The sequence below is a fragment of the Dipteris shenzhenensis genome, chromosome 14 (genome assembly GCF_047967505.1).
Source record: "Dipteris shenzhenensis isolate YYH24624 ecotype China chromosome 14, Dip_SZ_1.0, whole genome shotgun sequence".
Lineage (NCBI taxonomy): Eukaryota > Viridiplantae > Streptophyta > Polypodiopsida > Gleicheniales > Dipteridaceae > Dipteris > Dipteris shenzhenensis.
This window is the reverse complement of record NC_141609.1, coordinates 26,907,750-26,979,838: the sequence shown is the minus strand read 5'-3', so window position 1 is coordinate 26,979,838 and position 72,089 is coordinate 26,907,750. Positions and strand designations below refer to the sequence as shown.

The 72,089-nt window shown below is 41.8% G+C and overlaps 1 protein-coding gene across 3 annotated transcripts; it reads right to left on the bottom strand.

Annotated features, from left to right (window-relative positions):
- Positions 1 to 18,985: 18,985 nt before the first annotated feature.
- On the bottom strand, positions 18,986 to 52,576 carry LOC147894399 (D-aminoacid aminotransferase-like PLP-dependent enzymes superfamily protein). 3 transcript variants are annotated; one of them, XM_087384760.1, is made up of 9 exons: positions 52,311 to 52,575; positions 51,732 to 52,048; positions 36,869 to 37,008; positions 36,658 to 36,775; positions 36,385 to 36,518; positions 36,106 to 36,191; positions 35,883 to 35,995; positions 19,603 to 19,673; positions 18,986 to 19,468 (listed from the first exon to the last, which is right to left on the bottom strand). In XM_087384760.1, the coding sequence occupies exons 1-9, from the start codon at positions 52,396 to 52,398 to the stop codon at positions 19,426 to 19,428; spliced, it is 1,110 nt and encodes a 369-aa protein (XP_087240886.1). In that variant the 5' UTR covers positions 52,399 to 52,575; the 3' UTR covers positions 18,986 to 19,425. The 3 variants fall into 3 exon arrangements, with proteins under 3 accessions (XP_087240886.1, XP_087240887.1, XP_087240888.1); XM_087384761.1 differs by lacking the exon at positions 19,603 to 19,673 and having other exon boundaries at positions 35,853 to 35,995; XM_087384762.1 differs by lacking the exons at positions 36,658 to 36,775; positions 36,869 to 37,008 and having other exon boundaries at positions 52,311 to 52,576.
- Between the last annotated feature and the right edge of the window lie 19,513 nt (positions 52,577 to 72,089).

The window sequence follows — 72,089 nt, the reverse complement described above, 5'->3', positions numbered from 1 at the left end:
TTGTATCAAACTTCATTGCAGTCATCACCAATGCCTTCAGAATATCAAGGCACACTTCTAAAGCAATTTTGGCCATTCCTATAAGGGCCTACATCTTCAATTGCGTGTAGCACCCCTTAGCCCCAATTTTCATAAAAGTCAAAACCCAATCTCCTATGCTAGGATTGAGTCAGTCATATGCTTATTCCCTATCCAAATTTGATAATACACAAACACCAACCAAGTATACATGTGGATTATTGCCATCTCCATGTGGAAACATTGGGATAAGTGAGAGCTTGCCATCTCAATCATGGTGCATGTGTCCTCTTATGTCACATTAATCCTTCCAACTAACCATGCACATAACTAAATTAGCCACCATATTATTGTTCTATTTTCCTCCTAGGTTTGGGATGCAAAACATTCCTAGTCCCAAGATGAATCTAAATATGGAAGGGTTTGAGATTGTGCATCCAATTTAACCTTTTGTTGGCTATCTTGATTAGAGTTCATCAGCAATCTTGATCTTGTCTATTCATACACCTAGTAACTTGAAGAATTCTTAAAACCTTTGATAAGGGAATGCACTTTTCTTCAAAATCAACCATATATTTAAATTAAGGATACACTAAAATCCAAGAAATGAAACTCAATTATAATGCAAAACACCACCCATCTGGAAAACAAGAGAAATATATATTAAATTTTGATGTCTATACAATATTTCTTGTATATTGCATCCAATAGATGCACTTTTTACAAAATATTTGCTTGCTTAGCTTTAGCTACTATTGCTACTCTGCTCTGAGTTGACAAAATAGTGGGTTCACTGAAAGATTCTACAAGCTGCCCAATATCATAAACACCTGCTGAAGCACCCATAGCAGCAAATGCCATGATTCTTCTTGCTAGTTTCTCTCCAAAAGTAGATAGTGCCAAGTCCCACCTCACCAAAATACACTTGCACGTAGAAGGGGGTAAAGGCATAAGGGAGACTAGTGCCCTGCACTTTATCATCTCCTCCTTTCCATAAGGGGAGAACAAAGTATGGAAGCACACTAGGCTATGGTGCTCAAACATTCCCATGTAGTGTCCTAGTGCTGAATCCACACTGATGTTATGACCTCGACCCCCTTTACATGTCACAAACTGATCAACATTGATGACGTCCTGAAAATTGAGATAACATCAGTAATCTTCTCAATGCCAAACTAATTTCATTCATATTGTCAAAATATCATGAACTTACAATGTGGACAACATCTTGTTCGTCCCATTCCCAGCTGAGTTATATCGATGGAGCTTTTGCTCTCATCAATTGTTGGAGGTGGTGCCGATGGTGAGGCCTCTGTAGTATTCTCAAGTCTCTTGCATTTTTGCGCTCTCTCTGCCTTAAATCTTTCTTGGACCTCACGGAACTCCGTCTTTGTAACTGCTGCATTAGTAGAGTCATGCATTTCCTCCCACACACAATTAAGTTCGGATGCTCCAAAGTGTTTGCAGGTGCCAAATCTGTGCACCTATCCAACCCCTCTTCTAGGCAACGTAAGTTACTACTACTCTCCCAAGCGAAGAGTGCTCCCAGTACTTCATCTTCTCTCAAATTTTTAATATATTAAATGTCAATCAATAATAAATATTCTCTGTTTTGAATCAAAATATATGGAAGGGTTGAGACAAAATTCACATTTCTTTAAATCTGAAAATTTTAGACTCGGCAAGTAACCAAAATGAGCCAGTTGCTCCATTCCCTTAACACTCATATGGCCAAGCCGGCTATGCCACAATGAAATCTTTGGCAGCTCGGCGGCATTTACATCGGAATGCAGACAATGTCCTGCATGAAGTGAATACAAAGTATCAAGTTTAGGACCTCTGGCTATAGCCATTGCCCCTTTGCTGATTTTCCACTTCTGATTACCAAAGGTGGTATGATAACCATCGTCATCCAACAACCCTGTGGAAATCAAGTTCTTCTTCACCTCAGGAACATGCCTGACCCCTTTGAGCATTAACTTTAAGAATTAGCAAATGAGATGGATGTAGGGCTTTTCCCCTTCTCTTCTACTCCCTTTCCTTCTCTTCCCTTCCCTTCCTTTTCTCTTTGTTCACCTCCCTTTCCCTCTCATTTTACTCTTCTCTTATTCTATTTTCCCCTTCTCTTCTTTTCTTTTCCCTTCCCTTCCCCTTTCACACTACTACCATTAGTTTTTTTTTCAACGCTTATTACTTATTTTTTTGGTGCAAAAGCCTTCCATCAATATTATAGCTAGAAAGTTGATACATCTATATTTTTGTCAAAATTAGGGTTGGTATTAGCGTTATTTGTAGGAAAGAGCATCATTATTTTAGTCAAAATGCCTCTAGAATAACATCCAAAAAAACATTGATATTCACCCTTCCTAAAGCTTGCAAAAATTAAATCAAATTCAAAATTTTTCACATTGCAAAATATGTTGGATCGATGTTGTTCTTCATTATCTAATAAATTGAAGCATCACTGGAATCTTCATTGTGAGATTGATGCTCATCCTCTCAATCATCCATGGCCAGGTCTCACACATCTTCAGTGTGTAGATCGAGGTCTCAAAAATTAGTATGATGATCTAAGAAACCCTATGAGGAAGTCAAACTATCTTCACTTTCCAAAAATCTAGTAGAAGGGCTATTGGAAGTGTTAGCTTCAAACTCATCTATTTCTTGATGTTCCATTTCATTATCTATTTCCACATCTTGAAATACATGTTAGTTTCTAGGTGCAACTTGAATCACAAACCACCACTGTGGCTATCCACTCAATAGGGTTGAAAGACCACCTTTAAAAAAATCCATGATATGTTCATACAATCTTTAATGAAGTTGAACGAAAAATGATATTCACAAAATAAAATGCTTATTTGCTCATAGTGCATGAGTAGCACAAATGTGTCACTAAGGTCATCCCAAAATTTTGTTGAGTCAATGGCAAAAAAATCACTTGGATCCTTTCTAACCATAGTTTGAGCACCTTTGCAAATGATTTTGAACCATTTCACATTAAATATCCCAAAATTCACTAGTATCCATGCGATCTTGGATGACTTCCTCTGTATTCTATTCCAAACTATCTTGTACCTTTAATCTACCTTACGACTCTCTTGGCTACATCCCAGTGAGACTTTTTTGGATTTGCCATAAACTATCCAAATGACCTTATTGTATAACAAATATCTAACCTTGTGATGGTCAAATATATAAGAGATTCGATGAGATACCGATAGTACTTGTCATTGATTGTGGGATTTTTTGGATCTTTTGCAAGTTTCAAACTTTGCTCCATGGGAGTGGCTATAATTGGCTATAATTTTGTAATCTGCTATATGAAACTCCTTCAGGTTACTATCCATATATTTATGCTGGCTCATGAAAGGTGCTTTCTGAGTCTCTCTAGAACTCAACACCAAAACAATAGTGCATAAGTCCAAGATCGTTCATGCCAAACTTTGCCGATAAGTCTTGTTTCAACTTGCTAATGAAGCTATCATTGCTTCTTGTCACAATTAGAACATCTACATACAAAAGTGCAATAGACCTTAGTTTGAAGTGTAATGATCTTGTTATGCACATTCTTTTTGAATCTATCATGGCTCTCTCTAAAAGATGTGTGCATCTACCCCTCTATTTCTAGCTCTTCTAACAAAATTTGAACATTCTTTGTCCTAATCTTTTGCTTGATGATATGTAGAAAGAACATTAAGGAGGATAAGAATTGGTTGATAGCTAGGTCAACTTGTTCTTCAAAAATCATTGTGACCTCCCCTAATTTTGAAGGTACATTGGGATTAGTTAACACTGGTATCCGATTTTTTTGTTCATCCATCCCATCTGGTGATGGAATAAGAATAAATTCTTGAGATTTAACCAACCTGTTTCTTCTCAACTAACTTGTCAGGCATCACCTCCTTTGGATTAGCATTTTCCTTTTCAACTTCCTTCTTCTCTTTTGTCTGCTCCTAATTTGTAGCAGATGTATCCTTATCTTTGACTAGTGACTCTTGGGTTTCCAGATCCTTCTGTCCCTTTGCTTCTGGCTTGGTTCCTCCCTGCTTGAACTTGAATTTCATGATTTTCCTTACTGAGGTGGTAGGACAAGGTGGGGATGAGAGTAAGTCTTCAACTCCTTGGCCCTTTTGTATGATTGTTCATTATCCTGGACTATATAGCCAATTTTCTTTATTTCTTGCCTTTCTTCATCTATCAGTGGTACCCTCTATGAACTTTCTAAATCTCCCTCTTCTCTGATGGTTTTTCTAGTTCTATCACACTATGCTGGGCATATTCAAAGCATTTGTCTCAGTTTTGACTATGTGACACTCCTCCATTTTTTCTTCCAAGCACTTTCCTCATAATTCTTGCATGGACTATCCCAATCCAGCTATACTTGCATCCATTTTCTATTGACAAAATAAGAGAATAATTGGATTCTAACATTTCATTGTATTTTGTAAGAAACGTGACTCTCTCTAGAAACCATAAGAACTATTTTTGTCTTAATATACTCCTGAAATTCTTAATCATGTAGCAAAAATGGATCAACTGAGGCATTTTGAACTCTGCTACCATCTATTCGTGTGAACATTTCACTTTAGGATTTGTAGGTTACATGTCAGGGTACAATGGCAATTGAAATAGTTTGGAAACTACCTCCTCTATCAACGTGATATCAGCTACTAAGAAACCTCTTGATTTTGGCAATTGAGCAAAGTCCTTGTCTACTTGTATATTGATTTGCCACTTCCACCAGTAACAACCATGATAGCCGTCCAGCTCTAGTTTTTGAAGCCATACTCAATTCTCTGATACACAATCGTGTAAGTAAATTTTGAAATCAACAACAATGACGATTCAATTACTGCATGTTGACTCACTCATTTTGATTCAGTTATACTGCATATTGACTCACTCATTTTGTACACTTCACATCAAACTCCACAACTTGTTCCTCCAGCTTTTGTGTTTTAGAGCAGAGTGCCCTAGACGGTTAGAACTATACTTTTCTCTTGCCCATGCTATCTGATGCTATCCGACTGGGTTTGTGAATCGGAATTAGCTTTTGCTTACAAAGTGGCACTTGTGGTGTCTACTGTTAACCATTGGTTGACTAGTTCTTGAATGCCTCACATAGTGGGATTTGAATTGATAGAGTCAACTTTAAACACTCTCCAACTGATTTCAAGGACTGAGATGATACTGAAATGAATATAAGAATCAATCGTGTGTGACCCACATGTGTAAACTGTCAAACCACTGAATATGGGCCACCGTCACCCTCATATTATATCTAGACACTACCCTGACTGGGACTTCTGACTTTGGATCCTCTGACTGGGCTATTAGTTCACATACACCTATAAATGGCTTCATGCGGAATCCATTGACTGGTGTTGGGAATACATTACAATGTAAATCTGCAATCCACAAAGTTTCATGTTCCAGGTCCTCCACAATCCAATATGGCCCCTATTATTTTGCATAGAAATCTTCCCAATTTGGTGTTATACACCAATACCAAATCACCCACTTTGATAAGTTTAAACTTGATATTTGGGTTCACCCATGCCTTTCGCATTTCTTGAATGTCCTGGACTGTATACTGGCTCTAAATCCTCCTCTGGTCGAAGTAATTGCTCCTGCCAGAACTACACTAACCCTTCGGGGCTTATCTTTTCGACCAAAATACACAAACTCAAGGATATTAACTCCATCAAGACAACAAAATCCAGACTGTACACTAATCGAAACGGTGTCATGCTTGTGGAAACTTTGAAAGCCATTCTGTATACCCACAATGCTGAATCAAGTTTTGTATCCCAATCCTTTTGATTTTTTGATACAATCATCTTCAAAATTTGCTTCATTATGATGTTACTACTCTCCGGCTCTCCATTTCCTTGTGGATGATATGTCATGGCCATCTTGTGAACTATCACATGCACATCCATCAATTGCTTTGCCATGGCATTAATAAAGTGAGTTCCTTGATCCGCTACCAATTCAATCAAACAATTGAACCTTGTGATAATGTTCCAGTATATGAAATTTGTTATACTGGCCACCATATTATCCCTTAGGGCCTGCGATTCAACCCATTTAGTTGAATAATCTGTGGCCATCACCACATACTTGTTGCCTATATACAGCACTGCCGACTTAAACAGTCCCATGAAATCCAGGCCCCATTTTTGGAATGGCTCCAATGGGAGAATCGAATTTAGAGGCATCCTATTTGCATTCACTAAATGACCATCTTTGTGGCAATACCAACACCGCTTCGCAAACTCATGTCATCTTTAATGACAGTTAGCCACCACAACCCGTCTTGGAAAACTTTCTTTGCCATGATGTCTCTTGCAAAGTGGCCACCATATACACTTTGATGTGCCTCTGTCAACAGCGCATTCTGTTCATGCTCTAGTACACGTCACCTTAACACTTGATCCACTCCTCTATGATACAACATACCAGCAATCACCATGAAAGGTCAGCTCTTCAATGCCATCTACTTTATTTGATCTAGGGACATCCTCTTTAGGAGAATATCATCTATCAAAAATTGAATCATGTTATCATACCAATACATACCTTGAATAGGTTCTACCTCAAAAAAACCTGCATCCAGTAGGTCATCTAGAATGCCCTCTGAGGGTACTTCTTGTGAATCTAACCTACTTAGGTAATCCACCACCAAATGCTAGCTTCGTGGTGTATGCACTATCGTATAATCAAACTCTTACAAGAGGAGAATCCATCAAGCCAATCTCCCCATTGGTTGTACCTTATTCACCAAGTACAATAGTGCTTGATGATCCACATGGAGCATAATCTTGCTTCTTAGTAAATAATACCAGAATTTTCCCAAGAAGTAGATCATTCCTAGGCCTTCACTTTCCATCACTGAATAATTTCTTATTGCACTAGTGAGCATCGACTTGCATAATATAATGGTTGATAGCAGCCTTTCCATTGTTTTTGCATCAACATTGTGCCAATTGCAAGATCCAACACATCCACAAACACATGGAAATCCAAACTCCAATCTGGTGGAAATCCAACACATCCACGAATACATGGAAATCCAACATTGTGCCAATTGCAAGATCCAACACATCTGCAAACACATGGAAATCCAAACTCCAATCAAGTGGGTTGTAGTACGGAGGCAACTACCAAATCTTTTTCAGTAGCCGGAACACTTTTTCCTACTCCTTCCCCCAAATGAATGGAGCGTCCTTCTTTGTCAACCTAGTAAGGGGCTGGCAAATGTATGACAACAAGTAGTGCCAGAATTTGTTATGCTAGTTTACTTAGCCTAAAAGCCTTTGTAATTCCTTAAAATTCCAAGGAACCCTAGCCTTTTGGATGGCTTCTACCTTCGGGGATGAATCACCGTTCCCTCTTCTGAAATGATGGTAACTAGTAACACTCCTCTCTTCACTACAAAAGCACACTCAACCTGGCACTTCAGCATTTTTCAAAACACAAACGCAATTGGTCAAGATGCTCATCTTTTCTTCCAAAAATACTAAATTCATCCAAAAATACCTGCATGGAGGTGATCAAAAACGTTTTGAATCCATGACTGGAATGTTAGTGGTGCTCTTCGGCCCAAACATCATTATGTTGTTGGTGTAAACTCCCCATTGCATAACAAATGCTGTGTTATCCTTGTCCTCTTTGGCCATCTAGATTTGGTTATACCCATTGAGGCCACCTAGAAAATTGTACATTTCATGACCCGCAACAATGGCACCTAGCAAGGTATCATAGAATGGCAAGGGAAATGGATTCATAATCGTCTCACTGCATTCAGCTTTCGATAATCCACACAAATATGGAGTTTCCCATCCTTATTTGGAACAATTACTATCAGAGATAGCCAGGTTACCCTATCCGTCGAATAGATGAATCCCACCCTTAACAACTAATCAATTTCCTTTTCACGTGCTTCGAGAAATTTGGATTCATCTGATAATGCTACTAGATTATGGGCTTGGCATCTTTCTTCATATTAATGCGATGAGCGTAAAGGGTCGGGTCTACTCCTTTCATGTTTGTGTACTCCCATGCAAAAACATCTCTATATTCTTACAGTTGGATCAAATCTTGTCAGAATTCTCCTGTAGCAAAAATGCTCACTTTTACTGGTTTCGAATCATCCTTAAATTCCTCCAAATCATCTTCTTTCACTCGGGACGTCCTCAGCATCTGGTCTTCATATGCCAATTCGACCTTCAAGATTAATTCCTCTCCATATTTTTGGTAGAGCATTCTCCCCCTCATCCGGTTTGGGATTTGATGTGGCGGGTTGGGCATCTTCCGATTCCAATACCTCATCTGGCACCAGATCTTTGATTGTTACTATATGAGCTTCCATAATGGGTTGTCTCCCCTGGATCCTCTACGGGAACACTTCTTCCACATCTATCTCAAACAATGGAACCATTGTCAGATTTTGCATCTAGGAGCTTTTGCTCCTCTTCATCATCAAGTTTTGTCCCCATATTCACCCCTTGGGCCATGGAAAGTCTCTCTTTCTTCTATAGGGTTGTACTTGGGATCATTTGCATTTTAAGTTTCTTCTTACCATTCCGTATTGTGATCATAGGAGAACCCCATTCCTACTTCACTCCAGTAGCTTTAAACTAAGGCATGCCCAACAACATGGGATAGCGCACATCTTCTTCCTCCATCTCTAGGACTACAAATTTTATGTGGAACACCATGCCCTGCATGCGTATCAACTAATTATGGATTATGCCAATTGGCTAAATTCTGTCCTAACCTTGCCTCCTACTCACCTCTCCTGCAACCTTGCAACTCCTCCTCTCCCTCTTCTCCTCCCTTCTCCTTCCTTCGTCGCCTCCTTCTCCTCCCTTCTCCTCCCTCTCCTCCTCCCCCATGCTCTTACACCTTCCTCTCCCACTCCTATGCCCCTCCTAAACCCTTATCCCTTAGATTAATCCCTCAAGCCTTGACCTCCATGATCTACGAGGGGGACAAGTTTTCCACCATGTACTCTACTCTGAACCTTGGATCATCCTTCTAACTTTCTAAACCCTAGAACGTCTTTAAACCTTGAAACTCCTTCTGAACCTTGGAACTTCTTATGAAACTTGAAGCTCCCTCCAACCCTTAAACTCTTTCTAAACCTTTCAAGCCCCAATGGAGGTGAAAACCATGATGATGCACGTTCCTTTCATACAAACATGCACAATGTTTACTTACCACACTTAAGGCTATGTCTCTCACCTGAATATGACCCGAGGTCCTAAGCTATACTTATACTACAAACGACGACACAAATATATATGTAGGTGACAAGAAGTCTTGGAACCCTGCATACCTAGAACACCCTGCTCTTCTTGCAGAAGCCATGGGAAAGAGACAACATTTGGCACCATTGCCAATGAGACTAGCATCTCAAGTAATGGTTAAACATACGCAAGTATGTGTGAAGAACAAACCACTACGAACTATCATGAACATAGCACTCAAGGGCAAGAAGAGACAAAAGACTTTAAACTCTAGCAAAAAATATAAACCCTAAGAATCAACCTTGGGTTACTACCTTAAGAAAATTTTTATTTTCTTAAAAAGAAGACACTTGAAGAACAAATCACGCTATCTAATGGACACCAATTTGTAGAGCTCAAAATTTTGAACATTACAGAAGAGCGATCCGTGCTAACCATGAAAAGTTATGGCATGGGAAGGTTCTAGGGTTTAACCCTGACCCTAAACCCCCCACCTCCACTCCTATAAAAACCCACTCCATCCCCTCATTCTTCTTCTTTCACATCTAGCCTCCATCCTCTTCTCCATTCTAAGCCCTATGCAAGACCCTCCTTCCTCTCCATCGACCATCACCCTACTCCCCTCCTCATTGTCGAGTTGCTTCGTGCCCTTGTCGTAGCGAGAACCTAGCCATCCACCCACCATCCATCTCCCTCAACAATCATGTTACATCAAGAAAGAATTGAGAGAGCGTTGTAGGTGATCATCTCCTCCTCCCTTTGAATTTCTGTCAAGTTTTCCATCCATCAAGTCCCCCCCCCTTCTCGCCCCCCCCCCTCCTCCCTCCCCTCCACCACCCCCTCCACTCCCCCCCCCTCCACCCACCCCCTTCCCCCCCACCACCACCCCTCTTGGGTAGTTGTCGGTAAGAAGTTGTAGCTAATATCCACTAAAGGGAACCAGTCATATGAACCAAAGTGGTCTCTTGGACAGTCAATAAAAAGTTGCATTTAATATCCACTAAAGGGAACTTGTCACCCCTTCTCAGGTCCTAAATTTGTGACAAAAAAACTAGCCCCTTCCTTAAAATAGTGCGAGCAATCTTCATATTTAAATGTGCTAGGGAAATTTCATTGTATGTAACAGCATTACTCCACCAAATAATTCACACAACCTGGCATCCCACTTAAGACCTCCTAATCCTTTCCAAGTACATTTGTCAATTATAAAATTCCAGGCTAAAACAAAACCAGTAAGTAAATATGACCCTCTAACCTAAAACAAAGTCTCTAAATGCTTCTGCCGAGTTTGTTGGCATACAAAAACCAAGACTCAAAAGTCTCTCTAAGGACCCTAAGAGCAACCCCCGGCCTCGGCTACTTGACTCATGATTAATCTGTGACGATGACTCTCAATAAGCTGAGAGCATGAACTCCCATGAAAGTTAGGACAAAGAGAGAGAGCTCGAATTCTCCTATCTGCCATGCAAAGGTCAGTCATATAAAGATCCCATCATGTGCTATTCCACATAACACCATCCATTCACAATCCTTCAAAAAAATCAGTCCACCAAAGCCTTCATAGCCTGCCTATCGTGCAATGCCAAGTGTAGGGTATGATTTACCACCAAAACACTACAGCGAGCATCCGAACCTCTAAGAGAGAGCCCCCCAAGAAATGATTTTGCCAACACACATGCACGCGAGTGCGCACACACACACATATACACACACACCTATGTAGGTATGTGCATGTGTGTGTGTGTGTGTGTGTGTGTGTGTGTGGAAGACTTGACAACACCCCTTTGCATAGTGAAAAGACAAAAGAGCGAAGCTGGACAATGGAACAAGACTAATTGCATTAATGGAAAAGTTTGTACAAGTCGGTGAAACCCAGTTTACAAAGGAAACCAGCAATGGGCCATTTTGTAGAACTGACTTTGTGGAAACTATATAGAAGTTGAGCTTGGATAAGTCCTGACAAGCATCACTTTTATTGAAGAGGGGAGTCTGCCTACCTACCACCATCCAACAAGTAAAATAGTAAGAACTACTTTTAACTTTAGTTAGGAAGACAAGTGTCATAAACACCCCTCCCTTGTTATTAGAGTCACAATAAAAATTAACACTTTTCCATAAACTTATCAAGCTTAATGTAAATACAAGAGTGTTTTGGGTAGAAAGGAGAGATTAAGAATGTGTTTTATAGTTATAGAGGGATAAATATTGGACCTTTGTAGAAGGGGGGGTTTCGGTGAGAAGAGTGGGGAAGGGGAGGGGTTTATGGAAGAAGTGTGAATGAAGTATTGTGATGTTAGAAGGTAAAGAGGGAACAAGAGTAATTAAAAAATAGGAGACAAGAATGTAAGAAAATTAGGAACATTAGTAATTGAAAATAAGAAAGTGTGAGAATAAAATTGTCTATATATATATACATATATATATATATATATATATATAGAGAGAGAGAGAGAGAGAGAGAGAGTAGAAGGGTAGAGAAAAAAATTAGGAGAAAATTTCAGGAAAATTTATTTAAAAATTTAAGGATGAGGTTAGGACAAATTTAGGATGAAATTAGGAATAATTCAGGAGAAATTTAAGAAAAAAATTTAGGTAAAATGGTAAAAACTAAGAGGTAATTAGGGGAAATTAGAACTTAGGAGAAATTAGGGAGAATTAGAGAAGGAGGATAAAAGGAAAAATAGAAAAAATAAAGAAAAGTTTAGGGAGAAATTAGAATACTTAGGAAAATTGAGGAGAAATAGGGAGAAGTAGAAATCAATTGCGAAGAAATAAGAGATTGGGGGATTAATGGAAGTTTGGGAAAGAATGGAATAATACTAAAAATTAAGAGAGAATTAGAAAAAATTTAAGAAAAAATTAGTTTTAGAAGTTAGGGAAAGATTGGGAGAGAGTGAAATCGGGGGGAATTTAAAGTAGAGAGAGGAAAAAAGATGAAAGGACAGGAAGAGGTCAGAGAACATGTTTTTCAAGAAGGTAAAGTAATTTAATTATGTAAACGCAAAAGGCAGGAAAGGACAAAGTACGGAGAAAATAACAAAACTTAGGGGGAGGGATATAAGGAAAAATTTAGGGAATTAAGAAAAATTTAGGAAAATGAGGGTAAACAGGGAAAAAGTAGGTAAACAGGGAATTCAGGAGAAAGAAAGGGGAGAGAAGGGTAGAGAAAGTAGGTAAACAGGCAATTTTAGAGAGAGAGTGAGTGAGAGAGAGAGAGAGAGAGAAGGGAGCGGGAGGGGGGGGGGAAGGTAGTTTAAAAGGGTTTTTGAAGGATTATAAAGGGAAGAAAAGTAATTAGTATGGTCAAAAGGAAAAAGGGTGTGTGTGTACACACCTTTGCCCAAGTAGGATACAACACACTAGGTGAGACAGTAGGTCAAAGTGCAATTTAAAGTAATGGAAAAGGAATGGAAGAGAAGTACTTGAGTGAGGTAGGCAACCAGTATGGAAGCAAATTGGTTTAATAGATATATGGGTAAGTTGTGTTTATAGTAATATTAGGCAAGCAAAGGAAGTGGACAATCATGCCAACAATCTAGGTTAGAAGAGTTTTATATAAAAAGGAAAAAACTAACAAGGTAAGCGTAATGCTCAAAGGAGTCAAAAGGCCAAAAAGCCATGATTTCTTAAATGTATTGTTTGGGAGGTAGGAGCTGGAATCAAGGGTGAGCTATTAAGAGTTTTGGATTTGGAATGTGACCTCTGATGAATAATTCTACAAGGACAAGACATGGATTAGAAAGATTTTTATTAGAAAAAATAAAACAAATAAAGAAAAAGTTAAAGAAGGGAGTCAAGAAGCCAAAAAAGGCCTTAATGACTTAAGTGTACTATGTGCAACTGTCCAGAGTTGCAGGGGAAACGACCTATGTGTGGAAGACTTGACAACACCCCTTTCCATAGTGAAAAGACAAAAGAGCGAAGCTAGACAATGGAATAAGAGTAATTGCATTAACGGAAAAGTTTGTACAAGTTGGTGAAACCCAATTTATAAAGGAAACCAGCAATGGGCCATTTTGTAGAACTGACTTTGTGAAAACTGTATAGAAGTTGAGCTTGGATAAGTCCTAGAACGCATCACTTTTATTAGAGGGGAGTCTACCTACCTACCACCATCCAACAAGCAAAACAATAAGAACTACTTTTAACTTTAGTTGGAAAGACAAGTGTCATACGATGGAGAGGAGGTCTTATCGGAGAGCAACAAAGAAAAGGAGAACACTGAAATTGTGGGTGCTAACTCACCCAGATCAAGGTAAGCTCTTATTATGTATGTATGGTACAAAGGGGTATAGACTGGGCCATTGGCCTTTACCCCAACAATCTCCCACTTAAAGGCCAATGCCCCTTTAAGGGAGAAGATGGGCATCCTAATGTCATCCGACACCCATCAATACTCTGCAATGTGCAAACCGCTCTGAGGAAAGACTCTTTGTAAGAAGATCTGCAGGGTTCTCATGTGTGTGAACCTTGACAAGCTGATTGCGCTTGTCCTCAATCACCTCTTTGATGAAGTGATACTTCACATCAATATGCTTTATCTTCGCATGGAAGACAGGATTCCGTGCCAACTAGATGGCACTTTGACTATCACAATGCAAAATTGGAACCTCTCCTGCAATGCTTAAGTTTCCCACTAGACGAGTAAGCCATATAGCTTCCTTGCATGCCTCAGTGGCTGCAACATACTTTGCCTCAGTCGTAGATAAAGCCGTACATGGCTGTAAACGAGAGACCCATGAAACTGCACCTCCAGAGAACCTTTCGTAAAACCGTCATAACTTTCTGTTCCAAGCTCCGTTTTGAATGAAACTGATATCAAAATCTTCGTCTTTTGTTTCGTCCCAATTGTCCCATTCAACCAAATCGACCCTATCAATTCACGCCTTTTACATCAATCCACATTGTGTTGAGTCAAAAGATGTTCTTCCAAAAACGACTCGCCCTTACTTTTGGGACTGACCGATTAGCTCAAATCAATGCTTCCCCTCAGCCTTTCTTATTTCCAATGCTAGAGTACAACCTCACCTTTGACGTCTATATCTTTGTTTTGATCTGAGAAGAGAGAGTGAATGTCTCTTTAAGCTTCATCTAATGCCCAAATCTCTTCTCTCTTCTTCAATTTGTGGGTTGAGACGTGACCAAAACCAAACCCCCAGTTTTATGTCACAATACATACATACATACATACATACATACATACATACATACATATATATATATATATATATATATATATAGATAGATAGATAGATAGATAGATAGATAGATAGAGAGAGAGAGAGAGAGAGAGAGAGAGAGAGAGAGTACAAATATATATATATATATATATATATATAGATAGATAGATAGATAGATAGATAGATAGATAGACAGAGAGAGAGAGAGAGAGAGAGTACAAGAGTAGAGAAAAAAATTAGGAGAAAATTTATGAGATTAAGACAAATTTAGTACGAAATTAGACATAATTTAGGAAAAAATTTAGAAAAAAATTTAAGTGAAATAGTGAAAAATAGGAGGTAATTAGGGGAAAATAGAACTTAGGAGAAATAAGGGAGAATTAGAGAAGGAGGATAAAAGGAAAAATAGGAAAAATGAAGAAAATTTTATGAAAAATTTAAAAAAAGTACGAAGAAATTAGAATAATTATGAAATTTTAGGAGAAATAGGGAGAAGTAGAAACCAAGTACAAAGAAATAAGAGATTGGGGGATTAATGGAAGTTTGGGAAAGAATGGGAATAATAGTAAAAATTAAGAGAGAATTAGGGAAAATATAAGAAAAAAATAGTTTTAGAAGTTAGGGAAAGATTGGGATTGAGTGAAATTGGGGGGGGTTTAAAGTAGAGAGAGGAAAAAGAAAAAAGGATAGGGAAGAGATCAAAGAACATATTTTTCAAGAAGGTAAAAGAATTTAATTCTGTAGACTCAAAAGGGAGGAAAGGACAAAATAGGGAAACTTAGAAGGGAGAAATTAAGGGAACTTAGGGGAAGGGATATAAGGAAAAATTTAGGGAATTAAGGAAAAATTAGGAAAATGAGGGTAAACAGGGAAAAAGTGATGTCTTGCCAATTGACAGAAAAACTCTTGCAATCAGTAGAACACCAGCCTTCCAAAAGAAATAAGGAATTGCTTCTGGAATGCAAACGGACGCCCATGTAAATTTTCATGGAAGGGTTTTTTAACATGATTGTAGTAACCGATCAACCTGTAAGGGTGGCAACACTCTGCAAGATGAATCTCTAACTAGACACACAAAGAATCACAAGGTGAATATACAACACTAATGTCAGTTTCTCCAGCTGAATCAATCTCCCTACCACATAGGGATGGATTCACGTGAAGAGAAGAATGCCATGTGGGCTCTTTGGATAATTTTGAGGAAAGCAGGGAAGGCCTCAAGGTAGGAGGAGGAGCACCCAAACTCAACTGTGAAACTCCATTCCAGACACCTATCCTGATGGAAGTGGTTGGGAACACAGTTGTTGGTCTGACGATTTTGCAATCAGAAGAGTGATCAAAGTCTCGAAGTTGAAATACTGACTAGGCTAGGACCGGTAAGCAGTAAACAGGACCAAAAGGACCTTGCATCAATGACGACCTGCTTCCACGCAAGTCTTTGAAATCAATGGGAAAAGATGCTAATCCACTGTGTTTCGAGTCTTCTCCTCTCTCCGCAGTATATTTTGCACTTGCGTCGTTGGACCCAAAGTTCGCCACAGCTTCGCTCATGTAAGCACACAAACTGGAAGGAACCCCATAGTGCACTTTGTAAATCTCTGCAATCCAAGCAAGTTCCTGTAAAGATGAAGGTTGTGCTGCCTCAATTGAGTCTTTACTTGGGTTTTCAATGGGTTCTTGATATGATGCCATCAATTCTTAGTCGTCGCTTACACATTAGAGAAGCAACGATTCTTGCAGATATGGGAGCAACACATTATGGCGATTGATCGGAGAAACGGACACAAAAACAGGATACAATGGCGTAAATAAAGACTAGCTGTGACTTACAGTTTCTAGAATCATATCGAAGAGATTGGACCTCCTCTTTTGTTTGTTTAGATTACTCTGCCTGATGAAATACTTCTGGTTGCCAAACCTGCATGGGTGTTCTGGTGGTCACGAAATTTCGAGAGATGCCTTTCCAATCGCCTTCTGCAAGCAAGGGGAGAAACATCCGGTGCTCTTCCTCAATCCAAGGGATGCCTGATGCAGTCCATGATGAATTGGTTATGAGATCACAAGAAATTCTTCTTTTCTAGCATAACAGAGCAGACGTTGCCCAAGTCGTGGAGAGCACTTGCATAAACGAGATCAAAACTACAAAAGCAAGTGCCCACGACTTGTCTCAACCTTCTTTCGATCGCACAAGTTGCTAGGTGCATGCATCATTCCATCCAAACAATAGCCATCCGCAGTACCACCCGACTAAGCCTGCTCAGTGGGGGATCATGGACTATTGGAGGGAGTATGGACCTTGCTAGTCCTGGGAAGGTCCGAGACAAGAGAATGGGAAAATGCAAAAAAACTATCGTATATGCTTCATACCACAAGCAGGTGGGAAACTGAGCAAAATAAGGGAGGTTTCACAAACGGGCGCAGGACGTTGGACCATGGGCCCTACGTGTTCGACAACCAAAGGAAATGGGCACCGGACAAACATATAAATTTAACTATATCAGCAAATGAGAAGTGGTCAAGTGGTTATCATGGCAAATTCTCTACTCTTGTCTGCCTCCAATTTTTTTTGGACGGCCTTGGACTGCCGCCCAAGAAAAATCCTCTGACCAAACTTTATTGGGATGCCACATAAGCATGTCCACGCCCATTTGTGAAACCATTTAAGGGCGAACAATTGACATGGCAACATGCTATTCACGGATATCATTTTTGCTAGGATGTCCGTGCCCGTTTGTAAATCCTACCTAAGACTCGTAGGTAACCATCGCTGCTCAAGAAATAAGCCTATGTCCTCATCCACCTTTTTACCTCCATGACACCTTACCCTTACATTATAGCAATCCTTCAATCCTATCAATCTCACTTCCCCCTCCATATCATCATATCTCCACACTATCCCAATCACCCACTATCCCCACATGATAGCAACCTTTTATTATCATTAAATCCCCCTTGCACAATCCCCATAGATAGAGAAAAGGCAAAACAATCGCTTTGGCATGCCAAAAAGAAATTGGAAAATTGGAAGCCAACCACTTGGCCTCCTCATGTTCGTCTCTGTATTGTACAATCAATTCTTCTTGCCTTCAATAATGTTTGATAAGAAGATGTTACTTTTTTCATGTCCGTTCTTATGGAGACTTTCTAATGCTCAAAGCCCTCTATGGAGCACGTTTGTTCAATAAAGATGCATGGTGGTTTCAATATACACATTCAAATATCATATATGATATTGCACATAAGGCCTTCTATGATGTGTTGTTTGCTTTCACAATTGACTACTTGGCATCCCACTCAATAGGATTTCATTCTAGCCTATATTGATGGTAGAGTTAAAGGATGTCCTTTTGCTTCTAAAAAAGAATTCTTTCTCATCTCAAATGACATGATCACAACTCTCTTAGCGGAAACTTCTTGCATGCCAAGGGTTTACATTAGTCAAAGGTGTTTGATCATCCCCTTGTATTGCACAAACCCCAATGCTCTTATTTTTATTTCATCAAAAGGATCCAACTAGTGGTGGTTGTGCTTCATGCTCATAATATTATATTATCCTTTCCATTAGCAACCAGGCAATATGGATTGGGGATGCATTATCAACCCCTTTGGCACTATCTTTTCCAAATGCTTCATTACTAGTACCAAATCTGGAGCTTACCCTTTATTACATCTTAAGACTACCAAATCTGGAGCTTACCCTTTATTACATCTTACTTTAACGAATTACCGATTGGACTTTAGACTGCGGGGATTCTCCACTCATCCCTTACAACTGGTTGATATCTCCATGGCCAATTTGTATAAGGTTTTCAAGGATCAACTTTGGTCTATGAATCGTGATGCCAAATGGTGAAGTAAAAGATTGCAACAATCTTGGCCCTACAACTTCCTCTCCATCAAAAGGTTTTTCTATGGCGAGTGGTGCCTGGCATTATTCCCTATGGCCGGCTCCTGGCACATAGACATATTGCTCTTGCTGCCTGTCTAACTTCAAGGGAAACCTTGCTCCATCTTTTCTAATATTGCCATATGACTTGTGAGTTTCTCCTTTTTCAACAGCGTCTTTGAGCCAAGTTTCAACTGCTTGCTTACTCGAGCTTTTTTTGCTCTTCCACATTCACCCACGAAGGCTTGAGTTTGATCTTCTTTCCACTTAGGTTTGATATTGGACACTCTAAACTTGTGGGAACACAAAATTCATAGTCCTTGCATACTCCACATTTTTCCATGTTTCACTACTTTTGGATGTCGCCCAAGCAATACATTTTCTGCTATTCCCAAGAATAGATAGAAGCTCAATCTACAAACTTCTACACACACACACACACACACACACACACACACACACACTCTTTTTTTTTTTGGTGAAATCCATTGAAGATTATATTACAAGAATCAATCCCAAAAGCCGGGACCCCCCTTAACAAGCATCGCAAGATTTCATTACATGACAAGAAAGTGAAATAATCCTAAATCCCATGCACATAGACAGTCATAAAGCGATTGCCGTAGAGATGAGAAGTACTAATATTTAGCAAAAGTGACAAACCAAACCCTAATACAAACACACACACACATTCACAGATATAAAATATGCACTAGAGACGTGCATAATGTACCCATCTGCAACAATTTTGAGTACTTTTTTCCAAGGTATGGCTGCGCTAGTATCATAAACTTTGATACACTTGCCAATGGGGTTCTAGCCTACTGGTTGAGGTGGGTCGGTCTGTGAGAGCGTGCGTGAGTCTGACAACCAACTAGGCCCCAAAAGACACCACCCCCCCCAAAAAAAAAAAGATGCACTGATTGTATTTCAGGCTTTTATGTGGGAAAAAAGGTGATGTGCATCATGTTTTACGATATCTTTGTTTGTGACGCTGCTACTCATCTGTTTCGTGTTTTTTTAATAACAAAACTTCATATATTCTCTACATATGATTAGGAGATTCAATCTCTCAGGAGAGAATCTATTGAAACACTATACATAAGGGCTCTGTTCCAAACAAGATCCTGCCAAAGAAAAAAACATGATATTAGTATATCCCTTATAAAATGCAAAGAACTCCAATGAGCAAAGAAAAGAACCCTTGATCCATCAGTTTTTAAATCAATTTAAATTATTTAAATCATAATCTCTTATGTACATGAGATGATTGGGAAACTTTGTGGAATCTGCTACACTTGCCTGGATGGAACAAGTTAAGTGTCCAGGAGCCTGTTTCACAGCACAGACAATGTCAAAACTCTTTATTTTATCTTCTTACCAATTAAAAGATACACATAGAAATCTCAAATACATACAGATAAAGTGACGCCTTTAAATCTTTCCAACCCTGGCTACCATGACTGAGAAGTGATATACCATTCTGTTGTCCTCTTTAAAGAGGCATTGCTGTGCAACCTAAAATCCTAAGAATCCAGGCCAAAAGATTTGACTGTCTGGATGATCCATAGTAGAACAATTGTAAGAAGCGAGAACATTTTTATTTTATCTTTAACGCCTCAAAAGTTTGCAAGCCTGGCTACCACTCTTTCCCAAAGGAGCTACGAAGAATGGAGACACTCTGAGCTTCCAAGCCATTACATGGCTTTCACCTACTAATGCTCCCACACGTGCATCAATTGTATGGATGTGTGCAAGTGTAACTTGCTATTAGGTTAGTTCTACATCTGACCATGGAAGACTAAAGTGCCTTCTCGCATAGCCCCAACTTGCCACAGCAATCAAGCAATTTCCTCTTTCACCACCTTCTCATAATTTGGATTCCCACGATGACATGGCATAAAGGACAAAAGAGGATCTGGCATTGTCCTACCTCTTTTCATATGTGTTTACTCCTGAGCAAAAAACGTCCTTGTAATTTTGCAAATTGTCTGGCTGCCTGGTTCTTGAAGTAGATCTGCATTAATGTGAATGACTTCTCCATCTTCTGTTGTATCTAGTTTGAGTTCCTAGCTTCTTGAAATGTTTTCTCTCTTCTCCAATCATGTTTCCCAATCGTGTAATGCCTTTTGAATTTTTAGGCATGATCTTCCCATCAATGGGGTATACATGTCCTATTATATTGACTAACAATGAGGCTGATATTGAACAGTAAACACTGTTAATGCTATTTAGACATCCCATACAATTCCCTTCAGTTCCAGAAGATTTAATCTTTCTGCTGTGGCTCAGAATGTGAAGGCTTCCATTTATTCTGATGTAAAAAGGTGAATGACACAAGAAAAGAAACACCAAAACCTCCATTGATGATCACTCATTGCCATGCAGAAGGCCTCATACCAAACTGGTGTTAAACAAGGCATCTATAGTCCATCTTTCAGCCGGAATTGACTCTTAAATCTCAGAACAGTACGGTATGTTACCATTGGCTACTTTGCTGCGAATGCCGCAGACTTTGTGACTCGTCCCTTTTTCGTTAAGCCACCTACAAGTCGCTTGCCTCCTCAATGAGGCTCTCCAGGTACTTCTTATTGAAGTAAGCACACTCAATTCCTTAAAGTTGCTGTTGCTGCCATATGCACTTCACCTAAGTTTTGTGGTGACCTCTCTTCACGGCGGATATTGCTCCCTTTTCCACCATATTGATCTTCTCTGAAAGATGACTAATGTTGCCTTTTGCTTGAGTTGCCATGCAATCTCCTTGCCTACCTTCTTCTCCTAGTCAAGTGAGGGCAAGTTAGTTTGTCCCCAATAAGATGTTTTTCAGTGCAGCATTACTGTTCTCTCACAATTCTACAAGAATATTATAGGAATGTAGTAGCTTGAGAATCTTCAAGGAAATATGATTCAATTGCCTCTAAAATATACTTGGAGAAAATTATCCGTGGTAACCTGACAAGGTTTATTGACTACGTACATAGATTAACTACGGTTCACAGGTGAATTTTGCAAAGGAAAACTAAGTTTCACAGGTGGAGGTTATCCTGCTTAACCTAATGAAGGTGACAGGAACCTTTGAAAGTACTCCCATGTCTCATCACTCACTTATCACTTAGCCTGAGTACTCTCAACAATTCTCACTCTCACATCAATTTCATGTAATCTCTCCGATTCTCTCACTGCTGCCTCACTCTCTCTTCTCTCAGCCTCACATGTGGCAGCACAATTCTCTCTCTCTCTCTCTCTCTCTCTCAATGCAGGCACAAGAGATAGACAAGTAGGCCTACTGGATTTTGCATCTGATTCTCTTATAGTGCCGGAGCTAGATGCAGCATAGCTTGGGATAGTGAGACACTCAGCAAACGCAACACAGGTGACAGGGTATGGGCGACACCTACTTGAGTTGGGGGCATTTCATGACCTGATCATATATAATGGTCTCCAAAGATGGCCATCATCTAGCGGGCTCACTTGTTTCCCACATGGTGGGGGAGCGAGCATAGTGGACTACCTGTTGGTCCCTTAGCATTTGTCTCATGGATACATGACTTTGTCGTGCCTCCCCCCCCACTTGAAGCCTCACCCTCGCCTTAGTGGTACAGGACACTGCCATCACATCTTTCCGCACGACTCAATCCGCACATGCCCCAACTGGGAAGACACCCCAAAACCCTTGGTATGATGATTAGTGCAGAAAATAAGAAAGTAAAGTTTATTAAAGTCTTCAGAAGACCGATGGGTCTATGAGACTGTGAAACACTTGGTACAAACGAGTTGTGGTGGTGGAGCTACTAAAACGAGCATCCACACCAATGCAAAAGCAAAAAATGCAGAATGTCAATACTAAATCGTAAGTACAACATAGTCATGTCGGTAGTTGACTATCTCATCATCATCATCAACATCAGGACATCAAGGTGGACCAGGCAATGGGGGCATGAAATCGGCGATAGAGTGTTGTCAGCCACTCAAAGGTGCAGCCCTGGCATGTTTGCTGGTCATAGCTCTACGTCTAACTAGGGCTACTATGACCCCCGTCAAGCGGGTCCCGACTCTAAACAGGGAGGGGATGTCCCCAAGTGTGATCTGTGTGTCAACCCTCTGTCTGAGCTATCGGGTCACAAGCTGGGTCACGGTCATGTCGAGGCCTCGTCCCGTGGGTGTCCATGTGATCTGGCTGGAAAAACTCCATGATAGAGCTCTGAGAGGGATCAGCCAAGAAAAAAGTCTACTCATGTCTCCGTGCTTGAAGTATCCTCTCACACTGTCTGAGTGCTTCGTGAACGAAACCTGCCAAACATCGTTGGTCTGGGTAGGAGATGAATCAGACCATTTCCCATTAGCTGTCTTTGAAGAGGTAGTAGAAACATCCGGGGATCTCATAGTAAATAGGACACCTAAAGATGAAGTGCTCCTCTGTCTCAACCTCCTGCAGGTCACACGAAGTGCATATGCGCCTCTCCCTGGGTAGTCACTCTGCTCTGCCACTCTCAATACGAAGTCTATGTGAAGAGACTCGGAACTGCTCAAGAGAGATCCTCAGTGAGTGGGGTAAGTAAATCTGCGTGTACCCTAATGAGTCAATGAAACCCTCCGCTGTGATATGTAAGAAGTGATCTCTGTAGAAGCTGAGCTTCACTGAAAGATAGCTCGCGCCCAGCCAGGTTCGGAATGTGTGTAGCTGTAATAGATCCTCGCAGATAACCTGGTTAACCTCGTGTGATAGGAGGGGAGAAAACAGAGCATCCATGCTGTACTGGAATGGAGGTAGTCTGTCCATGTGGAGCCCCAGTCCCTCAAACCATCTCTCTGTGAGTGCATACCAACACCTCTAGTCCCCTCTTGCTGCAAATGCCATAGAAGAGGATAGTGCTAGCCATGGTAGCCTGCTACGCCCAAAGGTGTAATCCCCATACTCCCTGACTCCGTACCGATACGTGATGACCTGAAATGCAGCATCTAGCTGTAATGGGGTGACCCAAACTCCGCCCAAATAGTCTCGTGACGAACGGATGGCTTACCACGGATCATCCGTGATAACATAAGAACCTGTAGCCGCTCCACCTTGGCCCAATCTGTATCTGACGAGTCTGGCCCCCAGCATGGACTGCCCATGAAACTACCTCAACAGATGACCCATCAAATGCGAACTGCTCCTAGCACATGACGGCTCGAGATGTATTGAAGATCATAACCTTGGTTTCACCTAGGTTGACCTTCAAATCGTGAGACTCACATAAGAATTGTAGTGCGTCAAGGTATCTCTGGAGCCCCTCTGCTGAGCATGGTTGTAAAACACGTTAAGACACGACACGTTAGACATGCTTCAAACACGAGTGTCTAAAGTGTCTTAAAAGTAACACGTCATTGTAAAAATTCATATTTAATTTATATATATATAAGAATACAAGTGTACAACTTGCTAGCATAGCTAGCAGCTAGATTCTAGAAGTACAATAAGCTACACTTAAACAATGCACTTGTACAATGTGGACTTGAAAGATAAACTTAAGACTTACGGCTCGAGCTTGCAAGTCACGACACAACTTTAAAGGTTTAAACTGACAATTGAATCTTGATATTCAGAAATCTAGATAAACAACTTAACAAGATTTGCATTGTTCCTCGGTCCAGGATTCTTGTTGGTTTGCACCTTGCAATATCCTCTATCTCCTGAAACAAAACCACGCCTTCGATTAGTGAGTCACCTGTATGTAAAAATTTCTTTAAGCGCGAAACATGAAAAACCCGGTGCACCTTACACCCCTGTGGCAATTCCAATTTATAGGCTACACTGCCTATTCTCTTTAGAATTAACCACGGCCCACAGCATCGAGGTGATAACTTAGCACACTCTCCTGAAGTCAACGACTTCGAGTGCGAAGGAACTCTGAGAAAAACTTTTTCTCCTTCCTTAAAGGCTCTTATAGACCGGTTTTCATCCGCATACACCTTGGCTCTATCCATAGCCTGGCGGATATTAGCTCTCGCAAATGCTAGCATCTCCCGCATCTGAACTACAAAGTTCACGGCACTAGGCACTTTCTGAGGTATTCCAACTATAGTTGGATTTGCTGGTCTATAACCATAGTTCAGTTCAAATGGACTGAACCCGGTAGAGGAATGTTTTCTATCATTGTAGGCAAACTCCAACAATGGCAACCACTTGTCCCACGTATGTTGCCTCAATGACACATATGCCCTCAGCATATCCTCTAAAGTCTGGTTGACTCTCTCCGTCTGACCATCCGTCTCAGGATGATCCCCACTACTCATTCCCAACTCAGTCCTCAGTGTCTCAAATACCGCTGTCCAAAAATGACTGGTAAATCTGACATCTCGGTCTGACACTATGGATCTAGGCAATCCATGCAGACGAAATATATGTCTAATGAACAAATCCGCCACTTGCGGGGCACTAACAGACTCTCTAGTCGGAATGAAGTGAGCCATCTTGGTTAGACGATCAACCACCACAAGGATAGAATCATACCCTCCTTGCGTTGCAGGCAGCCCTACAATAAAGTCCATGGAAATGCTCTCCCACTTACTTAGTGGTATTTCCAAGGGCTGTAAAAGTCCGGGTGGCTTCACCCGCTCGGCCTTACTTACCTGACACGAGAAACACCGTGTCACATATTCATGAATATGCTTTTTCATCTTTGGCCAAAAGAAATCTCGCTTCACGAGATCATATGTCTTCTCAACTCCTGGATGTCCCGCACACGGGGTATCATGGCATTGTCGAATGACTCTCTGCCTGAGATCATTCTGACTAGGTACTACAACCTTGCCATTTCTAACTAGCATACCATCCCTTATGGTATATCTTGCATAAGTTTGGCCTTTTCTGGATGCCAGGTCATCCTTTTCATTTTCCCCGGGTTTTAACACATGAGCCTTAGGCCATAAGCTCTGGACAAACTTGTCCACTTTTTGAGTTTCTCTAATCTCGGTCATTAGAGCACTCTCTAATACCGTGAAACTCAGGTTGTGCATAATGCGAGACAACGCATCAGCAACCTTATTTTCTTTTCCTCTTCGGTACCGAATTGTTAGATTAAACTCCTGCATGAGCTCTGCCCACCTAGCTTGGCGGCCCCTCAAGTCAGGCTGTTTACAAAAATGTTTCAGAGTATCATGATCCACATCCACATAAAACTCTAAACCATACAAATAATGCCTCCATGTTTTCAAAGCATGGATAACAGCATACAAGTCCAATTCATGAGTTGGCCAATTCCTTTGAGAGAGAGAAAGCTTCTTGCTTTCAAAGGCTACTGGCCTTCCCTCTTGAAGGAGGACTGCTCCTACCGCAATGCCACTTGTATCGGTTTCTAGGAACAACGGTTTCTGGGGATCAACTATTTTTAACACCGGTCCTGTGACCACACCTTGTTTTATGGTGTTAAAACTTTCTTGTTGATTCTGTCCCCAAATAAAAGGTACTTTATCTGAGGTCAGATCAGTCAATGGCGATACTATTCCGGAATATCCTTTGATATGCCTTCTATAAAACTGGACAAATTCCAAGAATGATCGCAACGCAGTCAGACTACGCAGTCAGACTCTGAGGGATTGGCTAAGTTAGTATCGCAGCCACTTTCTTCCGATCCATTTCTACCCCCTGTGGAGTAATTATGAACCCTAAGTATTCAAGCCTAACCATACACAGTATAGTTTTCTTTTTATTTACATAAAGACTGGCTTTCCTCAAAGTACTGAACACTACTCTTAAGTGTTCACAGTGCTCAGTAAGACTTTTACTGAATATCAGGATATCGTCAATAAAATGTACTACGAACTTTCCGATATACAGACGTAGTAAATCGTTCATAAGCATGACAAAGGTCGCTGGAGCATTGGTAAGTCCGAAGGGCATTACCAAAAACTCATAATGACCAAACCTACTTCTGAAAGCGGTTTTATGCACATCCTCGGCTCTAATCCGGATTTGATGGTAGCCACACTTAAGATCTATCTTACTGAAAATCACGGCTCCATGTAATGCATCTAGCAAATCATCAATCCGAGCCATCGAATACCTGTGCTTAACAGTGATATTATTCAATGCTTTGTAGTCTATACAGAGGCGAAACGTATCATCCTTTTTCTTCTTTAATATCATTGGCGAAGCAAAAGGTGAGAAACTTGGTTGAATCTACCCCAGCTTGAGGTATTCTTCTAGTTGTCTATGCACCTCCGCCTCTTCAGTAAAACTCATTCTATAGGGAGGTCTATTTACAGGTTCTGCCCCCGGGATCAGTTCTATCTTATGCTGAACTTTCCGCTCTGGAGGTAACCCATAAGGTAGTTCATCCTTAAAACATTCAAAGAACTCCTCTGTTATAAGATTAGCCAGCTTGGCTATCTCACCACTTTGCGTAACATCAGTGCTAGCCGAAGAATCATCAACCGGCTCTACCGATGCTATGCAAAGGAATAAAAACTCTACTTGAGCTTTTCGGATTTCCATCACGGAAACCAACGGTCCCTGAGGTATATCTTTTTCACCTCGCAAGACATAAAGCACATCATTCATCTTGAATTGATATACGTGCTTTTTCCAATCAATGGCTGGATTCTTCTTAGAATGCCATGCCATACCCAGGGCTATATCTGCATGAGCAAGCTTGGTCATTTCAAAATCAAGCTTCTCAGCATAGTCCTGAATACGAAGCTCCAACTGGGTAACCCTTTGGTCCCATACTTCAGTTGAACTTCCATCTGCCATCCTGACTGTATACGCATAGTCAGATGGACTTGTCTTTAATTTCAGCCTCTTCACGAGCTTGGAGTTAATCACATTGTGAGTTGACACCGAGTCAAACAACACAATGACATCATGATTGGCCACTTGCCCTTTCATTTTAATTAACTCCGTATCATTAAAGGCCGTATACCCCGTTGCTGCGGGCTTAGATAGGATGTTATCAGGTGCACTCGTCACTAACTTAGCAACAGACACACATAACAAACAAGGTACTAACCTCTGAGAAGATCCCGCTAGCTGAATCTGCATCTCTTCCGCTCTGGGACTTCCCTGCATCTCCACGTCGCACTCTGAGATCACCATCTCAGCCATCCGACGATCTTTGTTACGTGGACAATCCTTCCACTGGTGAGGTTGAAGGCAACCAAAACATAAGCCCTCTCTCCTCGCTTTTTCCCTTTGTTCTGGGTTCAAGGGAGACTTAGACCAAGCCCGGGCTGCCATTGGGGTTACTTTCCTCTTCACTCCAATGGTGGTACTTGGTTTAGGAGTTTCAGCCGGTCTCGCCTGCTTGGCTTGACCACTCGGCTGCGAACCACTCCCTTTACTAGCCCACTTCTTCTTAAACCCAGATTTCTTCGGATACCCATACTGGGTTTCGACCTGTGCAAACCCACTTGGCTTGCTGCCCTTGGCATCCTCGTAGTTCAGGGCTATAGCTATTGCATCATCTAGCGTGTTCGCGTACTTAGCTCGAACTTCCATTTTTATTCGATCATTCAATCCAAATATGAAATCTTTCACTTGGATTGATTGAGGCAGGGGTTCGTCAACCTTCATTACACTCTCTCGAAACTTATCAGTGTACTCTGCCACTGATAAATTTCTCTGACGAAGGTTCCTATATTGATCCCAAGCTCGGGATGCTTCGTCAGGAGGTAAGAAGTGTTTCCTAAACTCTCTTTTAAACCCCTCCTAGGTAGTGGATGCTATGCCATCTTTTTGTTGTTTAATCCACCACCGATCCGTTGCCTCACTAAACATGTGGGTGGCCTCACGGATCTTTTTGATGTCATTTCTGATTTCACAAATGGCTAACGCCTCGTCCCATTTGTGTAACCAGGTCTCAATGACATCGGAGCTACGGTCGTTCATCCGACCAGAATACTTTTCCGGTCTGTAATTTGCAATATTTGGCACTTTAGCCTTCCTAGGCTCGACCGTATGGACACTAGACTCCAGTTCCATTGGAGCCTTTCCCTTCTCTTCTCGAGAAGGTCTGGCAGACATACTCTGTATCGCTCTCCTAAGTTCGGATTGCCCTGCATTGGCCTGTAATTGCTGCGCTAACAACTGTTGCAAGGCATCTTCCAACAATGCAATCCTGCCAGATAAAGTGTGAGCTACTGGGCGCGATCCCTGCTGGGTCGGCCGAACTCCTGATTCACCAGGGTCCCTCCTGGAAGCCCCTTCTTCTACTTCCATTCCGTTCAATGGGTGTTTTGTTTTGTTTTGTTTTTTGTTTTTTTTTTTTTAAATAACTAAACACCACTGGAAAACTGTATTACAAGCTGACACAGTTCGGTGTACTAACAGTCTGACACAATTCCCTATAGTAGGGAATCCCTGCAATCCCACATTCACACCGATCAAGCATTTTATACAGGTATATATTCACACCGATCAAGCATTTTATACAGGTATATATCACATATGGCGCTTTTCCCTATACTAGAGAAATTCCTGCAATCTGACTCCGACTGAAACACACAGGCATAATCTGTCCCTGCTACCACATTGAAACCTCATGCATGCTGCTCATTCACGCTATCCTATCTATGGAAGTAGCGCATCACCCAACTAAATCAAAACGAAAAAAAAACAACACAAAGCTAAGGGAGATCAAAGAAAGCTCCCTGGTCAAGTCCTGCTCCTCTGCGCCCAATCGTCGTCTCCGACTGTCACTGGATCATAGCCTCAGTCACTGGTTACTAGCAGGATGCTCGGAGCTGGAGACCTCAGAGCACATGTGCGCCAATTCAGCAAACCACAGGTCAGCCAACCTGTTATGTGCCACCCCTGCGTTCCAAGTCACATCTTACGTGCCAAATGATCTCCTTGCTCCCAAATTACTGCTATCCGTTCCGGCACCGCTCCAAGCCTATCTATCGATCACACGAAGGACCAATCGGCGTTTCTTGCCTATCATGCGCTCCACGCTATCGTCTGCTGCATCGTTGCAGTCTGCCCATCACGTAAGGTTGATTTCCCCGCTGTCGTCGCTGCCTTACGGGACCCCCATTGTCAAACAATTTCTCTACTGATTTCGTTGTCGCTGCAGGATCGCCACCAGTCCTTCGTTCCCTAATTCGTGGACATCGCTGATTACCAGCCGTTCCATCCAGGCTCTAGACCCGCTGTCCGCCACAATCCAGAAGCTCCAGACCAAGCTTCGTCAACCTCCCTATTCGTCGAACCACCTTACGGGAGCGCCATCCAACACGTCCTTCGTCACTTGTCCCTTGCTCTCTCAACCAGGCTCTGATACCAATTGTTAAGCACTATCTCTACTTCCCCACTTGAAGATCACGGGAGTAGCACCATAAATCTCCACCCAGCCATATCTCACTGAGGCTGACGAGCAGACAGAGATCTTCGTTCGTCAAAATTCACGTGAATAATACCCTTCTCATCTCTCTCTAGCCTCAGCAAGCCCCAATTCCCTAGATAGATCTAGATGCCACATGTCATCCATATAGGGCCTTGCTAATGTAACATTCCACCCCTCTCTTGGGATGGATTAATTCCTTTGCCCCTAGGCACAATCATTGCACTAGGCACTTGGCCTTAGATCTACCTAGTCTGGTGCTATCAACCCTCACCTAGGACCTTGACATTCAATCCCTCCCGATCATTTACATGAAGCGCAAACACATATATTACAGAGATAGATCCTTTAAAGGGAAATGTCGACTGATTCTTCCGAGGTCATGCTACCTCGACTAGAGCGTAACATAACCGATACCCTCTGCTCTCTTGGCTGTAACCAATGAATATGCATTTGATTGCCTTGTCATCAAGCTTATGTCTCAGCTGAGATGGTACATGAACATATGCAAGAGAGCCAAAAACTTTCATGTGTGAAAGTGAAGGCTTCTTGCCTTTTCATGCTTCATAAGGTGTGATAGTCTTTAATGCCCGTGTAGGTGATCTATTCAGCACATAGTTGCCACACATTACTGCATCAAGCCAAAATTTATTGGGCAAAGACTTGGCCTTAAGCATGCATCTGGCCATCTCCATTGTGGACCTGTTTTTCCTTTCAGAAACAAGATTCTGCTGAGGAGTGTAAGGAGTAGTGCATGAGTGAATAATGCCCCGTGAGGATAGAAATGCATCAAACTCCTTTGACATATACTCACCCCCCCTATCTGTGTTGAGGGTGACAAGCTTGCATCCTGATTCATTCTCAACCATATTCAGCCATCTCTGAAAGCATAAGAAAACTTCAGATTTGGCCTTTAAAGGATATACCCAGCAATACCTTGTGAAATCATCAATGAGAGTCATGAAATACTTGTATCCTCCAATGGCATTTGTCCCCATTGGGCCACACACATCACTGTGTACTAGCTGCAATTTCCTTTGTGAGAGTTTTGGACAATTCTTTTGAAAAGGAAATCGATGCATCTTACCCAAAAGACAACCCTCACACACATGTTTGGAAACTGTGTGAGTTTGAGGTACATTATTTGCCATCTGCTGTGAATGTAGCTTTGCAAGAGCTCTATAGATGAGATGGCCCATTCTCTCATGCCAAAGATGAGTTTCAGCAAGCTGTAAATCTGAAATAGCCAATGCTTCAGTAGAAAGTGCAGCTGAATGATGATCAAGGTGATAAAGCCCTTTTTGCAAAGTGCCAATGAGAACTATGGCATTGTCATCACGAAGATCATATACTAGGCATCTGTAGCCATCAAAAATTACTCTGAAACCTGAAGTAGCAATTGCTGAAATTGAAATCAAGTTGACTTCAATGCCAGGCACAAAAAGAACATTTGTCAGAGTGATAGGATGGCTGGAAATGGATGTGAGTTGCACATCTCCAACTCCTTTTACAGCATATGAAGCATTATTGGCACATGTAACAGTCCCCCCTTGAGGTGCCTCAGCTAGAGAATGAAACAACTATCTGCAAGATGTGACATGCTTGGAAGCACCACTATCAAAGTGCCAGTACTGAGCATCATTAGCAGTAAATAGTGCATCAGCTTTGGAGGGATCAAATGAGCAATGAATAGCCCATGCCCAATCATCCTGAAGAGCATGTGCATGTGAAGCATCTCCTGGCTCATGGTATTCAATGGCATGTGAGGCATTAACTGTCAATCCTGCTTTCTTTTTCTCCAAAGCAATGCACTTCCTGCATTCTGAAATGTCATGTCTAGGCTTGCAACAATAGTTGCATCTTTTCTTCTTTCCCTTATCTGCTGTATTTTTAGATGCATGTGAGGAATTGCAGCTGCTATGCGTAGAGGAATTGCAGCTGCTATGTGCAGATTTTGGCTTGCCCATAGGCTTGGAAGCCTTGCCTCTTCCTGTCTACTGTGAAGCAAATGCATGATCAGGAATAATGGCTTGTCTGTTAGCTCTACTTTGCTCTTCCTGCAAAAGCAAAGTAACTAGTTGGTCAAAAGAATAGTGGTCTGGATTACCCATGGCCACTAATCGAAGGGTTGTAGCAAACCCTTGATATGTATCTGGCAGTCCATTCAATGTGGTACTTACAAGCTGTGAATTTGGCACCACCTCATCATGTTGGCAAGCTGTTCCATGAGGTCTTTGACCTTTGTCAAATATGCATCCATTGACTCACCTTCATTCATATTCACTTCCTGTAATTCCCTTCTCAAATATGCATCCATTGCGTATCTGATAGAGAGAAGCCAATTTATCCCAAGCATCCTTTGCTGTCCTGCAAGACCGGATGTGTGGAATAATGATTCTCTTGCATGATAAGGCAATGCATGAATGTGGATTTGCATCTCTTGCATCCCATCTTGACTGTTCTTGAGTTGGAAGAGCAGCAGCAGGAGTGCTAGAGGAAGAGGCATTAGGAGGAGTACCACCTGCAGAAGGACCAGCAGTAGAAACAACCACTGTAGCATTGGCTGGCCTCAGATCAGCCCTAGAAACAATATTCCACAAATGCTTTGCAACAAGAATATGTTTCATGAGATAAGACCACATCGGATAGTTGGTGCCATCCAACTTATCATCTTCACGAAGAACTCCAAATAAATCTTGATTGTTCCCAGCCATAGCAACTGTGATAACTTGTAAAAGACCTGAAAACCCAAAAAGCCTCAAGGCTATCACTGCAAAAAGCTGGCTGTCCCAAAAATGACAGCAAATATCTGCAAATTTCTGACCCAAATCAAAGGGCAAATGCAGATCTGACCCAAATGTGATTGTGACAGGCAATGTTCACTGCAAAAACAGCAAATTTGGCAAAAGCCCCAAATTTATTGAGGGCAAATAGGCCAAAAAGAGGGCAAATTCAGAAAAGCCCCAAATTTTGCTGAAATTTTTGCAAATGAGACCCAATGTATGCAAATCTGACTCAATGTCCTGCAAATGTAACTTAATGTCCTGCAATCTGACCCAATGTACTGCAATCTAAACAAGAAATTGCAGAACAAATCCCAAAACTCCAGTATTCTTGCAAGAAATTGCAATCAAAGGAGGTGAAAGGAAATGAAAGCCCCAAATTTGCCAATGTCCTGTGGTGAAACGTACGGAATACCCAGATCAAGTATAAGCTATACGATCAGCTACTGAAGGTACGTGTGTACGGGAAACTGGTACAAACTGCTGACGACTAATCTGTAGGTACGGTGCAAGTACCTAGCACGGTGTTCCTACGCAAGTACTAAAGGTACGCTGTACGGTGAAGTGAAGTTACGGTGTACGGCGAACTGAAGGTATGGCAATGACGCAGAGTACGGAGCAGATAGCACTGTAGGTACGACGCAGTGTATGGTATACGTACGGAAGGTACGGCGAAGAGTACGACTGAAGGTACGGCGTAGAGTACGGCGATGCACGATTTTAGTACAGCGATGCAACACACAGGTACGGCTACGTGCAGTACGAACAGCGACGGCGCAAGTACGGAGAAGTGCACGGGCATGCAGTATGGCAACTACGCAGAGTACGGAGCAAATAGTGCTGAAGGGCCTCGAACAGGCTGGAAATATGTCGACCAGTAAGGCAGAAAACTCCCAATGAGCAATGGAGGACTCGGGGCTGAGGAGAGCTGGAAGGCTAGAGCAATACCTACCCTGATACCACTGTAGGTACTAAACGAAAAGAGAGAGTGCAGGTACAAGACGAGTCAATAGAGAAGTCACGTCAATCTTAGATAGATAGAAAATGCACAAGTACATAGTACTTGTACCTAGACCTAGGACTAAGTGTCCTAGGTGTCACATAGGACTAAATGTCCTATGTGGCCTAAAAGGCACTAACACTATAAGTGCCTCCACTTATGCCTACAAGGCACATACCATGGCCTATAGGGTATCACTAGAACCATCAGAAGATGGCCTACACAGATCATGGAAGAAGAGGGTATATTGCTGCCTTGTGGATTTCCGCAAAGCCTTTGACACAATACCTCGAGCTTGTCTCATCACACGCCTACAGACACTGGGATTTGATCAGGAGATCATCTGGGCAGTCATGGCACTTTATGAGAGAGTCTCAAGCCAAGTTCGAATAGGCGCAGGTTGGACAGATCAGATCTTGAGTACCATAGGGGTCAAGTAGGATTGCCCCTTATCACCAACCCTATTTGGCCTCTACATCGATGAGCTTGAGACTTTCATGGGGGCTTCCGAAGGGACCGGTTGCTCACTTGCCGGGATCATCATCAGGATTCTTCTTTATGCAGATGATGTGGCACTCTTGTCGTCCACACCCGAGGGGCTCCAGCGACACCTGGATGCATTGCAGGCTTTTTGTTTAGCCCATGATTTGGAGGTCAACGTTGGCAAGACCAAGGTCATGATCTTTAACACCTCTCGAGCAAACATGCAACAGAAGCAGTTCACTTTTACTTTCGGTGGGTCACTAGCTGAGATTGTATCGTCATACACTTACTTGGGGGTCATCTTTTCCGGCCCGATCTTCACGATGAGACCAGCGATGCAGGCCAGACTGAGTAGAGGATACACCTCACTGGCTCGGCTAGAGAGACAGTGCTTCCACTCCCACTTTCAGGACCCTCCGACCAAGGCTCTTCTCTTCGACTCCTTGGTCCGACCTTGTTGACCTGACATGTAAAAGATAGAGTGGACACGGGTGGAGCGCCTGCAGATCCTCATGCTCTCACAGATGATCCGAGGGAAACCATCTGTACCACATCACATCATCCAGGCCGAGTTTGGTGCTTCTCCACTCCAGCTAGATGTAGCCTTTCAAACCATCACATATCTACACCAGGTTAGATCATATGGGAACTGCACATCAGGGAGACAGAGGTTGCCATGGTTGGCTCTCGATTCCTCCATGAGGTTGGCAACAGAGGGAGACGAGCGATGCTGGTATGCACGGACTCACAGATGGTTTGTGAGACTACGGTTTCCCATCGATAGGATACCTCCTTTTCAGTACAGTTTAGATGCCCCTTCGGTACTCCCACCCACCATCCCGATCGGGCCACACACCAACCAGGTCATTCGAGAGAATCTCCTGCAGCTACACACCAGCAGGACCTGGTTGGAGCCGAGGGAGCTTCCAGTGAAGCTGAGTTTCTACAGAATTACTATCTTCATATTTCGGAGGAGGGATTCATCACACCACCGGGGTACACTGAGCTTCATATGCCTCACTCACTACGGATCTCCATCGAACAATTTCGGGTATCATCACACCACCTCCGCATAGAGAGCGGCAAAGCAGAGGGGATCCCCAGGGAGCATCGCATATGCAACTTGTGCAATTGTCAAGAGGTTGAGTCGGAGGAGCATTTTATTTTCAAGTGTCCAGTGTACTACGAGATCCGAGGGCGCTACCACCGTCTCTTCAGAGACGGCTCCAGGCTCCTTTCCAGATTCCTCACCTACCCAGATCAGAGATGTCTCGCGGCATTCATTCACAAGGGGGTCCAACACAAAGAGTACTGCGGCATTCATTCACAAGGGGGTCCAACACAAAGAGTACTTACTCAGGTGACGGGGCTTGGCCACACCATCAGACACCTCTCGGAGCAGGATTACAGAGTTCTTCCCATCAAGTGACGTTGATCGTCCAGGGTCTAACCGCAGACGTGACAAATTAGGGATGAAAATTCAGAGACAAAACTGTAGTAGTAGATTAGGGATGAAAATTCAGAGACAAAACTGTAGTAGCAACCTATGCTGATCCAGCATTGGGAAAAGCAATGGATTTGGATCCATCAGCGACCTTGGAAGGTGTCATCAAAAATTTTATTTAGATAGCACAAGCATGCTATAGTATCATTTCCCAGGCCAAGCGCAGTTGGCTCTAACTCGAAAACCTAAATGTCTGCCTATTTTGTTGATTTTTCATGAGGTTGCAAACCTCCCTCCCAACACACAAACACACAAATGTATTTGCCTACTCCACTGGTTTTCAATGAGGTGAAAATCCCCCTCCTGATAATCAAAAAACAATACAGGCATGAAAAAATATGTTGATACGAAGAATGAATGAAGAACCAAAAAGTTACTTCAAAAGCAGGGATCTCTCCTCTTGTGAAAGATAACTGTGACCCAAAGTTAGGTTCACAAGATCGAAATCACCTGCAAAATCAAGCGCTCCAAAGACTTCTCTTGCCAATTTTCAGGTTCACGTATAGAGCCCCACTCCCTAGGACACTGAATTGACCCAACTGACTGAACAAAGCGGACACTGTCTGTTCATACAAACGTATTAAAGATTAGGGATCTTTACAAGAAATACGCCCTCTGGGTATTGCTGCCTAGAAAACAACCATAAAAATTTCCAAGCAGTTTTCATACTTACTTGTAATGAATGCCTCCTTCCACATACAACGATTTCTCCATGAAGGGCTTATTTCTTCAAAAGAAATCCCTTGCTCAGCACAGACCCTGGCAAAGCAAACATAAACAAAGCTCACAGAACTTACGAATACAGCAGCCCATTGTGAATGCCAGCCCTATTTACCCTCAACCAGAAGCATTTGTGAATTCCTCGTGTATTTCCCAAACTTAATAGCTTGCCTCTACAAAAGGCAAGCACCAAATAGTAAAGATTAAAAAAACAGAACATCAAATTTCTTACTCTGCTATAAGCTGCCTGAGAACCCCTGGTAGTACTTCTTTTAAGGGAGCAGTCTGTACCACAATGTTTTCCAAGCTTTTGTTTGCATCATTCTCAAATGAGCATTCGTTTGCTTCAGCACTCGAACTCATCCTCTACAAGCCCATACAGGTAAATCACCCAAAGCTACTGATGATTTCTTCCATAGAAAAGAAATCATATTAAATTGTCATTCTTCGATAGTGTGAGAATAAATTTGGATAAAGCTTTACACTGCATAGTTGCATAACATACATGATAAATCACCACGAAAAAATTTGTGACCATTCCCTCTAGAAGCGAATCTCCATCATTAGATAAAATGATCTCAGTCACATCTTTGGGCCGGAAGTGCTCCAAGGCTTGTCGAGTTCTGTGGACATTTTTTCCTACAGAATATATATAATGCTTCGCTTAAAATGACATAAACTGAGCCACAATTCTTCAAGATTAGCAATATTTTTACCTTACCCACTCTGAATGTTTTGCATTGGGTATAATACGCCCTGGCCCCATGACAGCCAAGTGGGCAATATTTTGAGCACACTCTAGATGCTCAGGTATACACCTGGATACATGGACATAAACCTCAAATCCATTGGGTTCCTGTGCAAACCAACGCCAAATTGCAGGAAGCGGTTAAATAAACTTCTCTAATGCAGTAACAACTCACTAGACATATTGCTCTAAGTGAACCATGAACTAAATTTGTAACTAGAAACTTACTCTTTCTTAGTAATATGCAGTTCTCTCCACTTTCAGACATTGAAATTAATAGGAAAACGACCACTATTAACTAGAAAAGAAATCAAGGCATGAGGCTAGACGCTAGGCATGGCAATGCTCGAGGGCCATAGAGGAAAAAGGAACGTGAGGGGAGAAGCGTTAACATGGGTGGGGAAAAGGGATTAAGAGGGGTGGGAATGAAGAGGGAGAGTATGTTACAAGGGGAAAGCAAGAGGGGGAAGAGGAGCATGTACATGATGGGAGGTGGAATGTAGAGATGGAGACATCAAGGAAAAAGAGTCATGCTTTATTTGAAAGGAAGGATAGGGGGGGCAAATCAAAGTACTAGCTAGGTGGCTTTACAAGAATGAGTGTGTCCCATCAAGGAATAGCCCCCTTCTTTTATAGCCAAGAGAGGGGGTTTCTCCCAATAAATGCATCCTCCCACATGCATGGTATGTGTGAAAGAATCTCCCATGTGGACTAGGTGGGTACGCACTCTCAATTGTATGCGACAACCCTTTGCCTCATTTTTCCACATAAATTAAACCCCATATCCCAAGTCTAAGATACTCCCTTGGTCTCTCCCCAATTTTATAATGTGTTCAAATATCTAGGAGGACAAGTGGAGGGTTGGCACAAGGAGTCTTGCCACCTCATCCTACTTTCCCCATTATTTAACTTGCACTCTTGGACTATCTACACCCCCCCCCACATGGGCCTATCCTACATGGAGGGAATAATCCAATACAAGATCCATCTCCACCTATTTTATATTACTTCTCCCATGGTCCTTAGGCCATGTCTTACTAAATGTAGGCATGGGGCTGCCTAGATGGAGGGGTGGCACATGGATGAACCATGCCACCTTACCATTTTATAATATAACTACCATGGATTATATACAACACACCTTATGGGTCCTCTTACGTGAAAGGGTGGCACATGGTCATGCCCTGCCACATCAACCCTAGGCCCTATGCACACCAAATTTTATTATACTTTTGCCACACATACAAGCACACACATATATTTATACCTTTTACCTTAATCAAATTTATCCATAACAGTTCCCCCCCCAGACAGGGAATGCACACCATTTCCATGCCTGGCACCATCACGAACAAAGAAGGGCTTGAGATAACGCTTGTTGATCAGCTTCTTGCCATATGGCTCATGCAGCCCTGTACTTGTACAGACCCATTGCTACGTTCCTTGATGACTTTGTATGGACCGGTCCACAGTGGAAGGAACTTTTTATCCATTTGGTAGTCCAATCTGTTATCAAAGCATAGCACAACATTCCCTCAGCAAAGTGTCTTTCCCATCCCTTGCGAATCTTAGCATCCAAGCGGGCTTTTTGTCGGTTCTTTTGGATCTCTGTTTGATGTAGTGCAAGGCATCGGGTTTCATTTAGCTTCTCAAGTTGTACCAACCTGGCCTCTACATGTTCATCTTCTGTCATCCTCTGTGGTAAAATGGCCTCAGTACCATACACCAACTCAAAAGAAGTGGTAAAACGAAATCTCTATTTCTAGTGGTAAAACGGCCTCAGTACCATACACCAACTCAAAAGGAGTGTGATCTGTAGACGTTTTATGGGTGATGTTGTAAGCCCACACGGCTTCAATGACCTTCTGATCCCACTGACTCCTGGTTCCAGTGACCATTTTCCCATGGATTTACAAAGGAGGCCGTTAGTCCGCTCCGTTTGTCCCATGGATGCTGGATGATAGACGCTAGAAGTGCGATGATTAATACCCATGCGATCCATGAGCAACTCCACTGCTTCATTTAAAAATCGACTCCCATGGTTAGATACTATTTCCATGGGTGTCCCAAACCTTATGCAGATACATTCAAATATAAAATTTGCAATTGCCTTACCATTTGCAGCGGGGAGGGCGATAGCTTCAGCCCACTTAGTAACATACTAAGTGGCTACCAAAAGATGCTTCTTTTGCGGGCAGTCATGGGCAGGGGCCCAACAAAATCTATTCCCCACTTCTGAAACGGATGGATGGACATCACTGGATGATGTTGCCCAGGGCGCAAATCCTTCTTACCAAAGAATTGACATGGTTCACAAGTTTTGCAATACATAGTGACTTCCTTGTACAAGGTCAGCCAATAGTACCCAACATGTAAAATCTTCTTAGCTGTACAGTCACCGGCATAATAGCCTCCACAAAATCCATCATGATAATGCTTCAATACCTTAGGTACTTCATCTGCATCAATGGCCCGTCTTAGTACCCCATCCATGCCTTGACGGTACAACACCCCATCAAAGAGAGTATAGCGCCTACTATCTCTGCGGATCTTCTTTCTCTCATAGCTAGTACTTTCTAGAGGAAAGGAGAAAACAGTCAGAAATCTGTAGATACCACCATACTATGGATCCCTAACTTCTATGCCGCTACAAGGGTTACATCGAGGCACTCCTCTAAATCAATCAAAACATTCTTCAAGTTGGAATAACCCCCTTTTACAATTTCGAAAGAAAAATCATATTCTTGTAAAACTGCCAACCATTTGGCCAACCGGCGCATGGGATTTGGTGATTGAAGAACCTGTTTTGCAACACCATTGCTAGAGATTATAATGAAGGACTTTCCAGCCACATAATGCTTAAATTTCTCAATGCAAAACACCAAAGACAACGCATGCTTGTCTGCCTCAGAGTAGCGTCGTTCAGTTTTGAGCAATTGTTGAGAAGCAAATCGAACGAGATACATGAACCGATCCTCCCCTTGTTGGAGAAGAATACCCGTCAGAGTGTGCTCACCAAACCCAGGATTGATATAGAAGCTCTTTGACAAATTAGGATTGCATAGAATGGGTTCTGAAGCCAAAGCACTCTTGATTTGTACGAACCCATGATCACAATCCTCATCCCAAGAGAAATCAACCCCATCTTTTAATAGCATAGTCATGGGTCACGTCAAAGTAGCATATTGATCAATGAAGCAGCGATAGTATCCTGCTAGATTGACAAATGAGCGTACCTGACGTTTGGTTGTTGGCGGGAAGAGCTTGAGGATAGCTTCTACCTTCTCAGGGTCAGGCTTGACGCCTTTGGATGAGACAATATGTCCCAATAGCCTCCCTTGAGTGGCTCCAATGGTGCATTTATCAGGGTTGAGGCTGCCATTCGCATCATTGACCCTTTGGATGGCCAACCTAACCTTCATGACGTGCTCCTTCCGTGCCGAGAATATATAAAAATCATCTTAAAACACCTCCAAGAAAACCCCCAAATAAGAAGCAAACACCATTTGCATAAATCTTTGAAAGGTAGCTGGAGCATTGGTGAGGCCAAATGGCATTACTTTTAATGCAAACGTCCCCCAGGGTGTGGCAAATGTGGTTTTAAGCACATCCTCTTCGGCAATTCTAATTTGATAAAACCCGGAGTAACCATTACAGAAAGTATACATCTCATGACCACTTACCTTCTCAAGATGATGGTCCCTCTTGGTAGCCGCATTCAATTTCTTATAATTGATGCAGACCCGCCACTTGTTGTTTTTCTTTGGAGTGACTACCACTCGTGAAACCCATTCAATATTGTGAATCGGAATAATAAACCCAGCTTCTACAAGTTTCTGCAACTCTAAGCACAAAGCACCGGTCTGTAGGAGCCCTAATCTCTGATACTTCTAAGCCATTGGCTTTGCATCAGGCTTTAGCTCTATCTTGTGTTCTATGGCAGTCACATGGCGAAGGTGGTGGAAGCTAGTGGCGAAGAGGTCAAGGAAATCTTTGAACATTTCTAGAAACTCGTCTTTCTCACTTTGAGTGAGATCTGGGAAAAGCATAGATTCAAGCTATTGAGGACTTGTTGTTACCTTTTTTGCGGGTGGCGGGGTTGGAGACACCCCCATCATGTAAACTTCTTCCTCTGAGAACTCCCCCTCCCCCTTTGATTCTTCCATTGATTCAGACACCGAGGTTCAGACACCGAGGATGAGAGATATCACTGTCTTACTTCTCTTCTTCTTCTGGTTCAGTGGTACCTGGTTACACCGCGATCTTCTCCTTAGAAGCACCAAAAGGCATGTGTCATGTCTTCCAATAGCTGACTGCATCACTCTTTCTTAACCACGGTCTCCCGAGTATGGCTGGGTAACTCCTGCCTGTATCTTCAATATCCACTACATAGAAATTGACGATAGTGGTCAACCCATTGACAATGATGGGCAAATCCTCAATGACTCCCAGGGTGGGCAGTCGTCAACCATTGGCTACCTTGATTCGAGTGGAGGAACGCCTTGTGCATTTTAAATTCAACTTTTTCATGATACGGGACACCATGATATTACATGCAGCTCCCCTATCAACACACACACTTTTGATACAGCAATTATCTATGATGATATCTACTGTATGCGGGTGCCGATCAATTTCTTCACATATAGAATAAACCTCTCGTACCTTTCCCTTTTTCTTGTTTCTCCTTGTTGAGAGCCCTTGCTACAACTCACGTCTCACCTTAGGTCTTAATGCTATTAGTTGAGGAAGCGTGATGCTCAAAGACCGATGAGCAAGGTCCTGAACGACCGAATAGTCTTTTTGTCCTAAGCCGATAGGGAAATCCGAGGGCGACCACTTACTCCTGCGAGATCTTTTAGTCTTTTCTGTTGGTGGGTCTGCCATCTTAGCATCTGAGGGCTCTGAGAAGAACACCTTCTTCCTAGGGCGGCCCGATCCACGGTTTAGAGAGGAATCCGAGGTGATACGACTTCTCTTCCTGAGATCAAGGACCTCTACATCAGAATCCTCGGTACCTAATTGACTTAGAAGATTCACCCTTGGAATATTGGGACATTCGGTGCAATAATGACCCTTTTGGTGGCACTCGTAGCATACAACATTGGCACGTTTTCTTGGAGGGCGATTGGCTTAATTTCTGATGCCCATCATCTCAAGATGATCATTCAGAGCCTTCGCTAGGTCATTGACTCCAGGTTCTTTAGCAGAAGGAGTCCGGGGAGTAGGAAGGAGCGGGACTCGTGGGCGAGGCTGGGAAAATCTTCCAGGCGGAGGATGAGGATATACACCTTGTGGAGGGTAAGCATTTAAGGGAGGACCATACATTTGAGGTGGAGGCGGTGGATACATCCCTGAAAGGGGGTGGGGGTATGTCCCTGAGTTGGGCCCCCCAGGGTGTTGTTGCAAGAATTGAGGGGGTTGGAGAGGGACAACCGTCTTCTTTGAAGCGGGATCAGATTAAACTTTATCAAACTTTTGAGCAATCTCTTGTACTCGCACCATGGTCTCTGGATTCTCCCATTTAAGCTTGAGGCGTATTTCATCACTTGCTCCTACTACAAGGTAGCCCAACACACGCTAAGTCATTCTAGCTTGAAATCCGGCATTGTCCTCCTGCGTGGCAATTAAACGGTCCAGGAGCACAGCCGCTCGATCCACATATAGACGTGCCGTCTCATCTTCTGACTGCTTCAGATTTGCCACCTGCAGGTACACGTTCTTCGACTCCTCTTCTTTGCCGAAATACTCGATCATAGCTGCTGTCAACCTTGGCCAGCTTGGGCGTACGTCTTCGACCTGCTTCTCATATCACACTTAAGTCAAACCCTCTAGAAATGTGGAAAGAACCAACAACCATCTATCTTCAGTAAGAAAGTTAGAGAAACACAACGGCACTTGAAGGCCACAAGATACTCATTTGGATTTTCTTCAACCCGACCATAGAACACGGGAATGTCGGCCATGCTTGAAAAATAAAAAAGAGAGAGGTAAAATGAGACTTATCTATTAGCAAACAATGGAAGAGGTAGCTTGAACTAAAAATCAAGTGAAGATACATCCACAAAGCACACATAGGCAGGGTAGGGTGTAACTGGTATATTGTGAAATGCTATACGGGAAGAATCTTCAACATAGAATAGCTCATAGACAATCTTAAAAGGACCAATCCTTATTGGTCAAGGCATGGTACTGCATCCATCTTTACAGGCAAGGGTTAGAGACACGGCATTGCATGAGGTTGTTCATCAAGGCAAATAAGAATGCCATGACAAATGTCAACAGTTGGAGAGCTTGCACATCACCTTCAGCTTCTTCCGATTCTTGTAGTCGCCATGCTATTTCTTCAAGGGATGTGCGGTTTGGCATCCTTCTTTTGAGCAATGTCCTTAAGAACCTTTCTGATGGTGTTCCGAAGTCGGTAAACTCGTATCAAATATGCACAACACTGAGTTTCATGATGACCACAACCTTTGCATTCTTGACAAATGATAACCCTCATTCATGGCTTGCGGCTTTGTTGGGGCGGTGCTTCCACTCATTTCATGAGTGATTGAAGTACAAGCTTCACGTGCCAAGAAATCAACAACTAAATTTTAAGCTCGAGGGATATGCTGAATTTTTACCTCTTCAAATTGTTTGCAAAGTTCCAATGCTTGTTAATGTCGTGGAACCAAGCCTTATTCACACACGAGTTGAGAATCTCCTCGCACCTCAAGTTGCTTAATGTGATGTTCTTGCGCCTTTTGTAGCTCAAAAATGAGTGCCGAGTACTCAGCTTGCTTGCAAGTACTTGCAAGTGCAGACTTACTATAACAATACATCTCACCCCCTAGTAAAGTGAGCTTCATACCCACACCAGCAACCTTAGTCGAAGGTTTATATGCTCCGTCAAATTGAAGGATCCAAGATGTCATTACACCAAAACTAAAATCCAGACATCCCAGGTTTCTCGGTAGTCCAAGATAGGTAGAAGGAGAGGATGGGGAGAATTCAATACTTGAGTAAGACGTTCAACACTAAACAAACTTACTATCCTTTGTTGATAGTTTATCTTTCGACCAAAAAGAATTACAACATGAAGCTCAAAATGTGGCGTAAAGGGTTAATTAGGTACAAAGGGATTCCTTGGTCGAAACATCACTAACCATAGCCGAGCCCTAGAAACTTTTGTAGTGAAGTCAAGAAGAAATCATTCAAGACGAGCTTATCCATAGGAATTAACAAGCAGATGCACCAAATCTCACCCCAAGCTTGTGGATGATCCCATCCTTAGAAGAATGTCACCCTTTTAATTACCTCCGATGCAGCAAGTAGCTCGATCACCACACAATGAGTAAAATTGGAATCAAAGCCCTCCCAATGTATCACTAGTTCTGCACCTTGAACCATCCACGGTGCATCATCCCACCCGTCGTCTCCTCAAACAATGCATTGTATAATCAGTTGTTGAAGATCAAGAAAGAGATCTCGCCAATTAATAACCGTAATGAGCAGACGACCAAGTACCAAATCCTTAAACTCGTCGAGAAGTGACATAAATATACACCCTCCTCGTGTGGCGTGCGTACTTGAAAAAGTTCAAAATCTACAACCTAGTATGCAATATGAATAGAGCACATGAAGTGAAGTACTTTTGCTTTTTACAGCAAGAGGAAACTCCCCATGGTTAGAGAGTTACAGTTCATGAGTTTCAACATATAAGCAATATCATTACACTTTGATCACTTCCCATTCGCTAGCCCATTGGTAAGTCTTCCTTTTGTGAATGGGGAGGTCTAGGATTCAATTCCCAATCCTTAATGAAAAGGAGAGAAGAGGAGAAGAGAAAGAGAGAGAGAAGGAGAAGAAGAAGAAAAGGATAGAGGGATGCGATGTCTAATCTAGATGCGCAGAAGCAATTTTACAAATGCGCGGATTAGATACGCAGGGACAGTTTCGACGCGCGGACCACCAAAAGACGCGATACGCAGAAACAGCTTTGCAGACGCGCAGACTGGATGCGCACGAATAATTTCGACGCACGGATGACCAGAAGACGAACGGTGCACACGTAAGACGACGGGATGCACGCGTGACCAGAAGACGCGTGAATGCGCACGCAAAAACCTAGAAGATGAGCAAAAGGCACGCAGACTAGAGACGCAAAAATAGAGAAGTTTTGCAGTCGCAGAGACAGAGAACCGCGAGCAGAAGACACGTAGATTGAAGACGCAGAAACAGAGAACCACACACAGAAGATGCCACAAAACTGCACACAGTTGTAGGAGTAACGAATGTCGATGGATGTTATGCCACTAGCCGTGGAGACTTCGTATCCCAGCAACCACACCAATTCTACTAACTAGAAAAGAAATCAAGGCATGAGGCTAGACGCTAGGCATGGCGACGCTCAAGGGCCATAGAGGAAAAGGAAAGGTAAGGAAAGAAGCGTTATCATGGGTGGGGAAAAGGGATTAAGAGGGGTGGGAATGAAGAGGGGGACTATGGCACAAAGGGGAAGGAAGAGGAGGAAGAGGAGCATGTACATGATGAGAGGTGGAATGTAGAGATGGAGACATCAAGGGAAGAGAGTCATGCTTTATTTGAAAGAAAGGATGGGAGGGGGGGGAAATCAAAGTACTAGCTAGATGGCTTTACAAGAATGAGTGTGTCCCATCAAGGAATAGCCCCCTCCTTTTATAGCCAAGATAGGGGGGCTCTCCCAATAAATGCATCCTCGCACATGCATGGTGTGTGTGGAGGAATCTCCCATGTGGGCTAGGTGGGTACACACTCTTAATTGTATGTGACAACCCTTTGCCTCATTTTTTCATATAAATCAAATCCCATATCCCAAGTCTAAGATACTCCCTTGGTGTCTCCCCAATTTTATAACACGTTCAAACATCTAGGAGGATAAGTGGAGGGTTGGCACAAGGAGTCTTGCCACCTCGTCCTACTTTCCCCATTATTTAACTTGCACTCTCGGACTATCTACAACCCCCCCACATGAGCCTATCCTACATGGAGGAAATAATCCAATATAAGATCCATCTCCACCTATTTTATATTACTTCTCCCATGGTCCTTGGACCATGTCTCACTAAATATAGGCATGGGGCCGCCTAGGTGGAGAGATGGCATATGAAGGAACCATGCCAGCTTACTATTTTATAATATAACTACCATGGATTATGTACAACACACCTTATGGGTCCTCTTACGTGGAAGGGTGGCACATGGTCATGCCCTACCACCTCAACCCTGGGCCCTATGCACACCATATTTTATTATACTATTGCCACACATACAAGCACACACATATATTTATGCCTTTTACCTTGGTCAAATTTATCCATAACACCACCTACAAAAATTACTATTTCTCCAACATCACATTTTACAATAGAACTACAAAGTGTAAATTATCTTTAAAAATGACTCACACCTGCATCGATTCTCTCTCTCTCTCTCTCTCTCTCTCTCTCTTTCTCTCTCTCTCAGGTCATCACGTATCTGTACCGAGTTAGGGAATATGAAAATTACACCTCAGGGCGTAGTAGGCTACCATGGATAGCTCTATCCTCTTCTATGGCACTTGCAACAGGAGGGAACCAGAGGTGTTGGTATGCACGTACAGAGAGATGGTTTGAGTGACTGGGGCTCCACATGGATAGACTACCTCCCTTCCAGTATAGCATGGATGCTCCGTTTTCTCCCCTCCTATCACACAAGGTCAACCAGGTTATCCGTGAGGATCTACTACAGCTACACACATTTTGGACTTGATTGGGACCGAGTGAACTCCCAGTGAAGCTTAGCTTCTACAAAGATCACTTCTTACATATCACAACGGAGGGTTTCATTGACCCACCAGGATATGCGCAGATTCACCTACCCCACTTACTGAGGATCTCTCTTCGGCAGTTCCGGGTCTCTTTACACAAACTTTGCATCGAGAGCGGCAAAGCAGAGCGACTACCCAAGGAGAGGCGCGTATGCACACTGTGTGACATGCAGGAGGTTGAGACAGAGGAGCATTTCATCTTCAGGTGTCTTGTTTACTATGAGATCTGAGGGCGTTTCCACTGTCTCTTTAGGGATAGTTATGGGATTTTGTCCCGTTTCCTCTCCTACCCAGACCAACAGTGTTTGGCAGGTTTCATTCATGAGGCACTTAGACAACGCGAGAGGATACTCCAAGCACGGAGATAGGAGCAAACTTCTTCCTCGACTGATCCCTCTCAAAGCTCTATCATGGAGTTCTTTCAGCTAGATCACATGGACCCCCACGAGACGAGGCCTCGACATGACTGTGACCCGGAGCTTGTGACCCGACAACTCAAACAGACGGTTGACACACAGATCACACTTGGGGACATCCTCTCCTTGTTTAGAGTCGGAGCCCGACTGACGGGGGTCACAGTAGCCCTGGTCAGACACAGAGCTACGACCAAGAGACATGCCAGGACCGCACCTCTGAGTAGCCGATAGCACTATATTGCCGACTTCATGCCTCCATTGCCTCCTCCATCCTAATACCTTGCTACTGCCGATGATGATGATGATGATATTGATAATGATGCTGAGATTGATATATAGTCGACCATCGACATGACTATGTTGTAATTTGTAATTAGGACTTAGTACTGCCATTCTGCATTTTTGCATTTTGCATTGGTATGGATGCTCGTTTAGTAGCTCCACTACCACAACTTGTTGTATTAGGATTTTCATAGTCTCATAGACCCATCGGTCTTCCGAAGACTTTAATAAACTCTCTCTCTCTCTCCCTCTCTCTCTCTCTCTCTCTAATATATCTATTCAGCCTATGGTTATTGTGTGAGACGCAATTGCATGTATGATATACACTTGGAAGCGGAAGACTTACATAAATGCTTACATAGCTGAGAGAGAGATCAAACGTTAAAGAGATGACACATGATTGGGTTGCCTTATTGCTTGATGCCATGACATCCCATTTTAGGAACTCCATGCTCAAAATGTTGAGACTAGCGGTTTTCTAGTACAACACTTTATGAGCAGCAGACGTTCTTCTTCGAGCATTGTGGCTTGCAGATCAAAAGACCAAGATTGATTGAGAGGAAATTTAGAAGGGGAGTGGAGTCCAAGCCTCTCCAAGGTGCTCACGATGGTACAAGGTAAGGGTCCCAGCACTTTGGTAGCAGGTATGTATATCATGAAGGGAAAGCATTGGATGCTGTCAATCTTTCTAGAGCTTGAATGGAAGGGCCAGTTTTGAAAGGATATCGAGAAGTATGCCTCTAGATGCTACTTTGAATCCTGGGCACCATCTAGTCGGTGTGCTGTAGAGTCAGAGGATTCTCAAAGTTCTGAGCAAGCCCAAATTCAACCACATGGAGGATGGAGTACCATTTTGAATGAATGGAAAATTTTGTCGAGGTTGGACTCCCTGTTTTCTAAAGTTTGATCACCAGTTGCATGAAGCGGTTTGCATAATGATCTATGTTAAAAAGTCAAGAGTGATACATTCACTTGTGCCACCAAGTGTCACATTCCCACCAAGGTGCACTAATGCAAGCAAACAATGATTGTTGCCATCTTTATCTACTACCTAAAAATAATTATCAACCCAAGAAGCAAGGCTATGGGTCACTTTCATGTCAGGAAACTAATGTTCTCTAGTATGCATGCTAGAGGGATGGGACTGGCACTGCAACAGCTTCATGCTGACATTGAAGAACGTCCTACCAAAGATCTTGTTCTTTTTCGTCCTACTCCCATTGTCACTTCTCTCTCGAGCTTCACATACCCTCTCTTTTCTCATGCTTATGGTCCTAGACTGGCAAAAACTTCTTGTGCTAGAGTTTGTTGCAGTATGTACTGCATGTATTGCTTCTGCAGCACAATCTGACCTGAATGATTGTGGCAATTTGTCTGTATATCCTCCTAGTGGGCTGTCTCCTTGCTCGAGTGGGGTACAACCTTTTCCCATTTTGCTGGTGGTGGCTCTACATGTTCTTGCTTTTTATTCAAAATTTTATCTGACAGTCATTTTCTAAATTCATTGGATCGGTGGATGTCCCCAAGAGGAGAACAACCACACACCACCTCTATTCATTCAAATCAAAGAGCATGAGGAAAACAACCACACACCACCTCTATTCATTCAAATCAAAGAGCATGAGGTCTGCTGCATTTGGTGCCAGAAAAAGAGTGGCATGACCTTTGAGTTATGAAGATTAAGCTCCAGCTCAAAAAGTCAAATCATTTTAAAGCTTAATGCCATGATGTAATACCAATGCAACATTCATTAGGCCTATCGCTTCTACACCTAGTGCAGCCCGACTTCTATTGGTGGTAGAAGGCTCGCATATATGCTTGCATGACTGGGAGAAGAAAGAAAGTCTATTAATGTCCACGGAGACCCACAAGTCTATGGGACAGAAAAAACCAGCTAATACATCTGTTCAGGGAGGGCACCCCAAGGAGTGCATAAAACAACTCTGAATCATTATAAGGTATCTACATTATAGTCTGAAAATTAAGACAGTAAATGGCCATACATCAGTTCACTCTCATACATCAGTTTAAGAGTGAGGGTCTTTTGGCTTGGATTTAAAATCCTTGACGAGGGTCACACCTTCACTGTATATTGTCCATTTTCCATCCTTCCTAGCAGCCTTGAACTCCGTGGCCTTTTGGTTCAATTGAGCTCGTGTGAGCTCCTCGGCTATCCATATCTTCGTCCCTTTCAGCTTGTAAGATTGGCAAAGAGCCGTGATTCAGATATCCCCTGTGCTAAGTGTAATTACGGCATGCCCTCTAGAGTGGCGAATATTAGTTGTGGAAACTGTCCCATCCGAAAAGCTGTTCCTCCTCGAACCAGCCTTCAAAAAAGGCTCCTATCCTGATCTTTAGTGCATTGCTGCATTTGCTGTGATGCTCCTTAATCCCATCCTGAATGTCCGTTTATTTGCCTATTATCCACCTCTGCAAACACTTCTTTCAAGATTGTTTGCACTTCTTTTGAACACGATCCTTGACAATAGAGACAAATTGAGACGTAAAAGGAGAGGCCTTGAAGGTCTGCATTAACTCAACGATTACAGCTTGCTCTAGGGCCATTCAAGGTCCTAGATTCAGGCTACCAGAGCTGCCATCTATAACCTTAGCTCTCATACTTCTTGTCGCGGATGGAAAATCTGCTCTTGAGGGCCGCTCCCCTTTGGTATGTCTTTGCATATGGAGTGCGTGTTGAGTCTTTGCATATGAAGAGGGTGTTGAGGTAGCAACTGTAGAGTATACAATTCTTTTTGCTGGGTTTGAGGTTCCATGAGATGTCAAGGAGCACGTCTGCTCCATACTAGCCATGGTTGAGATCACCTAACCCCTGGGGTAGGGCTCCAGTTCATCCCAACTAGGGGGTGGGGGTGGGGAGGGGAGGAGGCCAATCAAGCTAGGGGAGGGGCTCCTACAAGTGACCGAGCAGAGGGGTGAGCAGAAGGAGTTGGCGAGGCTGAACGGAGGGCTAACAGAGGAGTTGGCGAAGCTAAGCGGATGGCTAACGAAGAGTTTGGTGAGTCTGAGCAGAGGCTAATAGAGAGGTCTAGCGAGGCTGAGCATGTGGAAGCAATGGAGCAGAAAACGAAGCCAGGGAGCAAAAAACGAGCTACAGACTGCTATTGCAGCAGCACACAAGTACAAGAGAGTACGATTGAAGTGATCGAATACCACTATGAAGGCTAGCCCTAAAACCCTAGCCTAGTCAAACATGGGGTAAATTTCAGGTATAAGAGTTGACTTTATCCAAATGAACTAAAGAGTGCTAGCACACTAGCATACTAACTAGCACTAGCCTACAAGGCCATGCCAAGGGCTAATCTTTCTTTAGTGTGCTAGTGCGCTAGCACACTAGCCTACAAGGCCATACCAATTGCTAACCTACAAGGCCATACCAAGAGCTAACCTATCAAACCCCCCTCCAATGTATGGGTGAAGTACTCTAAAAACATCTCAGAGATACTTGGAACTAATGCCATGGTTGCACATGTTTACGAGGGTAGCTGTCGGAGAAGTCGACTGGCTTCCCATCACCCGCGGCTACATCGAGCCACCCAGACATTCCAGATAGTGATGCTGGAAACAATCTCCCAAACCCCATCCTCCGAGGGAGGTGGTGGATGTGGACGGGTGGGCTGAATTGCATCATGAACTTCAATCTAGGAAACCTACTGCCCTGTAAGCTGGCATGACAAGGTCAATCGCAAAGGCGTGGCCTCCCTCAATGAACCATATATACCTTTGTAAGACTAGAATATATCCAATCATACAAATTTAGATTTTGTTGTTCTAAGGTCCAAAATTCTACAAGGAAAATAAAAGAGAAAACGAAAGAGAAGAAATATGAGGTAAATTTCTGAAAAACAAAAGGAAGACATACTTAGCAAGCAATGTCGTCATCAATGCCCAACATAAGGTTTCTAAAGACCCGCGGAGTTTCTTGGGCAAACCCAGTGCTTACTGAAATAAGTTAAATTAAGTAATTGCAGGAATACAAGCTTCCGCATGAGCACAACTTCAATGTCCGTATCCGATTCATCTTGTGTAGTGACTGTTCAATTCTTATTTCATTATTCACTAGCAAACTCAATAAAGCAAGAAGAAACTTATGAGCTTGACGTCACCATCTAATAGTATAAAACACGTAATGCAAGGAGAGCAATATGTGATTCTTTGAAGCTGGGAGCTGTGAATGGCCTTGACGTCCTTGACGTCCAGATCACAAAAATTGCAAAACAAGCAACTCAACACATCAATAAATAAGCGCATTTTAAAGGAAAGAAAGATATTGATTCATATATAACCTTATATGATGACTCCTTTGGCTTTTCGCTTTCCCGAATCCCATCAGTCAGTACTGAACCACATAAGTAGGCCATCAGCAATAATTCTTCACCATCTTTTCGGACTTCCATGGCCTTCTGAAGTCCAACTTTCAAAGATGGCTGCAAAATGGCTTTCACAAAGTCGTTGAAATTAACGATTTTGGCAGCGTCATTGGGAAATACTTCAGGCATTTCTTGTGATAGTATGCTCAGAGATTGAACCAATCTTTCCAGATGCCTTTCCCACAGAAGTAGAGAAGATGCATTGTTCGTCGAACGCGTAGTTGTATAAACTCCTGGACCATTGTAAACAAGATCCACTGAATCAATCCCAATTTCCTGAACACAGACTCATTGGAAAGCGTGGAAACCAAAACGATAAATACGGAGCTACAGAATTTCATTGGCGCTTTGTGCTAGTTACATTATCTGTATTGAAACTGTGTCATTCTTCAACTCACGAGTTTCACTCCATAAGCCTCAAGCTCCATACAAAACCGTACACAATTTGCAAACAATTCGATAACGGATAACCAAATTTTGTGACTGAGTGTAGACCTGGAAGCTGGGATCTGAGAAATGTCACCGCTGGACCGGGGTCATGTAGCTGCAAGACTCCGTTGTGAGCAAGCACGTTCCATGCCATGTCGAATTTGTTACAAGATAAACAAGCTGTCCATCAAAAAACAGACCATCCCAGAATCAAAACAGACTTCTAATGAAACTGTGAAACCATTGAAACAGCATTTTGATCATGCATTCTCCAATTCACCAAAGTGAAGAAGGAACTGCACATTTAAAAGTTGATGGGATTTACACACTCGTGCTCAATTTTGAGTTAAAAGTTCTCAACATCGGCCTCCAAGGCTTTGGCTTAGTGGTTTGAGCATTAGACCTCAGCCTAGGGTCCCTTAGCTCGTGGATCGGTACCCCCACGAGTGTGTTCATGGTGTGCGTGACTTGACCACTCCTTTGGACTTTGTGCCCATCACATCAGGGCTCGGTGCCCATCGCATCAGGACCATAGGTGGGTGTGTGATAATTATTTTTTTACTTCCAAAGAAAACCAAGTTGAATTACATCCATCAAGCCTGGAATTTGGAAAGAAATTGTGTGTGCTTCATTTGTTAGTGGATGGCTGAGTGTGCTTTATGGTGAGGGCAATGTTGCGTAGATAAGTCACTGGTCTGACTAGTAAACGTAGTTTGTTCCATATGTTATGTGCTCTAGTTTTGTGATGGTCCAGATGTGATGATGATTGTTCCATTAATTGTTGTTGGGATCTTTATGAGTTGTAGCATTTCTCTTTCTGACATGAATTGTTTCAGTTGTTGGTTGCTTCTTGAAGTCGAGTTGTATTCAATGTTGAAGTCTCCCAATGCGCATGTCAGGGTAGATTGTGGTATGGATTGGAGTAATGTTCGTAGTGTTTGAAGTAAGATAGTTGTGGTTGCTATCGGTGATTTCTATATATTTATCATTGCAAAGATGTGGTTTTGTGTTTTTTGAAATACTATGAGCAAGCACTCGCAACCATTTTCGTATGTAGCTTCCTGTGAGCTTCTTGTTTGAGTAGTTTGAGTCTGTCCTTGAAGAATGTCCCCAATCCTAGACTTGTGTTTGTTGATACGTTTTGGAATGTTGGGATGTTTGTCATTGTATGTGGTTGTGTGTGTTTCTTGGAAGCATGTAACCAAAGCATTGAGAATGCATTAGGATGCAAGTATATCTTTTGAGTGGCTTTTAAGTGATCGTGTTTTTAGACTTTGCAATAATGTTGCTGATTGATTTATATCTTTGAAGGTGGCCTCTTTGAATATCCGGGTTCTGACATTTTGCGAGTTTATTTTCTATGAGTTTTGCGAGTTTTTCAATTAAAGACAACCACAAACAACATAGTTAGTGGCTAGCTATGTTTAACATGCATTCCCAAAACAAATATCCACTTCCAATGCAATCATCTCACCGAATTGCAAAAAATCCATTTCAAATGAATAGCTAAGAGTAGAATGTTTCTCCAAAGCAATCCTATTATTAAAATCCCGATGACCATAATACAAAAATATAATGCCATAAGATAACCTAAAATTAGCACGAGTGAAAACATAAACCCAAATTTAGGCACCCTATGGGGTGACTTGCTCATGTGATTTTGATTAATGAAATCCCATAAATGAGTGCGATGCACTCCAAAATTTGATTCCAAAATAACATGCCTCTACAACAAAGACATAAATTGAAAGGAAACATAGACATGGCTACTTCTCTAGAGCAATGTACATAGATACAACATATGGGATATGGCTACTTCCCCAAAGCAATGTCATCCACATATCCATAAAGTAGATATGGCTACTTCTTCAAAGCAATGTCATCCACATATCCATAAAATAGATATGGCTACTTCTCCAAAGCAATGTCATCCATGATCCACATATATGCAACAACTCTGATTCAAAAAAAGCATGTCTCTACAACAAAGGCATAAAATGATAAGAAACAATGTCATTTAGTCCTCCAAAGCAATGTCATCCACATAGATGCAAATATGTCTTCTTTTCTTAGCTTTTGACTTCATGTCATATTGACCACTATGAGCCTCCATGTGCCTAGCCATGCTCCCTACATAACAAGGCAAACCACTACTGTAGCTGTCATTTTGTAGTAAATCCCTTATTAGAGGTTTAAAAAGCATCCCAAAGAATAAATCTTCAATGGGTTCTCCAAACTCTGGAAACCGTACAAGGTGTGGATGCAGAAGTCTTTGCTCGACCTTGTACCACTACACATTTTACAAAAACAATTCAATTTGAAATCAAACCTATTGAGTACCCACAAAGTAAGCTTCATTCTCTTTTCTTAACACAAAACTTCAAAATCAAAAATGAAAGCATGACATAGGACTATGTAAACTAGAATGACTCACCTATATGTGTCAAGATCCAACTCACAACTTTTGGATCATAATCCACTCCCATGACATGGACCCCAACCTTCGCCCCTGCATCAATGGTCCCACCCGCCCCAACAAGCAAATCTAGAACCACTCCTCCTTATAAAATGTAGACAAGAGGAATTGCAAGAACAATTCACTCTTCTCCATGCTTCCCCTCAATGGCCCATTGGTATCTATGGTCCATTCAGATTTTGGAAGCAAGTGGGTCCATGTATTACTTTTCAAATTAAATAACTTTTCTTCAACTTGTCTTCCTCTTTCTTCATACAAAATTTTGGCACTAAGCTTGCGACACAAAATGTATAAATCTAGAGCCATCTCCAAAAACACCATGGCAAAATAAAAGTAAGAGATAACAACAAGCAACTATTGATAACAACAAGCCCCGTAAACCTTTATTATATGAGTACCTACTATTTTCAACAATCAACATACTATTATTATAGAAGTCCCTCCAAAATAATGAGAAAATAAATGTAATATAAAATAAGAAAGATTGACCTGTCTCCCATCAAGTCTCCTCCCAAAAGGGTGGATGCCTCACAAATGTATGCGGTCATGAACATGGAAACCATGTCTCCCAATCTGTAGCTCTGTCTCCCATCTATGAGTGGTAGATGAAGTCAATAGCAACCATCCCGAGTCATCTAACATGGCCACACTGAGTCCGAGCACTGCCTCAAGCATATCAATGGACCACTTATTCCAATTAGGCAAGCCCTCAAAACCCTCAACTGCCATGCCGGTGGGCATGTCCAATAGAACTAAATCCACATTGTAAGAGGTTTGAACCCCCTTCCTTGATCTCCCATCATGCCCCGCATGCAACACCAAGAAATCTTTCATAGCATCGATCTCTTTTGATTTCTCTTTTTTCCTCAATGCATTAAACAATCCCAAAACATCAGCACAAATTGCAGTAGACCCAACAACTGTACATTGGGTGATTACCTTCCCCTTCCTATAGTCCAATTCCTCCTTTCTTCTCTTAGGCTGGAAGTCACCCACCTCCACACCTTCTCTACCCACACTTAAGGTCCGCTTATTTTTCCTCTTAACTAATGCAGCTGGCTGCACCTCAACCTCCCTAGGACTCACAGTGAAAGGAGTAATGGCCATCTTTCTTGCTTCCATATCATCTTCCAAGTTTTGTGATAGCAAGCCCTTCTCATGGCGCTCATAGTGCAACCTCTCAGAAGTAGGAAATTTACCCAAAGGAAAATCTAACCACCAAGGACAATACTTCTCCTCCCACTCAGAAATACACCCCCTCTCTTTTCAATGTTGGTTTCATGTGAGTACATGCTTACTTCTTTCACAATCCTAGTTTGATTCCACATATCCATAGCACTTGGCATATAGTCAATTTTTCCACTTGCAAAAATATGGAGCAACAACCTACACTCAAGCACAAAGATGCAACCATAACTTGCATGACAAGTAAATTCTTATTATACACCCAAGGTAGGACAAGATATGACCATGACTCCCATGACAAGGAATTCATATTATCCATCCAAGAAATGACAAGGGAAGAAGGTGTTACCTCCATACCACACGTTTTCCAGCCAACATAATCTCTTGCTGCATTTTTGGAGTCAAAGTAGGCTCCATTCGGACTAATATCTCATGAAATAAATCATCTCTATAATGCAAAACCAGTGTGTTCATGAAACACCGAATACAAGTGTTTTTTCGCAACGTAAATCCTGATATGCATGTGAAATTTCAATTACATTTCACAATCACTTTTCTTGAAAACAACAATACCAAGACCTTTGATTTCACTCGAGAAGAATGCATACACCATTACTTGAAACAGAACATAAGAAAAACATTGTTTATCTCTAACCTGAAGTATTCTAAGAATAGAGATTCTGCAACAATTCAGTCGCCCCGAAATACAAGTTCTCATAGAACACCTCCTCTCCCACCCAAATTCTGTAATCCTTATCACTTGGAGGGATTCCATGCTGTGCTCTAAGTGCAACTCCAGCATGCGACAACGAAAGCAAGCAACATTTTTGCTCATTTGAAAGCTCAGCCCTTCGCAAATGATGCAACTTCTCAAGTGTCATCCTAAAGCTTGTGTCTTGGGAAGACTTTGTTGTCACTAACTGAAACCACTTTTCACCATTCTTTGGGTCCACCACACCCAAAAGCTTGCTCATATAATTAGTATGGTGACATCTAACAATCATCTCAGGTTTATATTGTGAAGTATCACCTATGTCTCCCTTTCTAATATCCTTCTCTTTTTCAGCCAGGAGATCCTTTTCGATCTCTCACTGCAACAGAAGACACGATTAAGGAAGTTTCTTAAATGCTACATATCCCCACTTATGTTTCAAAACAAAAATAATATTGAGCAGTACATACTAGAAATAGAATTCGTGCCAACATGTAACGAGTGAGAGGATACCAAGGCAATCCACCATGCCTTTTTAGCTCTGCATCCTTGACACTTCTAACCTACACAATGAAATGCAAAACACTACAATCCAAACACCACACCATAGAACTTTAACTTAATTCCAAAAGATATACTACAAAACTTCACATTTACCTGCTCCATCTCCTCAGGAGTAAACTTCAATGCAAAAAAAGAGTCATTTGCTTCACCCAATTTTCTGACTGAGTACAAAACATCCTTCAACTCCATTTTGACAAATGCCTTCTCATTTAATCTTCACAAAGAAACTTAATAGATTAATCATCAGAATTTATCAACACCACACACATGGGCATACATCTCAAAATATCCCATATGTATTACATAATTCATCTGCACGACCAACAGATATAAAGCTCGCCCTTACTGCAATGTGCTTGGATACATCAAATCTGTAGTTTTCCTTGATAGCCTCCATCCAAGCTTGAGTTCTATGATTGCCATTCCAGCAAAGAAACATTTTATTTTGTAAATCACCCCACATCTCATTGATTACCAGGCTTTCCTCAAATTTTTTATTCATGTCCTGCCAAATGGGATCCCATGTGGCAATGATATCTTCAGTGATGGGAATTTTAGTCCGAGAAGCGCCCTTTAAAGACAATACAAATGATCCTTTTTTTTCCAAATAGCCATCATAAGTGAATGTTGATTTCAATGTAGATCATCTTGGACCCACTTGCCTCACACCATCATGAATATAAATTCTGCACAAAGGGATTAGCGGAGGTGGAGTCCCTCTCATGATCCTTAGTCGATTCATAGTTTGTGCTAATAATTCCACTTGAAAGTGAGTTGGTATCTCAGTAAAAGTGTCTTCCTCAGTTTTTTTTTTTTTTCTTTTCCTTCTTACCCTTCGCATCTTCTTTAGGTGGGACTTCTTCTTTAGAACTTACATCATGCATGTCATCATCAACAAAGTCATCATCATCTCCAAATGATTGTCGTTTTTGAAATATGTGGCTGTAATAATTTTTTTTGTCAAAGTAGTATCAATAAACAAATTATATCAAGCCTTAGCCATAGCAATATTCATTGTCTCAGTAAACAAAATACTTAGCCCAATTGTAACATTCTCCAGTTGCACCTCTTTTAAGCACCTTCACATCTTTCTCTATGTCATAGGTCACAATTGGATTTAATTTATCTGCTCATGTCGTCTCCATAGCACGCTTATGTAATGATCTGGTCATCACCATTCTGAAATACTTTTTAATAATGCTCAAACACTCCAAATAAATGTTGTAATTTAATTCTTGAATGAAATATAAGGATAACAAATATTCAAAACATCTCTCTCCTAATTTCAGAAATCATTTTCAATCTTCTACGTAAGACTAGCTTGATTAAACCATTAGAAGCTCCATAAACAAAAGAGTAAAGAACCCTTTCAACTCCTCACACATTCTAATCCCCACAACTTCTACTCTTTGAAATTTTCTAGTTCTTCAATTAAATTGCACCCTATAGACATAGCTCACCAGCGAGCTATGCTGAAGAGGATCAAAAATTTCAAGAATACATATATTTTTCCACCCCAATGGGCATAGCATGCCGGCGAGCTATACTTTAGAGAAGTCAAAATTTTATGTTGGATACATTTGCCATCATCGTGCGAGAGAGTTGTTTGGTGAGGTATGCCTATGGGGATCATTGAGTTCACTAACATTTTGAGAGAAAGCCATTGAGTTCACTACATTTTCAGAGAGAGCCATTGAGTTCACCTCTGCCAACATAGCTTGCCGGGGAGCTATTCTAAGAGGGGGCATAATTTTTTTAATTTTTTGAAACAAAGGTGAAAAATTCTAGGAAGACATGTGACCACATAAAAAACTAGCATTGAAAGAGAGAAATTAGCAACATAAAGAATCCATAGGATTTTTACAACAGATAGAAACAACCTTAGAGCAATGGCTAAATTCATGCTTAATACATGAGGATCGGGAGAGGAGAAACCCAGAAGAAAATAAGAGCAAGACAAACGATATCAAACTACCACCCTTAAATCCCAAAGTCTGCCTAAGAACAAAAGTTTTAAGACCCTCCAAGCATAGCTCGCCGGTGAGCTATGCAAAGAGGGGCATGCATTTTTCATCTCTTTCCCTCTTACATAGTAGGCCATCCCGACTTTAAGAGAACTAGCTCGGTTGTGGGGATGAAGTCTCCTCTTTGACATAGAAACACGACAATAAGAGAGTGGTAGACATGCAAAAAAGATCAAACTAAAGACTATATGCATCTATTTTTTGACCTATTTTTTCATAGCTCGCCGGCAAGCTATGTCTGAGGGTGTCTTCTAAAAAGATTGTCAAATCTCTAGACTTTACTTCAACATTATGGAGAACCAATGAATTTGAGCGACTAACCTTTGATCTGCTCATGGTAACTCACTCCACAGAGAAAGGCTTGCTCACACATTTTGTACCCCCACTAAGCATAGCTCGCCGGCAAGCTATGCAGAATGAGGAGGAAATTTTAGCTCATGGTTAAATTTAAAGGTTGCAAACATGACTTACAATGGAAAGGATGTCCTTCGTCCAACGTTGTCTTGTGACGGCGGGAGTGGATTCACAACGACAGAAAGTAGAGAAGTGATGAGGGAGCTAGAGTAGCGGAGCATATTTGAGGGAGGTAGTGAGTGTCATATCGCTGAAGAGAGCTTGTCGGAGGTGGAGGCGCATGAAGATCGTAGAAGAGAGCAGAAGAGCATGTGAGCAATCGATGGTAGGCATTGGATAAAATACAGGGGAATATGGAAAAAATATATGCATGAGATCATATCTGCAATGACTCAAAGTCCAAGATTGATGCTTAGCCAAGACAACTGATTGTATCAACAACTACATTTGAACTAAAATTATCAAGCTCAGTAAACCACAATGAAAGCCGAACTGATTGCTATTTTGGACAAGTGTTCACTGCACTAGTAAAGGTAACATGCATTGCACTAGCAAAGGCAATGCACAGTGTGCTGGCCAACTTCCCTTCCTTTCCCAACACCCTTTCCCATCTGCTAGATAATGTCGAGCAAGCACTGCATCTGAGATAGTGAGAGAGAGAGAGAGAGAGAGAGGGGAGGAAAGATAGAGAAGGGGGGGGATAGGAGAGCGTAAAAAGAGTGAGAGATAGGGAGATAGCTAATAGATAGTGAGAAGATTATTGCATGAGATAGCTAATAGATAGTGAGAAGGAGATAGCTAATAGTTAGTGAGAGTGAGATTATTGAATGAGAGGGAGAGGGGGGGGATATAGGGAAGTAAGAGAGAGAGAGAGAGAGAGAGAGAGAGAGCATAAAAAAAGGGTTAGTAGTCAAGGTTAGGGTTAGGGTTAGTCATGCCTAGGGTTTTGCCACAGCTAGGTTTGGTTGTTTCTTATTCTCTTTTTCCTTTTTGAGTAGCCGTGAATACTCTACTCCTACTTTTGTTAAGGCAACTCCTTTTTCAGACCCCACAATTTACAAACTCCTTGAGCTCGTTGCTTCACTCTTTTGGAGGCAGAGACAGAATACAATACATTGGAAAGGAAGATTAAATATTCCTTGCCATGAGCGTCAAGTGAATAGGGAACATGGGGGATTTTGTTGCTTTCATTGCAACCAAAGGCCACTCCGTGAATCCGAATGTGCGTCTAGGATATATTATGTTATTCCATCTGATGTAAGGTGCACAAGGTATATTGTTCATCTAGGTAGCCATAGTCATGAAGTTCAAAAGGGAGAATGCACAGAGCGTGTCAACATCATGAAAAACTTGGTGGAGGATTATGTTGAAAAGATCCCTAGAGAAGGACAAAAAAGGGTTGAGAAAGAGGTGGCTAGGGATATAATATTGAGTAGCATAATATTTGTATGTGGCAATGCTGCAAAATTGATGGACAATGGGACCTTTGTGAGTTGCTGTCACATTTGAAGCCCTTGATGAATCAAAGGAGGTATGTGGGTCATTGATCTCCTTACAACATTTCATTATCAATGTCATATGGGAAAAAATTATTAGCAGTTTCCTTTGTGTAGACTTCAGAGATGGAGAGAGACATTCAAGGTGGCTGCAAATCTAGCGGATAATTCAATTGATTGTATCTTGAAACTAAAAGCAAAGTGTCAATATGAATACTTTCATGCTTCCCTATTTCCTGACAAAACATGTGTGCCTCAGGATCTATGGAGCGCTCTAAGGTGGATGGAACCTATGTGGAAACATGATGAAGAGAGTGCTCATGACATGTATCTCAAGTCAATTAGGTTCCAAGATAGATTAGCTTGGACTCATAAAGAGAATCTTGAGATAGTGCAAAGTGCTTGATTGATATTACTTCAAATGAACCTCCCTTTTATAGGTGAGGGTGCTTACATCCATTTGCTTGCTCACATGTGGGATATCTCCTCCATGCCATGTGGCAGCTTTCCCTTTACTCATACCTTTGCTCTACATGTGCTCATGGCACCACAACTCTCAACACCTCCCCTTGGTGCCATAATCCTTTGGCTACTGCAAGGTGGTCAGATGTGAGTTACATTCCATCACCTCCCCTTAGTGCATGCATTGCTACTTAAGGTGGTCAAGTGTGGCTTTTACATGTCTATACCTCCCCTGGCTACTCTCAAGTGGTCAGGTTTGATTACAAAATATATAGGCAAGGTTGGCAAGGTATTTGCTTTTCAATGCTTCATGTCGATGGCGTTTGCTTCTTCACTTGACGTAGCTTGATGCATGATGCTTTGTTCTACCATGTGCCTTAATGCTTTATGTGTGGATGCCATGTTTCGGGCTATGGTCATCTCATACACTTGTGCTTTTGGCATGCTTTCTACATTCATGCGTTGCTTTTTCATTTGTTGCAAAGGTCTTACCAATTGCTTTCTTTCAATATTGGCAGTGTCTAATTGCATACAATGATACCGACATGACAGCGCGTAGAGCTTGAAAAGACGATCACTTTTCCTTTTTGGAGTGTGTCCAAATTCTTCTTGGATTGGAAGTTATGGCTTGTTGAATTTTTGTGAAGAAAAGGGCCTTTGATGATGTGGCACAGGGGCTGTTCACATGCAGCTTGCAAGACTGTGCTTAGCAAGGGTGCTGGGTGCTTAGGTGGCACTTTAACTAACCCCATAACCTAAATCTAACCATGGTTTAGTGTGGGTTAAGTGGACCAGACTTGGGTATACTTAACCAAACCAAACTAAGTTAAATTTAACCATAGTTAATTTTTATCCTGCCACGTGGCAGTTATCTGAGACGTTGGAGAAGGAAGAAGGAGATCTTTGAAGCTTCTGCGATGACGGCGACAAAGAATCTCAGGAGCTGCGAGCTGCGGACGGAGATCCTTGATGTTAGGGGAGCTGCGCTATGGTGCAGTCTACGATTGACCGTCGTTGAAGCCTTGTAGAAGGTTTTGTTGGAGATGCCAATTGGAAGGCTAGTTGCAGAGAACCTACACTGGAGGCCACTTGCATGGAAGCTTGGGGTGACAAAGAGCGGCAGCTGGAGTTGCTGTTGTTGAAGCTCCAGTCGGTGGAGCAGAAGTTGAGGTAGCCGATTGCAGTTAAGCCGGAAGCTGTTGATGAGCGGGATGAAGTTTCGTTGCTTGGTCGTTGGTAGGCGCAGAAGCTCGTGGACGGTGTTGGAGTGTCGGAACTGGTAGAGTTTGGAGCCGAGGCTATAGAGGTGCCTTACGCTGGCCTTGTAGGAGCGTTGTTGGAGAAGGCCACCTTCAAGTTTGGCAAGGTGCTATCGTAGATGATCGTCTGGCAAGCCGCTCTGTTGGGGTCGCCTTGGAGCTTGCAGGGCTGGCTGTTGATGTCGATGGCCTTCTGTTGGAGCTGCCTCCTTCCGGTTGCCTAGGTTGTGGGCTTGTAGCATTGCAGCAGCTGCAGTCTTGTTGGCTTGTTGAAGTCGCCTCTGAGTGGCGTTGGTCGTGTCTGAGTCTCCCTCTTTGATGGAGAGGTCCAAGCCGCCCTTGAAGCTGAGTGTTGGAGCTTCATTCTGGCTAGCAGCCTCCTTATGGATACACAATGGTCACAAAACTCTATCTATGTTCCAGATAGGATAGATAGGATGATTCTCTTTCTCTTTCAAATGTCAAAGATAACCTTTCGTTCTCAAATAGCATGAAAGAAAGCTCTCTCAACCAAATTTCTCTCTTTAGAAGAGAAGAACAACTCTCACAGATCTATCTCACAAAATAGATCTCTAAAAAGAAATGAACTCTCTCTCTCTCTCTCATCAAGAATGACAAAGATATCTCAAAGCAATGAACAGAATTTTCATTCAATGGATGGAATTCTCTTAATCTAGAACAAAATCTAACCTAGGAGAAAAAACATGAGCTCCTAAGACATGCCTACAACTAAACTAGGAATGAAAGCAATCCTAGTGAACTATTAATGAGCTAACTAGGAGAACTAAACCTATGCTTTGATACCATGACAAAACATGTGTGCCTCAAGATCTATGGAGTGCTCTAAGGTGGATGGAACCTATATGGAAACATGATGAAGAGAGTGCTCATGACATGTATCTCAAGTCAATTAGGTTCCAAGATAGATTAGCTTGGACTCATAAAGAGAATCTTGAGATAGTGCAAAGTGCTTGATTGATATTACTTCAAATGAACCTCCCTTTTATAGGTGAGGGTGCTTACCTCCATTTGCTTGCTCACATGTGGGATATCTCCTCCATGCCATGTGGCAGCTTTCCCTTTACTCATACCTTTGCTCTACATGTGCTCATGGCACCACAACTCTCAACATTTCCTAGACAACTAATGGATACTACCAATGAGAGATGTTGCATTTTTAAAATGTCTACTATCGGACTGGCATTGGGTGTTGATTAGGTGAGGAGGATGCAAAAAGAAGGAGATTTGCAACATTTGTGGGTGTGCTTTGATCATGTGAGAAGGGTGCGTGGTTGGTCTACAATGGCAACACATGTGTACGACCCCAGGTATGCAAATTGAGTGCCCTTCATTTCATTTTAATATTAACTATTTTGATGATGTTAAATTACTTTTTGTTTTTGTAGTATACAAAGTCTGTAGACAATAGCCATTTGTGAAATGAAAGTAGAAGATGCAATAGCACAGATAAAATTTTGGGAGACATTAAATATTGTGATGAGAAACCATGGTGTGATGGAAGTTCAATTACGTGGCTTCATGGCGGATGAGGCCATGGCAAACTGGAATGCGATTCGGCAAGTTTATGGAAAAGATCAATGTACACCACTTGTGGGAAGGGAAAGAAGTTGCTTGTTTTATTTTAAAGATAGTTTGATAAAGCATACCTGACAATGCATAGTGGTAGGACAAAGACATAGGCACATAGAACTGTGTGAGTCATGGTAAAGTGCAGAGCATGAAGAAGATGCAAAGGCAAAATACAATATTGTTAAAGCCTTCTGGCGAACTGGTGCTGCATATCTCCAACAATTTCCTGCCTTGGATAGCTGGTTGTCATGGTGGCATGTTAGATATTCTCATTGGGAATCATATATGAATGCTGTAAGAATCAACTCATGTACTACATATCTTGAATATTTGTAAGATTTTCTTAGTTTGAAAAGAGTTTTCATGAAAATGTTTCTTTGACTAGAGATGAGTTTTTGTTTTTTTGTAGACCTTGGGAGAAGAGGAGCATGCAAACATGCCTACTGTAAACGTGTCAGAATCCAAACATGGGAGTTGGTTGGCTATTGTGTCAAACCGTGCTCAGATAGGACTACATGAAGCTTGTGTTGGTGATATGGTTGGTTTAATTCTACAAAGCGCCCATTACGCATCTCACATAAATGATAGGCACATTGGGATGGGTCCGAGCTTGTAGAAACTTGTAAGATGGGTGGTGTTTGGAAAACCTAATGCGATTTGAGAACAAGGATTTGTGAATATTGTTCATGATGTTGTAGAGAAGCTTTCTTGGGTACCAAAAACAAAGGCTTGGATGGGGATGATATCACTATAGGGAGAAAAAGACCTATCAAAGACTGCTGGCTTAAAGCTTCTCCGAATGTGTCACATAGACTAGACATTGAGTATGTAAATGTGGAAAGGACTACTGAATGGAAGAATAGGCATCCTCAAATATCTACATTGCCAAGTTATCATGTCTAGCTAGTTCAATATGTGATCGAAAAGCAGATTCTAAAAACATTTTGGGCAATTAGGCGCATTCCGAGTGGTAGTAAAGTCATATGCATGGGTACAAGCAATGGCAAGAAAAAGTGTGGGAAGGTTACCACTTTGGGTAAGGCAATGGAGAACATTGTAGCCCCATGATTCTTGGGAAAGCAAGCTTATAGTGGGGGTGAGACAATGCAATTCATATGGTTTTGTCCTGATGATGTGACTCATATGTGGCATCTAAACAAGAACATTGTGAATCCACCCGCAGTGCCACTGCAGCAATGGCCAGTTGACAGTGGAACTAACATGAGTCAAGAGGAGGTGGATGCATTGAATAAAGGAGGGTACATGTTGCAGGTCCACGATGTGCAAGCCAGTGCTGTGGTGATGGATAGTGCTCCTGACATAGTTGACCCTACAATAAGGGGAATAAGAAGACAAAGAAGAACGATTTCTACAGCGGCAAATGATAGGATCAAGAAGGCAATTGATTTGAAAGCAGTGGTCATGCAGAAGCAAGTCATTAACCTGAATAGAAAGGTTGTCGTCCATATTGAAAGCTATGCAACATCTCCTTTTGGAAGTACTTACAATGTGACTATAAGTGATACTCCACAATGCACGTGTGCGGACTTTGTCAAGAGGTTTGAGAAAGGGAAGTTTATAGCTTGCAAGCATATGTATTTTGTTTACATAGTGGTCTTGGGACTCAACATAAACCATAATATGTGTATCCATCAACCACAACTCTCTCCTATGGAACTCTTCCAAATTTTGTCTCGTTCGAGAAATCACAAGGTTGTTGAGCTTTTGTGGTGGGAAGTTGGTGAATCAGATTTTTGGGGTGGAGATAGTTTGATCCATTTTTCTATTGCTACAAACTATTTGTTCAAGTGATTGAAAACACTGCAATGTGAAAATTTGGGGTGTTGCCATCACATCTGTAGAAGCTCTTGGCTCTAAAAATATGATGCAATTTTTTTCATGTTTTGAGTCTCCTTTAAAATATGTTTTGACAGCAATCATTTTTTTGGTCTTGGGAGAGCATGGTTTTATGAGGTTTAGAATTTGCCTTTACAAGTGTATTGGTTTTGACATTTTGTGCTCTAATTTGGAAGTAATTATTGTGGAGTCACAACTATAAACATTGATGAAATCCTACTATTTGTTTAGCTGAAGAGCTAAAGAGTGAGCAAGGGTAGATTATATTTGGGATGAATACATAGCTAGCCACTACCTATATAATTATAGGGTTGAAAACTCACAAAACTCGTAGAAAAAAAACTCACAAAATGCAAGGCCTTGAATATCCATATAAAGTCATGCAAGCCATGCGATTTCATTGAGCACCACCCTATCGACCTTGATGTATTTGACTTTCTATCTTGATAGTGAATATAGGTATGATGGGTCTCGAACGTGGGAAAGAGTGAAATAAGTGAGTCCATTGGCCTTGATCTTTGTCGGATCAAATGCAAGAGATTCCATTGTCAATCCTCGAGAATGATGTATCTTTCTTATTGTAGTAGCTGGTTGTATGGGGAATTGTCTTCTTGTCACTAGATTCAAGTGGTTCTTCCCTATTTGAAATACATGCACGATGTGCATGATTGGACTCCATGTTGTTGGAGTGTTGGTACTATTTAGTGATTTGTTTTTGAAGCATGCTCGTCATCCTATCCAAACAATGAATGGGGTGGTGTCCATTGTTGACCCCTTGAAAATTCCATCTGCACCGTTGACAATGCCATTGTGGATATCAAGGTTTCCTAAGCAACTTTCCACTATCATACTGTCTTTAAGATGTAATTCGTTGTGCAAGCCACTTGTGTTCTTTGGAACGTTTGGTATAGGTATTGTCTTACTACATGTTTTATGCCTAATGTCTTGTGGTTTAAGTACATGTGGATGGCCTTTTACGAAGTTGAAGACGAAGTCGTTGTGGCCGTCTTTAGTAGTGTAGAAAAAGTGTGGTATAGTGTGTTTCGTGTGTTTCATTGGTGATTCTCGAAGGTATAAATTGTTTATTGGTATATAATGTTCATTGGTATGTGATCCCACTCATTCTATTGAGGATGTCTAGGAATGGACCATTTTGTTGGCACATGGGATGCTTCAACTCAATGTATGCTATGTGGTTCCTCCATACAGAATTTATTATTGTTTCACTAGTGGATTTCTCTATGAAAATCCAATAGGGCTTGCTTGGCACAAGTCACCACATAAGAGTATGCCTACTCCGCAGAAAGGCTCTTGGTGATTGTGCCTTATCTCACACATGTGCATGAGTGCGACCACAAATGTGTTTTTGGGCCATCAATGAAATCTCATTGAGAACTATTAATTCAACGTGCTTGTACATAGTGAAAAGTTCTTGAAGCCTCTTTGATGATAAACTAGTGTAATTTGAAGTCAACAATGGCAAGTGGAGGGCAGAGTGAATTGTTGTTCCTCCAATTATATGGGCAGCCTTACTAGTGCAAGCTAGCATCAGGGCCCTTGGTAACTCACATGTGAGTTTCCTTTGTGTGTATAAAATCATAGCAACACTTGAACTATTAACATCAATGTGAAAGTCTTCCCCATGGCCACATTCCTTGTTGATAAAAACAATTGCAAGCGATGGTTTGGGGTGATTCTTTTCTTCAACATAATTTCATCAAGTATTTGCTGTTTGTTTTGAGATTGGCATAGTAAGTCTTGTTTGCTAATATCTTGTACGTAATATGAGCCATGTCTTGTGTTCGAATGGGCTTAACTAATATGCATGTTCATTTCTCTTGCTAGGTCGAATTTGTCACTCGTATGTTAATGTAGTTCTATTGCTTGTTGATATTGTGGGGTATGAAGATATTCGATCAAAACATTGTTGACTTGTTTTGATAATGTGTTTGTGTTCTATTTACATGTCATACCAAGTTTGAATGTGGTCATTTAGTGAAGGGTCTATTGAGTGGAGTGGTAAGTACAATAAGCATAGCTCTTTGTAGTGGTTCTCTGAACTTTTAGATTTATTGTAGTTGTTAAAGCATATTATCTTTTCTTTTTTTGTAGTCATTGATTTCCTTGGTTATGGAGATGTTGGTTGCAAAGGTTGCAAGGCACATTGTCCAAAAGTTGGGCTTACATTTCAAGTACTTTGTGATAATGTCATCAAAGTAGATGTTTGTGCTTGTTAGGTCCATTCTTTCCAGTTTGCAATTGGCATCTTAGTAATATTGTTCATTCCTCTGATGTGCTTGTGTTTATGTAGATGAAATCTTCAGTCCTGCTTCTCAATGGAAGGGACATTGCTAGGTACATGGCTTGTTGCGTGCTAATGTGCTGTGTGTTTAAAATTGCATTCCTAGCGTTTCATATTTGTTCCTTTTGTTGGTACATTGATTGTAAGCTTTTGTTAAGGGCAAGCTTAACTGCTTCATTGGTCTCTTTGTCAATTTTAGTGATGTAGGCAGTATGATGCCGTACCATGTGGGTTAAGGATAAAAACTAAATGTCTGTGTTAGCCCCCATAGTCTTGATAATGTTGGGCTGAAGTTGTTTGTGTATAAGTCCTTTGGTTCTCTTTTTAGGAAAATAGGTGATTGGGAGACATTACTTTGCAATTATGCGAGCATGTACTGGTATTTTGATATCCCAACTATTTTGAAGAATGTGTCAATAGTTAGTGAAAGTGTTGTTTCTTTCTCCAAAGACACTGAAATTTTCCTGAAGTTTGTCTTTTCTTGTGATATCTTGTAATGGTAGTAATATCATTGTTCTTCTCATCGGTGGTCGTGGGAATCCAAACTTGCATCCCATTCCTTTTTTCCTGCATGTTTTTCTATGCTTATGAGTTTGGAAGTCCTTGTGCATTACATCAAGCTTGGATGAGCTTGGATGCATTTGTGCTAGTGTGCTTATCCACATACTCCTCTACTTTTTCATTTGTAGATATCCCAAAGATTAGTGCTCTGTCAGCCCAAAGCAACCTGTGGTCATGCTGGCTATCTTTGTGTTGGAACTCAGTAACAAAGAAGAAGTCCACAATAGTTCCCAAAATTGTAATGTCACGCTTCAACAAAGTCTTCATGGCTTGGAATATATGCACATATTATTGAGATGTTGTGACTGGGGTTCCGAGCGAATAAGTTCTTGTATGTCGTGTGCATTTGTGTTGTCATTGATATGGTCCTATGTGGCTTACAAGCTTCTCAAAAACAAGACACCAATGGATCCTCTAGCCTTTCTATTGCAGAGAAAGTGATAAAGAAAGTCGATGGGCCTAATTGTTGGACCATGGCAAAGAAGCTTTCTTTAATCGGTGGGCCTAATTGTTGGACCATGGCAAATAAGTCTTTCTTTAATTGGTGATGCTTGTAGTTTATAGACGTTAGTAGGCACATGAAATCATGATGCCTAATTCTTCTCAATGTTTGTTCCTTTCAATGCATCTCTGGCTTGCAATGACTTGCCTCTCAATTGGCCCTTGCATAGTCTCACCCATGTAGAGGAGAGAACTTGATGTGCCAATACTTTCATTGTCTTGAAAAAAAGGTTCTCTATGCTAAAATGCAAACCTCATGTCTTTATTTGTCAACTCCCATTTCACTATGTCTTGGTATCTTGTGCATGGTGGTATGTTATATGCACATGGGTGACAATAAAATAATGTTAGGAATGCTATCTCCTTGCAATATTTGTCCTTGAAGATGCTAAGAGGCGGGAATATCTTGGATGGAGTAACAACTATTGGTCTATCTTCAAAACCAACAACTGTTGGCTTGTGTATATGCCATGCACTAGTGTCTTTGTATATACCATATCCTAAATGTCGACTTCATTGTCAACTAGCATGTCATTTTTTTGTTTTTCTTCTACCCTTTTAAGTTTTGGATGTGGTCCATCCAAGTGGGGTTTATTTGTATGTTGTCTTTATAAAGTGGTGCCTCAAGTAGCTATTGCAATGCACACATTGTCAAATTGGGCAGACCAGCCCAGTAGTGTAACTATGAGTGTACTACATTGTTTTGTCAGTACCATCACAGTGGCATTGTTGAAAATGAATCGAGGTAGGATGCATTGTGTGGGAATTGTGCTCTGTCAATATCCATGAATACATTCACAACACTACTATGTAGCCCAAATTGCCCTTCGTAGTTTAGCTAGCAAAAGGAATCCTTATGGAAACCAAGCGTCATTCTATTTTATTGAGCATGCATGTATATTTTCTTCCTATTTGCATACACATTCTCTTCATTGAGAATGTGGGATCTTTACTCCTTTGTATTTGGTTGTAGCATAACAAATAGACGCAGCGTTCTGTGTAATTCATGCGCTTGGACACAAGACCATGTTCATGTATAAACAATTTCATTTTTGGTGATAATCTCTTGAGCTTGGAGTTGAAATTCGAGGAGCCACTACAAACACATGCAAACCTGGGATTATCCTTAATTGTCTAGGCATACTTTTGGCTTGAGTTGGGCTTGCAAATCTCGTGTGTTTGGGAGGGCATTTCTGGACAATTGCATTGCATCATGAGCACCTCCAAAGGAAGTTAATGCTTTGTTGTGGTATGCTGATGGCCTTAGTTTGTAGATCTTGTCGCACATAGCTTGTATGGAGTGTCTTGCATAGGGAAAAGTGCTTATGTAAAGTGTACTGGTTTCGCATGCGGGCAAGGGGCGGGCTCTCACTAGAGTTTCTTATAATTGGGCCGCCTCCTCCATGGACCATGCTATGTATCTACCTTTTGTATTAATGGGTGCTAGTGGGCTCACCATAGCAGGAACACAAAAGTCATTCATCAGTAGAATATGATTACTTCGCGGGTTGGCTATGGAGACCTTGCACAACTCAAACACTTCATTGCCCTTGACAATTAGCATAGTGAATGCATCTATAAATGTGCATGATAGGCATCGGGAACAATCTAGCACTAACGCTCTAGAGTTGGAGGAATTTAGTAAGAGTGTAGCAATATCATCTTTGGAAAGTATGATTCTTTGATTGTTTGTAGAGATGTTAGAAGATGTTCTCTGTTCTCTTGCATTCCAGTAGTTGGGAAATGAATTGAAACTATCTCAAATCAAGTTCATAAGAAGAAGGGAAAATCTTATGTAAAGCAAACAAGGCCTAGCATGGAGCACAACGGGAAAAAACACTCAGTAGTGACTCTCAAAATAGGAAGGAGACACGAGATAAGAAAAATATAAGAATGAATAACCATTGTAGTTGCTTTGCCTTGCATGTATGTGGATAGACATGTGCCTCTTCGTGCCACACACACACCCCTTGGCATCACCCCCCCTACACATGGCACTCACTGTGGACTGTACAAATCCACAATGCGCCTAAGTAGAAGTCAGATGCCAAAGATAGGTGCAAGGAGTACAATCATTTTGGGCATAATCGAGGCAGAGAACCTTGTGAGTGCATAATGAAAGAAACATAGAATAGTGGCCATGGAATGCCACACCCTTGAAGGAGCTCTAGCAACAAGTATGCTCATGTAGTTCCTGCCTTACCATCGTAAGAGATTTGTGCCAATAATTCACTAGCACTCTTGCCACATTAAACACCACATGTTCTCCTTTGCCGCACCACCACAAAAGCTTCATGTATCCCCTTAATGAATCAAATGCTCAGGTCAAGGCACTACATCCAAACTACCTTGTTGGTATGTCCCTCTGACCGCATCTGGCTCCATTCCAAAGATGTGAACTCTTCGTTGATACCTTCAAGAAGAACTAGGTGGAGTTTTAAACTCCAAGTGCGAGGACAAATAAGGCACAAAAATTCCTCCTCAAAATTTTTGAGTTGCTGG

Excerpts from the sequence above, each read along its gene's own strand:
- LOC147894399 (XM_087384760.1), bottom strand. The coding sequence starts at position 52,398 with ATGGCATGGAACGTGCTTGCTCACAACGGAGTCTTGCAGCTACATGAC. Across the intron at positions 37,009-51,731 it reads CAAAGGAGTCATCATATAAG|GAACCCAATGGATTTGAGGT; the intron begins GTTATATATGAA and ends TGGTTTGCACAG. Across the intron at positions 36,192-36,384 it reads CTCAGGCAGCTTATAGCAGA|GGTCTGTGCTGAGCAAGGGA; the intron begins GTAAGAAATTTG and ends TTGCTTTGCCAG.